This window comes from Rattus rattus, chromosome 3, assembly GCF_011064425.1.
Source record: "Rattus rattus isolate New Zealand chromosome 3, Rrattus_CSIRO_v1, whole genome shotgun sequence".
Taxonomy (NCBI): Eukaryota; Metazoa; Chordata; class Mammalia; order Rodentia; family Muridae; genus Rattus; species Rattus rattus.
Window position 1 is genome coordinate 145011644 of NC_046156.1, and position 72089 is coordinate 145083732.

Here is a 72089-nt window from a genome sequence, read left to right on the forward strand (position 1 = left end):
GTCTTGTGTAGGTAACTACAGATGCTGTGATTTTATTAATGTAAATTGTAGGTCTTTTCCAGGGGTAGTATTTCACAGCTCTACTCTTCTGCTGGCATTTATATTCTTCCTGCCTCCTTTTTGGTGACGTTTCTTAGACTAGGTGGGAGAGGGCAAGATCAGAAAGGTGTTCCACTTAGTCATTCCCTATCAGCCCTTTGACCAGCTGTGAGTCTCTGCAGGGGCTGTTACCCACTTGTACCAGTTTTCTTCTGTCTGCATAGTCCTGATGCCATCTCATTTTATAGAGTTGGTCCGGATGAAGCAGCTGGTATCCCCAGCACCTGCCTCAGAAGAACTTAACCTGTGACAGTCACTATGATACTGTATTACACCTGCTTGCTTCTGGCTCGTTAGTGTGGACACATAGAGCAGAGGTCCAGGGTAATCCAGAAGTGGAGCGAGCATAATTTGAAGCCCTTCTTTAGGCTTCCCTCCTCTGGACTGTCATTCCCTTTAAGAAGCATATAAAGGTATAACAATAGAACGTTTCAAAAATTGCCCATTTGTTTCTCATATTTAAATATTCCTTTCCTGGTTCTGTCAGTTCTCTGGTGTTACATTTAGGAGAGAGCCTGTGGTCTGGATTGGTTTCTCTATTTCTGGGAAACGATTAGTAGGAAATGAAAATTGTTACAGAGTTTTTACACAGTCTTGAGACAGCAGTATGTTTGCAGACATTCTTCAAACTTCCACCACCAATACACAAAGGCTTTGGGATAAGGAACTAAAATAAAAGTGTTCCTTTTCAATTTACCTTATATGATATGGATTGAAATTCTACACTGTTTATCCCCACCAGAACAGTAGTCTTAATGGCTATTTGCCTAAAGAAGCAGGCTAAGGGAGAATCTGTTTGATAGCAGTAAAAATGTAATTGGATAATTTGAACTAACCTCATTTGAAGTTAACATTTGTGTTTTGTTGTGTTATCAACAGAATTTTGCCATAAAAGCTGAATGTGACATCTAAGGTATAATGGTAAGGCTACAAAATGGGTATTTTATGAAATTGAAGGGACTCTCTTTAAAACTATACTTTTTAGTAAGTCTCTTAAGTATGGCATTAATCCCATTTTGAATTCTTAGTGTGAAATGTGCAATCACTTGATAAAGGTGTTAGGAAGGCATCTAAAACATTAATGCAAACTTGTTTTTTGTTTGTTTGTTTGATTTTGTTTTTGGTTTTGGTAATTGCAAGGGCTAGGAGTGAGAAAACAATACACTCCTGCCTTATTTACATTCACGTGAGTGAATATCATGGAGTCAATTCTGGTGAACAAGGCCAAGAGCTAACACCAGGTGTTCTCTTTAAATGAGATGGGCATGCCATTTAAGTATTGTTAGGAGACAGGCAAATGCGCTGAACTAAGACTCTGCCTTGCCGATTATTCCAATTAAGCAGGCCTGGTATTTAACAGGGTAATGAAGAAGTGGAACCTTTTTAATTGGGGCACTCAATTAATTTCTTAGTCCACTCTGTTCAGCAAATTGTAGCATAAAAGTTTCCTTCTCTCTCACGATTCTAGTTTTGCTAATATGGATCTTGGACCTTGATAATTACCTGTTTGGCAGTGATATCTATTTGCCATGGTAGTGCCAAGGTCAATATTAGCAGGGAGATGTAGCTGTGAGTTCCGAACAGAAATTCATTCTCAGTACTCTTTAGTCCTATTCAATAAACCGATATCCGGAAGCTTATTTCAAATTTCACTCACTAGTCCTGTGCACAAAATGTAAACTGTGCTTCGGTTGTTAAGTCGGGATGAGAGGTGATTTCCATTTTCCTTCTATAAATCTTTGCATTTAAAACAGTGAACAGATAGCATTTTCTAATAAGGGAAGACACACACCTGATTTGAAAAAAATTCATTTTTTATAATTGGCAAATTTAAATGAAGGCAACAAAAGGGAGTTTTATGATCAGGAACTGAGAGAATAACCACTTCGAAAGGAGGCTCATGGGATAAGGAGCAGAGTAACTAGATTTCCCTCTTCTACACAAACTGTTTTGATATTGATAGTGCCGACATTTTGTTGTCTTTCACATTTCCACCGGCAAAAAACGCTTGTTAACCATCTGCTTCTCTCACAATAAGAATGGATAACGAACAGAGAAACTTACAGTTAAAGAAATTCTAACTATCCTATTTTTTTTTTTGAAGACTATGCTGGATGGAGCTGGCGTTGGGGTGAGGTTGGGGTTGGTTTCTAGGCAGCGTCTCTTGCCCATGGTTTGAAGTCAGAACCTCCAGGCTCAGCAGTGCTATTTTTGCAATATTCCTTCACCAGCTTCCAAGCAGTGCATCAATTCAAGGCTTTGTTATGAAGTCACAAACCTGTTATTAACTCCTCAGAAGCCACAGGCCGATTCTGGTAAAACAGTATCAAACACTTCTTTAATCAGGCCTTAGCACCTGATGACTTTTTCCTTTCATTTATAACTATGATAAATAGTTTACATTTCATGACTTTTAGTAAAGTCTTATTTCTCTCTGGCATCCCTGTAAGAAAGAAATACGCCATTGAAGGATGAAATATGAGGGTGAAGATGGAGGAGTAATAGCGGAGCGAGTGAGAGGAATTGCTTGTCATTTCTCATGGTTTCTGTGCAGCTGGGGCGACTGGTTCCAGTAGCTGCAGCTGCTGAGGCAGGGTCACCTCGTCATCTTTTTTTTCCAGCAGCATTTCCCTTAAAAAGTGTCGTTGACTGTTATGAGCATCTGTCGTATGTTAAAATAAAGCGCCGTTTAATTCAGACGCAGTTACTTTTCGTAACTGTCTTCTCACATAGAGAGATGAAGCATCAGAGGGAAGTTCTGATAGTCACAGCTTCAGCTGAAAGATGGACCATTTGTCCCCCAGATCTAACTGCCGAGTCTGGGTGCCACTTAGGTGTTAAATTTTTTGAGTCTATCAGAACGGAACTGGAGCTAGAGACAGGATAGTTCTGTGGTTCACGTTTATCCATTTGTATATTTGGCCTCGAGTAACGGAAAGTCTCTAAATTCTGTTGCCTGGAGAAGCAGAACCTTCCAAAATGTGTGAAGAAAGGCCTGATCCAGCTTGCCCTGCTGGCCCCTGAGGCAGTGAGTCTTTGCATTTGGTGTGGGCCGTGCTGTGGGCTGACTTATGCAGCAGCAACTCTGTATGTGATCTCCAACTCAACTTGGAGAGAGGAATCTGTGACGTGAGTAGATCTTCCTTGTAGCCTTACTAGAGCTTCTTGCCTGAACCTGAGTAGCGAGGAAGGGGATGGCTTAGGAAAGGGCTGAGAGAGTTTCAGAGCTTCTTCCCTTTGGGAGGCGTTAGAAATTGTGAGTTTTCGGCACACCACATTTTTGAAATTATCTAAGACTAAGACAAGCTATTTTTAAATGTGACTTGATTTTCTGATAATATTAATGGTTGCCCATGAACTTTTCCTCATATTTGTTTTATTTCCTTATTATTTATTTTCATCAAGATAAAAAACCTGGTTAAAACATTTAAGGTGAGAATCCCACCAACGAAACATGTTCTTTTTCTTGACTGGCTGCCAGGCAGAACAGTTGGTGCCCGTTGGCAACAATACTCCACATAGAATTCATTCAGGATATAAACAGCTAGGCGCATTCTGATCACATAGAGCGCTGCTGCAGAAATCACACTCTGATTTATTTATCTTCTTGAGAACTGCAGGTGCTCAGGTCTCCCTATCATTGCTCTTGGGATCAATCCATTTCTGAGCTGACGGAGCTAACCAGCTTCCCATTTCAGGTCCCCCGTCCCCACCGACTGAGAAGACTGCTGATTTACCATCAACATTCCTCTTAAGGTCTTGTGGCAGATGGCTCTTTGGACTATCTGTCCAAGGTTAAAGTTCTGGAGAAAAGACATAAGGAGTTCTTTTCATAATTTATATGAAAAAGCAACCTGTATAGGAAGCTAATACTCATTAATTTTAGTTTACCTCATATAAAATTTTATTTTTGAAAATTAACATTTTCATGATTTGGGGATGCAAAGAAATCAACACCCTGTAATTTTACACTATTTAATGTGCTGTTAATTCATTTCAAGTTTATAATATACTATTTACAGACTCTATAGATACTTTGTTTATGATTATATAAATGCCTATGTATGCTTAAATACATATGAGTAATATTTAGTTAAAGCATATGAATACATATATGGTATATGGAGTGTTTAAATGTTACATGTGTAAAAACATGGAATTGCATTTATGTTAATGGTTTAAGGTATGTTCGTAACATATTGTCTATGTGTAATATAACCATTTTTCATTGAAAAGAGTTTAGAACTTCAACGCTTGCTGTAATAGTGAACCTGAAACCATATTGTGAGTTTTCAAACTTCACATAGTTTCGAGACGCTGACAATTCCAAAGGTAAATGGTATCTTAGTATTCCTTAAAACAGAGTTGGAAACTATAGTAATAATGATGAATTTGATAGTTTCCTTGAAGGTTTTCAACTCACATTTTAAGAATACTCACTTGATTTGATATACTAATATACTGGAGTACAAAAGGATGTATCTGTGTGTGTGTGTGTGTGTGTGTGTGTGTGTTTACAGGTGTATGTGTGTGTGTATGTGTGTGTGTATGTGTGTGTGAGAGCACATATATGTAGAGATATATGTGTATGTGTACAAGTATGTGTGTACACAAGGTGTATGTATTGGTATGTGTGTGTGTACAGGTGAGTATATATGTGTGTGTGTTTACGGGTGTGTGAGTAAAAGATGTGTGTGTGTGTGTGTGTGTGTGTGTAAGTGTTCATGCATGAGATTTTATTAGTTGGAGGATTCTCCTTAGAGTAACCAAGTAAGGTTTTTCTGTAGAAATAAAATTTGAACTAAGGACTAATGACGAAGATTGTCTGAAGTGGACACTTCTAGTTCTTTGGAAATTTAGATAGTCAAATAATGTTTTTCTGCGGCACACAGGTAAAAAGATGTCTTGTGAAAGCAAATATGTGAAAGAACTTTCCTGAAGCAGACATGGGTGAAATGATGTTTGGATATAGCAAGCATGTGAAAGGATGCTTGATGCAGGAGTATAAGTATGACCTCACCGACAGTGGGAGACGAGCACTGAGCATTGGTTTGGTTTGCTCTGCCTTGCTTTTCTTCACTAAAGCCACACATGCATTGGTTCGCCTTTCATAGTGTTGTTCAGCTCAACCTGTGATGATGCTGTCACCATTGAGAGAAACTTGACCAAGAACTGCTCTTGAGGTTCCTGTGGCAGTTTGCTGCTTCCTGGGCCTTGCCTTGGGCCGGTTGGCTGCCTGGTGCCTTCTTGCTGAAAGGACTAGACAGTAGCTGCTGGTTCATGCCTGGGATCTACCTGCCTGGGACTGGTCTGCAGCTGCTGAAGCATAATTGGTGTTTGCTATGGGACTGAACTGCTGCCCAAGATCAAATTCACTCTCCAAGAACTATTGCTGAACAGGTCCACTTCTCCTCTATCCTAATAACTTTTCCACTACCTCTGCTGGATGATGGGCTAGAGGAGAGGTTGAAAAAAAAAGTAGATTGCAAAAAATTTCTGCCTACAAATGTCCAAATGCATTAGGCAGCACCCACTAATGCAAGGAACAAAAGACTTGGCATTAAGCAGGTACACTCTTTGGAGAACTAGATGTGTAGATTTCCATTGCCGTTGGAGTGACGTCAGTTTTGAGGTAAGAAAACGCTAATGAGTAGGAACTGAGGCTCTCCATTGGAAACTGATGGTCTCTCTGCTGTGTATAGCAGTGACTATTCTGCTCCTGCCTGAGGTAGGTGATGGGGAGCGGGCACTTTTATTTATTTATTTATTTATTTATTTATTTATTTATTTATTTATTTATTTTTACCACTTGGAAGACTCAGATTGCAGCTGTATTATTTAGAGTAGTCTATTCAGCCAAATTGAATCAAATAATTAATAATGAGAGCTAATAGTTAAGCTACTAAAACTTTCTACCTTTATTTGAGTGCTGGAAATTTAGGAAAGGCATGATTTTTTAGAACTAACTATATGGTAAATATTTAAATGGGTTTATTTAAAATATGTATCTTTTTGAAATTATTTCTTTTATTTTCTGAGATCATAATCTAATTACAGCATTTCTCCCTTCCTTCCCTCCTTCCAGACCTTCCCATATACCCTCTTTGCTTCCTGTCCATTTCACACCCCTTTTTTTTCACTGTTGTTCATATACACACATATATACACCTAGATATGTAGATACAACCTGTTCAGTTTGCTTAAAACGTTAATCATCTTATCAAATTGACCATTGGAATTGGATTGGTGTGCTCTTCTCTGGCGAATATGACTTCTGTTCTCAGAATTCTTTAATCCCCTTCTTTGTGTAGGCTAGTGGTGGTCTTCTGGGATTTTCCCTGTCCACTGTCATGTCTACTGTTCTTGCTATTCTCCAGCTCATGCTTAGGCAGTCATGTTGGTGAGACTTTATGGATGTAACTAGATCACGAAGAGACCATTTCACATTTAACTTCCTGATCCTCTGCTTTGTCCCCTGAGCCATAGGTGCTGGAGTTATTCTGGGGATGCACTGTTTGGAACTGGGGTCTATAACTTTGTATTTTGATTGTTTATAGTTTTCTGTGATGGTCTCCATCATTTCAGAGAAAAGTTTCCGTGAAGACAGATAAGAACTACATTTGTCTACAGGTATAAGGACAAATGTTTAGAACGTAGTTAGGGATCATGTTGGTTCAGTAAAGAGGAAAAGGTTGCAGGCTTTTTTCGAAGATTCACTAGCCCGGGATAGTTAGCTAGGTTTCCAGTTCCAGCCATGCTTCCCTTTCCTTGAGCAGGTTTCTAAATACAATTACTGAGGTGTTGGTTTAGTGCCAAGTCATATGTGGCACTACTGTGCCCTTCAGTTCACCATTGTTGTAGCTCATAGGTGTCAGTGCTTCCTAGGACTGTTGGTTCCTTCCTTCCATTGGAAGCTTTCACTGTGCTTCCTAGTACCATAAAGTTGTCCTCAGAAGGAAGAATTTCAGTCATTTACAGCCCAAATGCCTCTGCACTCCCTGTTTGGAGCGCATGGCGTCTTTTACAAGGGGATGGTTTAGTTCTGGGGAGAAACTCAGGGCAGATTCAATAGCCTATGATGTTTTGACAGCATCAAAAGATGCCTGATTTTTTTTTGTTAGATGGTTTTTCTCTCTTAAAAGGAAAATTGTCAAACCAGATGAAAAATTTATTTAAAAAATATATATATATATATATATACAGACATATGTGTAGTTTGTGTTCTTTAGTGGATAGTTAATAGTATGATTCCTTATATTTTTTTCAGATATCTTTACTATTATTTTTACCCTCCACAGACATCCTTACTGTTATTTTTAGCATCCTCCATCCTTGTATTGTCTCTTCACCTCCCTAATTAAGGCTTCCCCATGTTCTTGATCATATGACTTACACCTTGATAGCTCTGTTCTTATTGCTTTCATTTCTCATCCCAGCTATGGCTCCTTTTTACTCTTTTTTTCTGAAGCCACTTCAGAATATGTATGTAACATTAAATATTAATTAATCAATCCCTCTGATGGCATGGTTTGCTACCTGTCCCAATGGTTTATGTTCCAGAATGAAACACGCACACATAACCTTTATATTTTAATTTGCCTTAATCCACACAATAGCTGGGCCACTGCTTAATCTGCATGCTGCTAGAATCCACCTCCCACAGACTATTCCAATATATTACTTATTAATTTCTGTGTTCTATCTTGGTGGCTCTGAACCCAGTTGGGCAGTCCTCTAGGCCTCACATTTCTGACTCCTTCACATGACAGCTATGCCTCTTTGTCTTGCCCTCTTCTCAGGTATGGTGTCTCTGCTCCTCCACACTCTCCAGGCATGGTGGATCTCTATCTCCTCCTGATCTCAAGCCTGGGAATCCTAAACTCCTGCCTCTGCCTGTCCTTCCCAGTATTAGCTGTTGGCATCTTTATTTACCAGTCAGAAACAACTGAGGGCAGGTTCCCAGAAGCTACATGCTGACACTCTCATATAAAGAGTTTTTAAGGGAACAAAATTAGCATTCATAATACAAGCAGCTACATATGTACTCACAAATAAAGATTTGGAGTTCAGCATGTGAAATGGAAGAGAACATAGGACATTTGTCTTCCTGAGTCTGGGTCACCTTATTCAATATGATCTGTATTCTAATTTCATCCATTTATCTCACAATTTATGATTCCAATTCTATTTTCATTATGGCTGAATAATATTCCACAGTGAATGTTTGCCACACTTACATTATCAATGAAAACATCTCTTTAAAGTTATATTTATTTCATTTAAAGGTTTCTATCTCTTCTTTACCCTCCCTTTTCCTTCTCTTCTCTCTTGTTCTCCCTTTTGCAATGGTTAATAGGCCAAATCAAAGCACAGTGCTTACAGGCATATGCCTTACTCTGTGCTGCTTCTCCGTCCTCAAGTTGCCAAAATGTGACATGAATATAGCTTTAAATATTAGAATCCGCAAATCTCCTTTTATCCGCGTGTCTCTAAGGAATGTATTTTGGGAGTGTAATATATTTTATATTCATGAGCTACTTGAATTTCATTCTTGTTTCACAAGCTAACTTTAGATTCTTGTAAAAAGAAAAAAAAAATCATGGTTATTTGTGACTCATATACAAATCCACAAAGAACATATATTCACATATATTCAGTACCCCCTGGCATCAGAAATGGTTAAATTTTAACTCCAAACTACAAATGAATACATTCCTTGGCAGTCTGTTTAAAAATGGCAGTTTGTTCTATGAGGGGACATTTTACTCTCTCAGACCTTAACCACTGCCCTCTACTGATGTCATTTCATTTTCTAGGACTTTCTGTTCTCAGTAGAGACGTACAGGTAGTCCCCAGTACCTCCTCCTTAACACCCTCCATAGATTTCTGCACACCCTGCTCTCATGAGCAACCCATGGCATCCTATCCTGCAAGGGTGTGACTAATTGTCTTCCTGAGGACTCCTCAGTGTATCAGCTCTGTCATGACATCTGTGACAAGTGATGGTGCTGTATAGCAGACAGGACAGGGGTGTGAACCCTGTTGGAATCTGACAGTGGCAGCATTGGGGATCTGATGATTCATTTTCTAACTTCTTTCACATTCATTTGAAGATCCCACACCCACTGAAATACCAGCTCCGCTGGGAAAACGTTCTGAATCCTCTTTCATGGTTTCCGGATGTTGTTTTCAACAGTCAGAGAGAGATCTACCTGGAGATGCTGCTTTCTTTCCACACTGTGTGCTGACCTTTGTTACTGTGAGCTCTTCTGTGTGAGTGAGCTCTGGGCTGTCATTCTGACTCAGATCCCTGTAATGAGAATTTGGGAGTTTTGGTTTCTTTGAAAACCACAGAAATATTGTAAGAATGTTTTCCCTTTAATTTCAAGTGTGGGAAACTGGGCTTTTCAGATTGTCCAGAGCAGATGACAATGATTTGACTCATGAAGGGACATGATTTTGCCAGTGGTAGACTGTGTCTTCGACTGTGTGATGTTGGAATTCTGGGGACTTTTCAAAGGTGTATAAATGCTAGGGCCCCGAGCCGCAGGGTGGAGTGTTGGTTGTTGGTTGGCTCCTGTTGGTGGAAGTGGGTTGTGGTTTGTTAAGTAGTCATGGACAAAGAAGAAACAACAAGAAGAAATTAGATATCCTGATGGTGAAAATCAAACTTGCCCCAAGGAACTTGATGGATGGTCCTATCCAGCAGGAAGTATTTGGTAGTTCTGTAAGTCGTCGTCGTCGTCGTCGTCGTCTTCTTCTTCTTCTTCTTCTTCTTCTTCTTCTTCTTCTTCTTCTTCTTCTTCTTCTTCTTCTTCTTCTTCTTCTTCTTCTTCTTCTTCTTCTTCTTCTTCTTCTTCTTCTTCTTCTTCTTCTTCTTCCATAAAACAGGCAGAATATATTGTGTGCTCTATAATTTTGCCAAATAAATATTTTCTTCCTTAATTGAAAGTTATTGTTAAATTGACATTTTTATCAAATGAACTTACAGGTATATCATAGTATTTGCAGTTTAATAGGGAAAAAACCTCACCTAAATTCTGCTTCTTTGTTTCCAAGTGGAATTTCCACTGATGCACCTAATTTAATATTGAATTACATACATCATTATGTCTAATGAGTAAGTACCACGCCTGAAGAAAATGGGGAACTGGGAAGGTCCTAGGAAAATATCTACAGTTCTAGTGGAAACACATCACAGCCAGTCTGTCTAGAATAGTTACAGAGAAACTGGAGGACAGGAAGCAGAACTCAAGGACAGGTGGCCCTTTCAGAAGTGTAGGGTTTCTGTCTACTGAAGGATAAATTAGTCTTCTCTAGTGGAGTCTCACTAAGTGTATTAACCACACCTTAGGGCAGGCTCTGTGCCCAGGAGTAGAAGACCAACACAAAACAAACTACTTCTGTAGTTTTCTTGTTTTATATTACTTTATTGGGTCATTTTTTTGTTCTTTTTTTTTCCTTTGTGTTTTTGACCTTTTGCTTGTATGTTTTGGGTTTTGTGCTTTTTTCTTTTTGTGTGTGTGTGTGTGTGTGTGTGTGTGTGTGTGTGTGTGTGTGTTTGAATTTCTTGTTTTTTTATTTGTTTTGTTTTAAGAGAAAGAGAAGGGGTATGGTTTAAGGTGACTAGGGGGATGGGAAGGATCTTATATGGTTTGGGGGAAGGAAAATTGTGATCAGGATATATTGTATGAAAAGCTCTTTTTTCCAATTAAAACAAAGAAAAATATAGCCTTTTTGAGTTCCCCCAGAGATAAGGAATTTTAGTTGTGCAATGATATGTGAACCAGACAAAATCACCAGGATTTGTGTCTTCACTAACCTTACTCATTAAAATTGGCAAGGATGTAGGAGGTAAGGAGAGTGACACATCAGTACAGATGCTGGGGCACACAATATGTCTGTGCACAGAGAAGTGTGTGTGTGTGTGTGTGTGTGTGTGTGTGTGTGTGTGTGTGTCTGTGTGTCTGTGTGTGTGTGTCTGTGTATATGTGTGTGTGTGCAATTACACATACTTGTGTTCCCATATGTGTGCATATAAGCCTAAGAATGCCTATCATAAGGCTTCTCTCTGTGTTTGGTTATGTTAATAGCTCTCCATTAAACTCTATATTTTTCTCTCTTTCATCATAATTAGTTATATATGATAATGAATTTTCATAAAATTTCATAAACTAGCCCACAATTTTATCTTGCTAATGAATGTATGTTTTTATAGAATCTTGACAACTCATGGAGCTCCTTTATATAGATGTAGATTTATTGTTTGTTAATACGTTTCCTATTTGAGCAACTTAGCTTATATTTAGATGTTTGTTCTTCTCTTTCAATTAGGTTATACTTGTTTTGCTTTTTCTTTTCCTCTTTCTCTCCTAAACTGTGATGTGTCCTCAGAGGAAACTATTCCTTCTTCATACAGAAGGTCAGGATTTTACCCACTGTCCCAAATGTTTCTGGAAGTTCAAATAAAAGGACATGTGAGAAATGCTTAGCTTGTAAGCCTCTCTGCCGCTCACCATATTGCTCCCATCAGCACCTCACCCTCCAAAGCCCTTGTCTGTACGTGTCTTACATAGTAGAGATGGATAGAACCTGGACAAAGGTAATTTACCTATCCTTGCAAATGATTTTCAAGCTTCGTAACTTATAGGAGCCAGTGGATTTGTCATATATCAAGCATTGACCCAAGTACTGTAACCCTATAAATAATGCCATTAGTAACATTGCTTCCTATTTCACAAGTGGAGAAACTGGGGTGTTAATTTCACCTACTTAATAAGTAATGGAGCTAAGCCTCACATCCAGGCAGGTTAATTTGCAGCTGAAGACTTTTAATCACTATTAGATCTGAGTCCCAGAAAGTTCTTCTCATTATCTGATGGGCTATTGAGCATTATGGTTTCACATAGAAAGGACTGCAAGTGAAAATTATTAGAATGAAGGAATCAGACTTGGAGGAGTAAAGTTAGAAAAGACTTTTCTGCTCTGGCCCTAACTAGCTTTCAGGACTTGGAGAGACCCTGCCTTTTTTGTGTAGATAAGCTGAGATTGGGGACTATATGGTGAGCAGCAAGAAAGTTTATTGAGGTAGGCATTTCTCATGTGGCCTCCTAGTTGGCTTTCAGTAATATTTGGGATGCTGGGCAAAATTCTTTTTGATTGTTCATCTTCAAGGTCTCTTGCTTTCTTTCTATGAATGCAGACTCTCGCATGTCTAGGCTCTTTCTGATTGCCAACATCTCATGGCCCAGAGCTCTGTTCTCCTCAGACCGATGGACAATCTCCCTTTCCCCTCACCTATAATGTCATGGTTCTCTATGACATAAACACACAAATGCTTTTCACTTATCTATGACTTCACTGTCTTACTGAACTCGGAAGGTGAGCAAACTATTAACTGATGTCTTTGTACCTCATCCTGACAGTCCATAAACCGTTCTTTCCTCACCTAACTAAGTGTATGAGGACTTTGTTTCACTATTTGCAGTCCAAACACAATGGCTTTGATCCCAACCAATTATCATGAAATTTGTAAGAATGTTTCCAGAACAAAAGTGCCCCTCAGCATCTCTATCAGAACCATTTGGGTCCCGGCAAGGATGGTGAGGATGGAGATCCTATCTCATATGTGAAGAGCGGAGCTGATGTAAAGAAAATTAAAGTGGTACAACGCTACTTTTGCAAAAGTCTGTAACTAATTGTATAGGTAAACGTTTGCATGGATAAATTCAAATTATTTGAAAATATTACCCTGAGTACTGACTCACCACAGGACTTAATCAGTTTTATCCTGTTTTCTTGGTTCTGGTTTCTCATTTTTGGTAGACAAAAGTAAAAAGACCAATGATGTTCTTTCCTGGTTAGCATTTTCTGGGCATCTTCTTTGACCGAGAAACAATGCAGTCAGGTGAAGCAACTAAGGTCCTTGCTTTCAAGTATGTGTTTGATATTCCCTTTCATATTCTCATCCATCAAATTTAAAAGAGAGCACCAGAGGGCGTTTCATCTTTAATGCAATATTCTACGTAGACAATGACCACATACTCTGCTTGTGGACATAAGATGGCTGTTCGGGGAAGATGATAAGAAATGAGTATTTTTAGTAACCTCAGGCTCTTGTGAAAGATTTTTCATCTGCAACATAGTCTATTTATTCTTATGCCTTTTACTTAAAATACTGGGCATTGATATCTTGACTATGAATGTGAATCATCACGACTAAAGTCATTGCTGGTTTCTCCTGTTGATTTTGGTGCAAGTTAACCATTCATGTATTTCTTCAGAGTGGTATGGAATGTGCTTATACTTTAAAAGTTCTTCCTTTGTTAGTTATTCTTTGTTTATCTGATAAGAAATTGAACTGGGAATCTCCTATCTTAATGGATATATTTTCGCCTTCAGTAAAATTGAAGTCTCTCAGTCAATTTTTCATGAGCAGAGCAAGGCTTTTTTTTTTTTTTAATGTGAGGTCTGTGCTTATATACATTACTAATATCAATGACTGTGTGAGGTATGGATGACCAGTTGTTTCTGCAGCACTTCTTGAAATGGCTGTTTTTGTAAGCTGCATTTTCTTTGATCCCGTGCCAAAGACTAGAAAGGCTTTAAATATGAGCAATGCTATGTGTTACAGTATTGAGTTCTGAAAAATTTAAACCAAGTAAGGAAGTTAATGGGCCATAATTTGTAGAGATAAATGGTTAGGTAGGATTTACTAATTCACACAACTGTGGTGACTTGAAAAAAACGGAGTAAAGCAGATTAGAAATCATGATAGCAGGGCCATGAGGAATGTGGTAAACTGCAAATCATGCATAATGCTCAAAGTAACTTATATCCAATTGACAAAGCAATCTAGTCAGTGAATTTAACAGGGAGCCCAGCCTTCTCTGTGTGTATAACTCTGGGTATGCAAGTCAATAGATATATTTATATTTCCATCCTTTTCCTTTGAAATTTTATCTTTCTGGAGTATCTTTTTAAATAGCCTTAAATGCTAGTTCAAGGAAATCACCAAGGGATGAAAATAGCATGCATTTATGTATATGTAATAGCATTTGTTTATATATTTATAGTTCTTTCATCAATTTAATAAAAATGAGCTTATAGACTCAGTACTTCTAAAGAAGAATAAGGCTTCCTGGTTTGGTATGACACACTCTGCAAAGCCTTTCTGAGTTTCACAGCTTTGACTTTTACCAATTGATTTTCATAAGGGATAACTAACTGGGTGCTCAAAATTGCCACATGCTTTCCTTGTACTTCAGATAGAAAACCCTTGGCACCCAGAGCTGTGATATGAAAATGCTAAGCATTAAGCAAAATGGATTAGCCTTCATAAGGAGAACTTCCGTCTGCCAGTGCCAGAGGGGTTAATGGAAAACAGTGTGTCATGTTTGCCGTTTCCCCTATATTATCTTGCCCAGAACACCTGCTTAACGAACTAGACATAAATTATCACACTATAAGCACATTCTTTAATAACAAAAGCCTGCAGAGCATTTCTTCTTGTTGAAATAATAAGCTCAGAAAAATGATTTTGATGAAATTTTCTTAAATCCCACAAGCAAAAAAAAAATTTAAAAATATATTTATGAACATCAATTTTTATTCTCTCTAGGGTTACTAAAAGGAACTTTGTAATACAAAATGCAGTATTTCAATTGAATCTGAACACTCCTTTGTCAAGGGCATGGGTGTGCTTTGATTTGATATGCTGTAGCCTTTAGCTGGTCCTGTGGAGGTTTTCTCTTCATGTTTTTTTCAGCTATAATATCACTGTGAGACGTTCATATATATATATACATATATATATACTATAAATATGTAAATACATAAATATGTATATTACAGTAATTAATGTAATGATGGTCAGATAATACTAAACAAAATGTAACATTATAAATATGTTGGTAATTTTTTTCTTAAGTTTTAGTGTAATAACAAAGGTATTGCCACAGGGTAGTAGTGTTTAATTGTTCTCCTCTTTTGGCTACTTGCACAATATTTCCTTGAATCATGGAAGGTAGATCACAGGAATTAGTCAGATACAGATTGAATCACTGAAGTCCAATGTCCTAAGTATATGCAGTCCGAAGCAATAGGGACCCACCCTCAACCCCTGAGGAGCAGCCAAGGGCTATATTGTTGTGGGAGTCACTTGGACTACCCTGTCAAACCATTAAAAAGTAGGTTTCTTATGCTCAGTACTAGAACTTTTGTTAACCTGTGGTTATTGTGGTTTGGGAGCATTTTTAGATTTTTAGTCCAAGTGTCTTAACTTTCTTAAAGATTCTCTCTCTCTCTCTCTCTCTCTCTCTCTCTCTCTCTCTCTCTCTCTCTGTGTCTTCCTCTGTGTGTGTGTATACATATACATATACATATACATGTACATATACATATACATATATATGCATGACCATACACTTAAGTGTATTGTGTTTAATTTAAGGTAAATATAAAATAATATGATTTTTCATTTTCAAGATATGTAGATGGAGGTATTGACTAGAGTTATTTCTCTTCATTAACTTTGCTGCTTAGATTTGCATATCTAATTCAAATATGCCTTTATACATTAACTAATGTGTCTTTATTAATAATTTACATGTGCATTTTGGATTGTTGAGAAGTAAAAGAAACTAGAGTATGGGAAACTCCTTCTTTTACCATGTAGTAGTTGAGGGTCTAAGTCACTAAAGTCAAATAATCTCCTTAAATTTATAAATAAAAACAAAGATGCATTGTACTCAAATATGAAATGGAGAAAATTATGACTAAATTAGAATTTTCTAATTTTTAGAAAAAACGATTTAGAATAGCAATGATGTGGTCTTCCTTTAGAAAGAGAATAAATTGGAGTTTGTATTTCCATTAGCACAGCAAGCTAAAACTATCTCATTGCACAATTCAGCAATTTGGGGAATCCAAGCAAAATGTGCCATAGGATTAATGGATTATTTTTTCATTTCAAACAAAACATTAGAACGAATAATGTAGATGACAGAAATTCTGTGTAGAGAGAACTCTTAGTTGAGGAAATAGGTGAGATGGTCCTTTCATACTAAGTAGCAGTGGACATGAAGATCTGAGACCATCTTTTAAAAAAACAATAAAATGCTTTTGATAGGTGCTGAAAGAACAAAGTGATTATTTTGTTTATTCTTGTAGTACATAGAAGAAGTAGAGAGGTGATTGATATTTGCTGATCAGACCCAATATGGCTTGAGTAAGGTTTGGATTATTGACATTCTTGGACTGAGTTCTCCTGGGATTACTCAACATGTAAGAAATGTCACCACATTGCTGTGTTGTGCTTAGTAAGGGTTATAGGCTTGTCATCAGCAGTGATGAGAGGGGTGAACTTGTCATAGGAGTTTGACAGTTTAAAAGGCTTGCCTCTGTTCTCAGCTTGATATATTCACTTACATCCAGACCACCTGTGGCAAGAAGCAGAAATTTCCACAACACTTAACGTTCTTCTAACGTCTCAGCAGAGATTGATGGAGACCTCCAAATTGTAGAACACCTAACAAAGTGTATTAAAAACTTCAGCTTACAGATTTGCAAAGGTTTTACAAGTTCTATGTCTTTCTTGGGAATTAGTCCACATTGTTAAAAAGTGATTTCCACAGTGAGAATTATTATTTATTAATTAGCACTTTTATCTGATTTTAATATTCATAATTATACCACAGTAAGTGAGCACGAATATAAAAACACACTTCCAATTCTATCCCTGCCATTTTTTCTTTGCTTTCATAGAACTGTGCGATCAAATTAAAATGAAGGGTGGTTTTTATTGCCATAGTTCTTTCTTTCTTTGGTCTGTTTCTATCTGTCTGTTACTTCAGTTTTATTTATTTCATATTAAAATATTAAAATATATGTTTTAAGTGATCACTTTACTTCTATTGCATGGTTAATATTAAGGGATGCAGAGATAAACCAGTCAGTAGAACTTTTCTGTTGCAAATTCAGGAACCTGAAGTCAATACTCAGAACCTATGTGAAAAATCCCCAGAACACAGTGGCCAGCACTGTAGTCCAAGAGCCAGGAAAATGAAGTCATGTGGGTCCCTAGAGCTTGCTGACCAGTCAGAGTCTATTTGGCAATTCCAGGCCAGAGAGATACCTATCCTGTAATTACACAGATCATGTCACAGTTCCTAGAGTGTCATGTCCAATTAAGTCATAGATTGTTGCTTTGTCTACTCATATAACATTTCAAAAAACAGAACATACTTAGGAAAAATCCTCTTACGAAATAAACAAACAAAAAATATGACATGTATAAAAGAGGCTCAGACCAGATCTTTTCCATGGCTTTGTCTTATGGAGATGGATGAGGAGTATAAGAACAAGAAATGACTGTTGCTGTCCTTTATTGCATAATGTAATTCACACATTGATTTCACTCAATTTAGTATGCGTATGAATGTTTTATAATCAGAACATGTAGAGGGTATATGTTTTTGAGTAATCCTCAATATATGAACATACTCAGAGACAATCAGAAGTCCAATGGGTCCAACACAGTTTTCCCTTCTCAACTCCAGGCTCTGTAAATCTTACTATGATGTAGTCAGTGCCGGTTCTTGCCTACTTTAGTATACATAACAGGCATCTCAGAAGAAAAGATGAGAGAAGCTTCATCTTAAATAGGAGATTTTCCACAACAGGATTTCCCTAAAACACTCAGGTAGTAAATGACAGGAGAGCAGACAAGAACAATCTTCAAACCCTTTAGATTATGAAATGACTGGGAAAACAGAGGCTTTCTGCAGGAAGTAACCAAGCAGAAACTGTACAAGGAGATGAGTCACACAGGTTCAGGGTCATTGCCCAGCATCTCCACAGAGGGGCATGAGGAAAATGTGGAAAGAATGCTTCTGCATGCTGACATGCTTACAGGATATGTGCAGGAGCACTAGTGAGGCTTCGTTTTGTTCTTATTGAGAGACTCAACACAGGACCCTAACTCTGACCTAGAAGACAGGGAGTTCTCCAGATCTGCTATTAATAGTGCTGCCTACTCCCCGTGTTCATACTTCTCCTCTGGTACACTTGTCACAGTCCATGTTCCAGGGCCAAGGTTATAGCATCCTTGTTCTCTTTGATCATTGTGGAGGATCCTCTAACAGCTGGATGTGCTCCGGTACATGAGCACTCAAAAGGAAGTTCATCCCCTGCTTCCTGCCATTGTCCTAAGGGGAACCAAGTCATTGGCATCTGTGAGCAAACTCTTATGACCATCCAAACACTCAGTAAAAATAATTAGAATCTTCATTTAAAATCAAGAACCAGAGAATTTTACAATATTCTGGTGACTTTTTTTCTCTACTTAATTTGAGAGCACAATGTGAAATAAAAAAGAAAACATTCCAATTAATTCCATTACTCAATAGTTGCTCATTAATTTCAAGCATTTGCTGTTAATAGACACTGTTGGAGAGTGTTTTATGCATTTAGGTGTCATTACTAAGTCTCAACTCTAGAAATTCAGACTATTTCTCCTTTGACTTTGAGTTTGACTACATGATTTGCCTCAGTAAATGTCTCTAGGTTGATGCCTCACCAGTTTCAGAAAATGTTCTTCAGAAGCTGCGTATGTTCCTGCTTGCTCTCTGGAGCCTCATATTTACATGGTGCCCATGTCAACACGTTGAGGCTAGCTAGATCCAGGAGATAGATAAGGCATGCAGAGCTGAGCCAGGCTCTGCAATTAAGCCAAGTCTGGATGACAAGTAAGACTAGATAAGATCAGCAGAACTGCCCCCATGATCTTGATATCTGAAAGAAATTATTTTTCGTTCAAGTGACCAAATTTTGGAGTTGTTTTTGTTTTGGGGTGTGTGTGTGTGTGTGTGTGTGTGTGTGTGTGTGTGTGTGTGTGTGTGTGTGTGTAAATCACTTCAAATACTGAGGATATGTGCCTAGATCAAGAATTCATTTGGAGATATTTTGAGTTTTATTATTTTAAAATGCTTACTTATTTTAAGGTCTATCAAGCTATTAAACACTATTTTTCTTTCTTTTAAGCATATTTAAAAGTCTAAATCTTCAATTAATTTGAGTTAAAAAGCCTTTCTACCCTTCACAAATCTTCAGGACTCTAGAACTCCTTAATTAAATTCTAAAAGTATTAGAATTATTCATATTTTCATTGATGCTACAATGAAAAAATAATTCCAGAGAGTAATCTGTGTCTTCTTGAACACAAATCTAAGTATTTTGCTTAGAAAGATATGCTAGAAATCAGTCTGGAGGTTCCTCAGAAAATTGGACATTGAACTGCCTGAGGATCCAGCTATACCTCTCTTGAGCATATACCCAAAAGATGCCCCAACATATAAAAAAGACACGTGCTCCACTATGTTCATCGCAGCCTTATTTATAATAGCCAGAAGCTGGAAAGAACCCAGATGCCCTTCAACAGAGGAATGGATACAGAAAATGTGGTACATCTACACAATGGAATATTACTCAGCTATCAAAAACAACGACTTTATGAAATTCGTAGGCAAATGGTTGGAACTGGAAAATATCATCCTGAGTGAGCTAACCCAATCACAGAAAGACATACATGGTATGCACTCATTGATAAGTGGCTATTAGCCCAAATGCTTGAATTATCCTAGATGCCTAGAACAAATGAAACTCAAGACGGATGATCAAAATGTGAATGCTTCACTCCTTCTTTAAAAGGGGAACAAGAATACCCTTGGCAGGGAAGAGAGAGGCAAAGATTAAAACAGAGACTGAAGGAACACCCATTCAGAGCCTGCCCCACATGTGGCCCATACATATACAGCCATCCAATTAGACAAGATGGATGATGCAAAGTGCAGACCGACAGGAGCCAGATGTAGATCACTCCTGAGAGACACAACCAGAATACAGCAAATACAGAGGCGAATGCCAGCAGCAAACCACTGAACTGAGAATAGGACCCCCGTTGAAGGAATCAGAGAAAGAACTGGAAGAGCTTGAAGGGGCTCGAGACCCCATATGTACAACAATGCCAAGCAACCAGAGCTTCCAGGGACTAAGCCACTACCTAAAGACTATACATGGACTGACCCTGGACTCTGACCTCATAGGTAGCAATGAATATCCTAGTAAGAGCACCAGTGGAAGGGGAAGCCCTGGGTCCTGCTAAGACTGAACCCCCAGTGAACTAGACTGTCAGGGGGCAATGGGGAATGGGGTTGGGAGGGAACACCCATAAGGAAGGGGGGAGGGATGTTTTTGGAAACCGGAATGGAATAACACTCGAAATGTATATAAAAATACTCAAGTTAATAAAAAATAAAAAATAAAAAAATAAAAAAAAAGAGAAAGATACCTGAAGCCTTGAGCTTCTGAATGCATAAGCACTGTGCACAACAGGAAAAAAGGTGGAAAGGATGCAGATCTGGGGCTAAGAGCTGCTGAGGGTTTATTGTAGTCATTTCGAAGATGCTTTTATTTACTTAAATATTAGCTACCGTAAGTACATGTCAAGAGTTAGAGCTGAATCCACGTGGATCAAGCTAACTTTCCACTCAGCCACCTCTTAATGAAGTGTTCTTCAGTGAGCTGCTGTCACCTTACACTGACAGACAGTGCTAGGAACTTTTCTGACAGTCATTCTATTGTGTAGTTACCATCGAGTATGCCATAAAAATCTCTTCGGAAATTTCATAGTAAATGCTGTTTTTCTAATCTTACTCACACAATCCTATTTCCTTGCCTCACATGTTCAACTTTTTAGGTTAACTCTGTGTTGTGTATGCCTTTTCACTCAGCCTTGCAATCATGCAACAATGTATAAAATCTGAACCTAAATAGACTTGGTTCAAATGTGACAAAGTGAAAAAAAAATCTGAAAATCCTTTCCGTGACATGTATTGATGAGCGAGATGAATTCTCCAGCCACCTATAGATTTGTCTACATGGGCATGAATTTAACTGTCATTTTGGCATTAAACAAAAGCAGGGCTCTGATACTGCTTCAGGTTGTTTTCTATTGAGAATATGCGCTCTGAAACAATTCACTGGTGTACAGTTTACTATATCTTCTATAGGGCTACAGGATGCTGCCCCAAGACACCACTCATTGATTTTTGTACTGATTTCTAGTTGCTGTGATAAAATATAGGCAAGCTAGCAAAGACAAAATTTATTTTGGCTTACAATTCAAGGGAGTATACATCCCAGCACGGCATCCCATTCTAGAAGTCAGGAAGAAACCTCAGTACATTTCTTCTGCATACAAGAAGCATCAATGAGAGGAAGTGAGGCCAGGTTACAAAACCACAAACTGTGCTATAGCTCAAATTTCTCATCCGGTAAGACTACCTCCTAAAGGTTCCAGGTCAACTGGGTACAAAGTATTGGAAGCCATGAGCTTATGGAATCATTTCTCATTCAAATCATTACAGGTGTAATGTAAGTGAAAACCATGGATAGAGCCAATATTCCTGTATATCAAGTCAAATTGTCTAGCACGAACCCAAGTTATTTCGATTTAGCCTCAGCTGTTTGAGCTAGCCATGTAGATTTAGAAATACAAATGATAATACAAAAAAATTGCAGTTACCAAAGAGATTTGTTTGTTTCTCAACATGTCAAAAAGCCCACATGGTTTGCTTTTAAAGCATTCTTGATGCGTTTTCACACTCTGTGGTTGTTAAATTTTCTCTTTTCTGTATTTTGCATAGTGTTTATTTGCTATCATTTTATAAATTCAGCTTATTTTTAAAACTATAACCATATATTGAATTATTTATTAAATAACTAAAATAGACAAGAGTCTTTTCATTGAATAGCTAATGAAATAAAATTAAATCAAACAAAACACTCAGCTTTGCAGAGATCACTACCTCAGATACGATAGGCTGCAAGTGTCTTTGCTTCTCCAAGTCACCTATTCTTACTCTCAGTCTAACTTAACATTTAGTCATTGGATTTTTTTATTATGCTTCCATGAACTGTGTTATTCTCTTTTGTTTTTATTAAATCTATGTTTGGCTATTTATCTTTTCTTAATTTAAATTCTCTGAGTTTTGCAAAAGTCTTTTACATTAAAATAATTTAATTACCAAAATCATACAGCTGCAGGCAGAATTTCCTTGTAATTTCGTCAACAACTGACATGATCAGGAAAATAGCCAAGCCCTGGTTCCATGGAGAAGAGCAAACAGGGAGAAATCTCATAGTACATATCATAAGCTCAGTATTTGTGACCTGCAGGACAGATTGCCTCACCTGGTCTGTTCAGAATGGACTGTACTGTCTGTTTCCTTGAAAGGGGTCTTGTCTAAAAGTGGTTTTTAGAAGAATGCTGGGTGGAGGAAATCATGACAATGTGACCTTAAAGGATTCACACAAATAAATGCTACGGTCAAAATGCAGCTGACAAGGAGTTGAGTTATAAAAACCAAACAAACAAACTAAATTTAACAAACAAACAAACATAAGAACTAGAAGGAGGAAATTCCCTGCAGAGACAAGAGCTATAAAGCTGGAGCCTCCAACACTGCAGCTTAGTCTGTGGTACTTACTGTGTTTCACTGGAAACAGGCTTGAGATCCTCAGGTTGTGGGGAACAATAAAAGGCACCAAGCAGATTTGAAAATTAACTGAATAGACTATCAAAGAAAAGATAATATAATTGAAAGTAAGATGTAATGGGCTAATGGGTGTATTTAGCAGCCAATTGAATGAATAAAGAGGAGAACATTTGAGAATTACAAGATTTAATAGAAGAAATTATCAAAATACAATGAAGTGGTAGGATGGGAAGGAAGCTGTAAAACAGAGATAAAAATGGTAGAGTAGGATCATACAGGAATACAACATATGCTTAATTGGAATTCCAGAAGGAGTAGAAAGAAAGAAAAATGAGAGTAAGTGACATCAGGATAAATAATTCTTGGAGAATTTTCTAGAATAAGCAGAGCAGTTCATAGATGCTTGGAACAGCTTCCTGCTTAGCACCGCCATCAACAGTACCAGACCTGAAGAGATGGCTTTTGTGTGCTGTGTGAAAAGAATTGTCAATCTAGGACTTTATGTGATGTAAAAACAAATGCCAAGAATATAATGACATAACAAAAGCATCTTAAATAAATACAGAGGGGGAAATCCCATTGTCCTATCAAAGGGATATCTAAAAGGTGTATTTCACACATGGAATTTTACATGGCTGTGAGGAAAGACAGCTTCACACTTGTAGGAAAAATGGAGTAACTGGAAATCACATTCAGTAAAATAAACCTCGCCTCTCTTTCTTCCCTCCTCCTACCGTGCGTGCGTGCGTGCGTGCGTGTGTGTGTGAAGGCAGAAAGTAGACATTGAGAAGGAGTCAGGAAGGAAGAAACTGAAAAAGAGAACAATGAACACATTGTTAACCTGAAGGTAAAAGGACAATTTGGAGGGAAGAAGAGGACCAAAAGAGAAAAGATAGAGGACATAATGTAGGACAAATGAGAGCCAAGTATACATAGCATTATGTATGAAAATGCTCTAATGAAATCAATCGCAATGCATGAGATTATAAAAGGTAATGCCAAGCGCTACAGGGGGGAGTGAAATGTTTCCAAAGGAAACACCAAATTAGTAATATCAGTCTACATTATCTTTAGCCATATGAAAATAAAATTAAAAGGTGCAAAAGAGAAGTAAACATTACAAAGAGGTGATAGGGCAGTAGCTGATGAACTGGCATTCTGAAAAAGAGGATCTGGGTTGTATTTGGTTCTTAATACTAAAGGGTCATATGTGTCTATTGTAATTTAGCAACTTGGAGAAAAGATTGAACAGCATTTAATCAAACCTAGGGGTGGAATGTGTTGGTTTAAATAAAAAAATATTCACCATATGCTCTAGTAATTGAACATTTGGTTCTCAGTGGCATTGTCTGGGAGATCAAAGTACTGAAGTCTTGCTTCAAGGAAGCATATTGCTAGGGGGAAACGTTAAGATTAGCTAGTCCTACCCTACTTGCAGTTTGTTCTTTTTATTTCATGCTTGTGGTAGCAGGTGTTACGGTAACAGGTGTGACAGGTGTGGTAAGGGTGTGGTGACAGATTATAGTTCACTTGTGACCTTTCAGCATTCTACTCCTGGTGCCTACCTGCCACTTTCTGCCATACTGTGCCCACCATGAAGGACTATCATTCTCTGGAACTGTATGCCCAAATCACCTCTTTTTTCCATGAGGTGCCTTGATCATGGTATATTATCATAGCAATAGAAAAGTTACCAATGAATTCAGGAATTGAAAATTTGAACTTAAAAGTAAGGAAATACTGCAGCATTCTCTGATGTAAAATAATGGTGCTCCATTTTCCAGCCCACAACTCTGCTTGCATTTCTGCAGGCCTCCTGGCACTAGTGACAACCAGCTAAGACCCTGACTACACCCCCAATGCCCTGTCTGTCAGGTCCCCCTAAAGCATACCCAAATAAGTAAACTGTACCTTGTCCCCTATGGTCTATTATGTAGCCCACAATGTTGCATTCCTGGAGGCCTGCCACCACCAGGTGCAATCAGGTCAGTCTCCTGTATCAAACCCTTGCTCACTAAGTCCCCTTAAAGCATGTCTAACAACAGTGAACTGTCCTCTGCCTTCCATGTCTCAATGACAATTCTGCCTGCTATCCTGGTGGCCACTCTGGGATCAGAGACTCTAGGCTACGCTGGTACTATGGATTCCTGAGGCCACATGGGCATAAAATTCCCAGGGGAGACACCTTGCTAGACCTGAACCAAATAGACTGGAACAACAACAACAACAACAACAACAACAACAACAACAACAACAACAGCAACAACCCTTCTGCCATGTAATAATAAAAACACCAAGTGTTCAAAACAAAGGATATTAAAAGTTGCAAGTTGCAAGAAAAAAAAGTCAAGTACCATATAAGGAATACAAATTACCATCTAATGTGGTAATATGGAAGTACCATATAAGGAATAGAATTAGAATTACACCTGACTTCTCAACAGAGTATCTAAAAGCCTGAATGGCCTGGGCAGATGTGTTGAAGTTTCTAAGACACCACAAATACTAGCCCAGACTACTATACCTAGCAAAACTTTCAATCACCATAGATGTAGAAAACAAAATACTCCACGACAAAACAAAATTTAAATAATATTTATTGACAAGCCAACCCCTAAAGAAAATTATAGGGGGAAAACTCCTACTCAAGGAGAATAACAACACTCAAGACAACAAGGAAATAAATAACTTCACACTAGAAAAAAACAAGACACACACACACACACACACACACATACACACACACACATACAGACACACACACTACCTCCACCAACATCAAAATAACAGGAATTAGCAATAATTGCTAATTTATATCTCTTAACACCAATTCACTCAATTCCTTAATAAAAAGACACAGACTATCAGAATGGATGAAAAAAAAATAGTATCCACTATTCTACTACAAACAAGAAATATATTTCAATATCAAAGATAGACATTATCTCAAAGTAAAGGGATAAAAAATTATTTTTTTTTCATTTTTTTCCTCCATCTTAATTAACTTGGGTATTTCTTATTTACATTTCGATTGTTATTCCCTTTCCCTGTTTCCAGGCCAACATCCCCCTAACCCCTCCTCCTCCACTTCTATATGGGTGTTCCCCTCCCCACCCTATCCCCATTACCACCCTCCCCCCAACAATCACGTTCACTGGGGGTTCAGTCTTGGCAGGACCAAGGGCTTCCCCTTCCACTGGTGCTCTTACTAGGCTATTCATTGCTACCTATGAGGTTGGAGTCCAGGGTCAGTCCATGTTTAGTCTTTGGGTAGTGGCTTAGTACCTGGAAGCGCTGGTTGGTTAGCATTGTTGTTCATATGGGGTCTCAAGCCCCTTCAAGCTCTTTCAGTCCTTTCTCTGATTCCTTCAATGGGGGTCCCGTTCTCAGTTCAGTGGTTTAATGATGGCATTCGCTTATGTATTTGCTGTATTCTGGCTGTGTCTCTCAGGAGAGATCTACATCCGGTTCCTGTCAGCCTGCACTTCTTTGCTTCATCCATCTTATCTAGTTTGGTGGCTGTATATGTATGGGCCACATGTGGGGCAGGCTCTGAGTGGGTGTTCCTTCTGCCTCTGTTCTAAACTTTGCCTCCTTATTCCCTTCCAAGGGTATTCTTGTTCCCCTTTTAAAGAAGGAGTGAAGCATTCACATTTTGGTCATCCTTCTTGAGTTTCATGTGTTCTGTGCGATAATTTGAGCATTTGGGCTAATATCCACTTATCAATGGGTGCATACCATGTGTGTTTTTCTGTGATTGGGTTACCTTACTCAGGATGATATTTTCCAGTTCCATCCATTTGCCTATGAATTTCATAAAGTCATTGTTTTTGATAGCTGAGTAATATTCCATTGTGTAGATGTACCACATTTTCTGTATCCATTCCTCCGTTGAAGGGCATCTGGGTTCTTTCCAGCTTCTGGCTATTATAAATAAGGCTGCTATGAACATAGTGGAGCATGTGTCTTTGTTATATGTTGGGGCATCTTTTGGGTAGTCCTAGAAAATAGACACAAGAAGCAAGCTGGAGTAGTCACTGCAATATCTAATAAAATAGACTTCCAATAAAAATAAAAATTAATAAACGAAATGGATAAGAATACTTCATACCAATGAAAGGATCAGTCCACCAAGATGATGTCTCAATTCTGAATATCTGTGCCCCAATTGCAAGGGCAATCACATTGGTAAAAGAAACTTTAGTAAAGCTTAAATACAACATTGAACTTCATGTATTAATGGTGGGAGACAACAACACCCCACTCTCATCCAAAAAGAAACTAAACAGATAACCATAGAACTAACAGATGTTATGACTCAAATGGACCTAACAGATGTCTACAGACCACTTCACACAAACACAAAGAAATATACCTTCTTCTAGCATCTCACAGAACCTTCTTCAAAATTGACCATATATTCATTCACAAAGCAAGTCTCAACAAATAAAAGAAAATTGACATAACTCCCTTATCTTATTATACCATCATGGATTAAACCCGGATTTTAAAACAGAAACAATATAAAGCCTACAAACTCATGAAAACTGAACAATTATTTATTCAATGACTACTGGGTCAAGGAAGAAATAAAGAAATGAAATAATTTCTAGAATTCAATGAAAATTAGTGCACAACCGAGACTTGTAGGACACAGTGAAAGCAGTACTAAGAGGAAAGTTCACAGTACTAAGCTCCTTCATAAAGAAATTAGTGAGATCTATAGCAGCAAATTATCACTACACCAGAAGCCTCTAGAAGAAAAAGAAGCAAATATATCCAAGAGGAATAGATGATAGGAAATAACCAAACTGAGGGTTGGAATCAATAAAATAGAAACAAACAGACCTATACAAAGAATTAATGAGACAAAGAGTTGTTTTTTTGAGAAAATAAAAAAAGATAGAGAACCCCTTAGTCAAATTAAAAGATCATCTGTCTGTCTGTCTGTCTGTCTGTCTGTCTATAATGAAAAAGGGAGATATCGACAAATGTAGAGGTAATAAAAAAATTATTAGGTCATACTTTAAAATAAAAACATGTGCTTCACAAAGTTTGAAAATCTAAAGGAAATGGACAATTTTCTTGGTAGATACTACTTTCCAAATTTAAATCAGGATCAGGTAAACAATTTAAATAGACTTATAAGCTCTTAGGAAATAAAAAGTCATTAAATTCTCCATACCAAAACCAGCCCAGGTCTCAATGTTTTTAGCTCAGAAATCTATCAGACCTTTAATAAACAGCCAATATCAAACTCTTCAAATTATTCCACAAAATAGAAACACAAGGAACACTGCCAATTTCAATTTATGAGACCACAGTAACCCTGGCCTTTAAACCAAGAAAGAGTCAGCCTGGAAAGGGAATTTCAGACCAATCTTCCTTAGAAACATTAATACAAAAAGACTCACTAAAATAGTTGGAACCTGAATCCAAGAAAACATCAAAAATATCATCTGCCATGATTAAGTAAGCTTTATCTCAGAAATGAAGGCATGATTCAACATGTAAAAATCCATCATATAATCCACCATATAAACAAACAGAAAGAAAAAACAAACCACTTGATCATCTCATTAGATGCTGAAAAGGCTGTTGGAAAACATCCCTTCATGATAGAAGCCTTGGAGATGTCAGGGATAAAAGGCACACCCCAAAACACAATAAAAAACAATATACAGCAAGTCACTGGCCAACAGCAAATTGAATGGAAAGAAACTCAATGCAATTACACTAAAATCAGGGACAAGACAAGGCTATGCACTCTCTCTCTATTAATTCCATATTGTATTCAAAGTAATAACCACAGCGATAAGACAATTCAAGACGATTCAGGAAATACAAATTGGGAGGAAGAAGATAAAGTAGCTCTATGCACAGATGATATGATAGTATCAGCAAAGTGGTTGAATACAAAATTAACTAAAAAAATAAGTAACCCTCCTATATACAAACAATAAATGGGCTACAGAAGAAATTAGGGAAGCAATACCCTTCACAATAGCCACAGATAATTAGAATTTGTAAAGATCTCCCATGATCATGGATCAGTAAGATTAACATAGTAAAAATGCCCATCCTACCAATCAACAGATTCAATGCAATTCCCATCAAATTAGATTCAATGAGATTCCCATAAAAATTCCAACACAGTTCCTCATAGATTTCAAAAGAATAGTGCTTATCTTCATATGAAATGCACACACACACACACACACACACACACACACACACACACACACACACACACCAACAACAGCAACAACAACAACAAAACCCAGGATAGCTGAAATAATCCTGTATTTCTGGAGGTATCACCATCCCTGATTTCAAACTGTTCTACAGAGCAATTTACTAAAAATCATATTGTACTCACATAAAACAGACAGGGTGATCAAGGCAATTGAATCGAATAACCAGAAGTAAATCCACAAACCTAAGGACATCTCTTGCTGTCTCAGATGTGTAGCAAGGGGATCATTCCTCCATTGCTGATGGGAGTGCAAACCTGTACAACCAATTTGCTAATCAATTATGGAAGTTTCTCAGAAAATTGGGAATGGATCTACCTCAAGACCCACCTACATCACTCCTGGGCATATACCCAAAAGAAGCTTCACCATATCATAAGGACAACTGCTCAACTATGTTAATAGCAGCTTTATTCATAATAGGCAGAAACTGGACAAAATCTAGATGTCCCTCAACCAAAGAATGGATTTAAAAATGTACAATTACACAATGGAATATCACCCAGTTATTGAAAATGATAACATCATAGAATTTGTAGGCAAATGGATGGAACTAGAAAAGATCTTTCTGAGTGAGGTAACCCAGACCCAGAACATGGTATAAACTTACTCATATGTGAATATTAGCTGTAAAGTACAGGACACATGTACTACAGTCCACAGACCCAAATTAACTAAATAACAAGGGAAGTCCAAGGGAGATGCTTGATCACACTGAAAATGGAAAAGAGTTAAGACCCCCAGGGATGAATAGACTGGGTTGGGAAGGACTGGGGCTGGGCACAGAACAGATGGATTGGGAAAGGATAGAGGGAGAGAGAACTAGGAGAAACTGGATTAGGAGGTTGGGCATCTCTGGGATGAGCCAGAAATCTAGGACAGTGGAAATTCTGAGGAATCTATGAGGGTGGCAGTAGCTAAGACTCCTAGCTATGGGGAATATGGATCCTGCCTGGCCATTTTTGGTAACCAGGCAAGCCTTCCAATGGGTGGACTGGGATATCAACTGAACCACACATCTTAGACCCAAAATTTGTCCAGCTGATAGGATGTGCAGGGTTAAAAGATGGAGCAGAATTGAGGAAATAGCCAGCCAATGACTGAGCCAACTTGAGATCCATGCCATGAGAGGATTTCCGCCCCTGACAATTAATAATATTCTTCTGCACCTGAAGACAGGTGCCAAGCATAACGGTCCTCAGAGAGGCTTCTCCCAGCAGTTGATAGAAACAGATGCAGAGACCCACAGCCAATCATTAGGAGAAGCTTGGTGAATCTTCTGGAAATCAAGGAGGAAGGACTGAAGGAGCCAGAGGGATATAGGGCACTATAAGAAAACCTACACAATCATATAATCTGGGCCCGTAGTAGCTCATAGAGAGCATGCAATGCCAGAGAGCACGCGTGGGATGAACGTAGACCCTCTGCACGTATGTAACAGGTGTGCTGCTGGATCTTCATGCAGGACTCCTAATACAGGAGCAGAGGCTCCAACGATATTACCTGCCTTTGGATCCCTTTTCCCTAATTGGGATGCCTTGTTTAGCCTCAATAGAAGATGTGCATAGTCTTAACTGCAACTTGATATGCCAAGGTTGAGAAGGGGAGGAGGGGTGGATGGGAGCGGTGAGATGTGGGGACTAGTAGGAGAGGAGGGAGGATAATGAGTGATCGGATTGTAAAATAAATAGCTTAATCAACAAAAACAAACAAACAAACAAATAACTAAATAAATAAAACAAAATTAAGAAGACATTATTTTTACCCTCCTTGGTGATCATATAATGCAAATAAAATATTTATATTTTTAGAAAATACTGAAATTGTTATTTTAAGTAGTTGAGAATGATATTTTGTTATTTTACAATGTCATGCAACCTATTTTGATATTCACCTTATATTCATGCCCCTAACTGCTCACAGCTCCACCCCTATTCTCCAGTTCTCCTCTTTGAACTTTATTGTTTTTTAATTAGAAACTCACTATATCCTATTTGTATTGACCATCTACTCACAGGTATGGTATATTCCATTGGAGCATGGTCGATTTACTGGGAAACACATATTTAAAGAAAACAGACTCTTCCTTTCTGAAAAGTTAGCCTCTAACTGCTAATAGCTCCTTCACTAGGAGTAGGTCTCATGAGCCTCATGCCCCTCCCTGGTAGAATACTGAATGGCTTGATCTCGTGCAAGGTTTGTGAAGGCAACTACTGTATTGTGAGCTCATGAGTACAAAGGCCCAGTCTTGTCCAAAGATACCAACTTGCTCTGCACAGACTTCTGGTTCTTACAGTCTTTCTATTCTCTTTGACCAAAGGTACCTGAGACTTGAGGTGAGCTTGATACGGATGTCCCATTTGTGCATGATCACTCTGTGACACTTATTCTCTGTACTTTGACATCTTGTGAGTTTCTCGATTGGCTACCACCCATTTTAGAAAGGAATTTGTCAGAGAACTGCACTATTCCAGGGATAGAGAGAAACCATAAGTTCTTGGCATGTGCTTCCTCCTGTAGAGTTGTCCTTAAATACAGTCATAAGGCTGTTGGTTATCCTCATAGCAACCACGCTACTATTGCACCCATGGGAAAGTCTTGCAGGGTTAGTTATTATTATAGTTCACAGATGTCAAAGCTGGGTAAGACTGTTGATGATTTTAAATAAAATCCAGGAGCAAAAATCCCCTGAGATATAAATACTGAAACTGTTACCTTCCACACCTATTCTAGAGCCTTCTCTTGAGATTTAGATTTGTGGAACATCACTGTATGGGATTGTTATAGTTAACTGAACACTGTATTTTGGAATTCATCTGCCTGGATTTTGCCAGCACCATGTCATTTTTCTGCTACTACATAAGATCCTGAGTGTATGTCCTGAAGATTTGGAGATATTTATATAAGCAATGGGAATGAGAAAATCTTAAAAGACTCTGGTTACATGTTCCCCTTTTCATTTAAAATAATTTTTTCACACTATATCCTGATTATACTTTTCCCTCATTCAACTTCCTCCAGTTTCTCCCTACTTACATCATCTACATCCACTTCTATCTTCCATTAGAAATATATATATATATATATATATATATATATATACACACACACACACACACACATATATATATATATATATATATAATCCTATTATATCATGGACAAAATTGTTATTTTAGGATCATATCACAAAGTTTTTGCAGTTCTCTAATTAATACAAGAGTGCAGTCCAGCTCATAACATTCAAGTGAAAAACAAATTCTTAATGTGTCATGTTTATGTTTTGAAATTATTACATACATTCTAACACTAAACACTAGGGGAGTAGATTAAAATGACTAAGAGTTTTTAAGATTTGTTATTTATAGATAGCAGCCACAAAATTGACTGATATGAGTTCTATTAGACTAGTAACCTGTTCCTGGATTTTAAACTCGTGCCTTGCTATATACTCACTCTAGTGACTGTACACAGCTTACTATGTTGTGCTCACACTGACCTTCCTTTTCTATTCTGATTCCCCTTCAATTTGCTACAAATATTTGTCACTATTTTGTTACAATGTGTTCAAATCTTAATTATTTTGTTTCATAAAACCATTTATTTCTCTAGTCAAGAGAGCCAATAGAAGTATGTTTTAGTAATGGGATCACAACTATATTTGGAATTTAGTTTTGGTAAGCTTTGTTCATGACTAAGACCTCTTAAGACTAGCATCCCTTGGTCTTCTGCATCACTGTGATTATGATATCAGTGATGACTGTTGTAACCGCATGTTCCTCTAGTCTTACGACTATGGCTGTTTCTGTGCTACCATAGACTGAGTTTCTATGCTTTTCTTTTAAATTTAGCACCAGTTTGTAAACATTTAAACATATTTTAGATGCCATATCTTTTATTTCATACACTTTTTATTTTTATTTTTAAGTGTATGTGCATGTGCAAATGACTGTACATTAAGGCCAGAAGACAGTTCTGGATTTCCTGGAAGTGGAGTTGCAGAAAGTCATGATGTACTGGATCTAAGTGCTGGGCACTAAACACTGGTCCTCTGTAAGAACTGCAAGTAAGCCTAACCAGTGAGCCATCTCTCCATCTCCTATGTACTGTATCAGCATCATATGCATATCCAAATATACCACATGTATAGTTTATTATATATATGCTATATTATATACAATTATTAGTATATATATTTAATCAATAGAACCATGATGTGACTGTTTTCTAGTACTGCTTGTTTTATGCTTTTTTTTTTAAAGGAAATGATTGGAGTTTTCTTTCCACGTGTTTAAACTTTCTTCTCTATCTCTTATATACTTTTATGTTTTTATTTCCTATAATCTATACGTCAAAGGCTGTATAGTCTCACAATTTATGTTTGACTAACAGAATCTTTCAAGTTAACTGTTCTCCTCTATTTCTCAGTTTATTAAAACTGCCCTTGCACTAGCGTATTGGTCTTGTTGTGTAAAATCATGTGGATTCATAAATTGTGGTATCTGAATGTGCATGGTCTCATGTTCATGGCATAGATGTCACCTAATGAGTCCAACATAACACCACCCCTTTTCACAATGCTGTCAAAATGCACACCTTCGTACCATGGCTTCCCCAGTCATGGAAAGACGAGACCTCAGCATTGCTTCAGTGCCAGTGCTCATAACCAGTAGCATTGGTTTTGTTCTTAATTTAACAGCAATTTTTCTGATCATGAGTTGACTGTGAGATTCATTTTCTTTCTGAAGTCCTAGGTTTTCTCTTATACCTTGCTGCTTTCGAAACTGTCTTTATATTTCATTTTTAAAGAAACAGCCAAACATTTATGAGAAGGACTTCATCCATCTGTTGTTTGAAAATGTTTTGAAATATATGCGGTTTCATCCTTATCATAAAAACCAACGCTTGCAAATTAATATAACCATTTAATGTGTAACTTTAGGTCCTCATATGTATGCTAAAAATCTTCTGGCCTATAGAAGAAATTATTTGGTTTAAAAAATTATTAGCATGTGTAACAAATACTTGACATACATTTTATGACAACCGCATTAAACTGCATATTATGTAAATTAAAGAGCACACTGGAATTTAATAGCACAACTATTCATAGTGTTAAACACAGGGCAAGCAAATGTTAAACATGACCAATGAAGATTTCAACAGAACATGTTAGTTTTTACACCAGTGATTTATTTCTGTGAATGTTTCAGTAAGTACCGAGAGCTAAATTTCAAATCCCACTTTTTAATTACGTCAAACATACTGTGTCTAGATATGTCTAGATAATATGAGCCACCACTAGGTTAACCAAATGAGAATGAACCTGTCTGACAATTCATTTTATTCTGCCCATTTATCCCTGCCCCCAACTCTCAGTCTGCAAGGTTTATTTTGCTTCAGTCAACACAACAGTACTCAGAGTTCTTTTTTTATTAGTGGTTTTGCAAAAATGACTGTAGGCCATTCCATTCAAAAGGAATAACAGATCCCCTAGGCTTTGTAGAAGAGGCTTTGTCTGCCTTGGCTTTCACAAACACTGTTGTCAACTTGAAAATAAATAAATAGATAAAATGCTTCTGCTGGACCAATTGTGGTGATGGACACTGGGCCTTCTCCAGGGAAGTATGACCACAGGCCTGCTGCACTGAGGATGGATTGAGTCTGGCCTTTATCTCACCTGCAGTGCTTGTTACCTGCAGGCATCAAGAGTCAATGATTATTTTCACTGCACCTCTCTGCTGCTTCTGAAGCCTGCACATTTCACCAGCTGATATACACTCAGAAGAGGCATTCTGCCTGGGGCTGGATTAACCTTCTTTTTCCCTGCATCTTTCTAAAGACGATGTCAAATTGGTCAAAGCTTCTTCACCTGGACTTCTATGCAATCGATCTTTTGAAATGAAATTGCTTACTCCTTTTTCGAGAGTCGGTCCTGAAAAGAGTTTTCACTTCAAACAATTAATGCACAGACCATTAATCTTCATTGCTAACTGCAACTACCCTACTGATGCTTCTTCAACATAAGTTCTTAGCAATTTTATGGTCAAATAGCAGTTATTAAATTTTTATCTTCTTATAATCAATGATTATAATGTCTATAAATGCGTGAAGATAAAATATCTGAGAAAAGAAATATTATCTTGTTTAGTAAAAAGAAACAAAAGAATCAAAGCATCTTTATCTGGTTACAGTGATGTCTGCAGCCCCTCAATGTTTGGCTGATTATTGTATGTGCAGTCTTGAGATTCACTATCTTAAATGTCTATCAGCTCCAGATCCAAAATTGGAAAAAAGAAAACAAAGGAAAACTATTGATCAATTAAATTCAAGTGGAACCCATTCCAAACTGTAGTTCCTACTTATTCCTTTACGGAGTGCTTAGTATTCGTATGAACTATTGGATCATTAGTTCATTCCAGGCTTGAACTTGATCTAAGACTTAAAGCCTTGATCTTTTGTTTCATGAATATTTAATTGGACTGATCTCTTCTCCTTTAACACTGTGAGTGAGAGTACAGCATTCTTTATTGCAAAGTTACCCGTTGTGCTTGGCATTTTAATTTACTTTCTTAAACTTTTTAACCAAGGACCATTTCAATTCCAATGAGCATACTTTATCACACTTTTTCAGATGATTACATTTTCTCTTTGAAGTTTCTTCTTTTTAATTCTTCTGAAGCTTGGGAATATTTCCCTTCTAGTTGTAGCTTACTAAATATGACACTGAAGTCAGAAGTCTATGACAGTGACTTCAGTTGGTAGGTGCAAGTGACTTTATCTCAGGTTACTTTAAGGTCATAAACACCCTCCCTGTCCAAATGCTGTCTGTCTTCAGGAAGTATCACAATGGACTATTGGGCCAGATGGAACATAGAAGAATAAGACGCATTTTCCTGTATTCTGTGTAGCCTACATATATGCAACACATATTTGTATTGGCATGGATTACAAAGTTTCATACAAATTATTGATTAAAAACCATTATTACTAATATAATACATTACATTATTATATGCTTTTCTGAGTATTTTCTGTTTCTCATCTTATTTTATTAAACATGTGGTAAATAAATCATAGTAATATATTTATTAACTGGTATAACAATGATTGAACATCAGGTTTTCTGAAATCCACTCTGTCATTCTGTCCCATCAACTTTACAATTCCATGAATGTTTTAAGAAAACTTGCCTACATGTCAAATTTCATTTATGGAAATTGCATGTATTCACTTTATTTTCTATCTATGTCACTAATAAACCTCTGATAGATCCAATAATTGAATTGTTCTTTAATTAGTTCTTTGAAAATTTCAAATGTTTTTAAATCATATTCACCCCCTCTCCCAAATACCCCCATATCTAAACCCCATTGTTTACTCATCTAACCTTGTGTCATCATTAAAAGATTAAGGTCAATTTTTACTGTCCATATACTCTTGGATAGGTATCCATCCATTAGATCCCTTTTGTCATACCAGGGGTACCAGGAGTCTCACTCTTAAAGAGAGCCCATTTTCCTCTCTCCCAGCAACTTTTAACTTTCAATAACTTTTCAGATCGATGTAGAGATTTGTGTATCCTTCATCTTGCTGGATTTGTTTCTGATTTGAACTTGAGAAGGTCTTGTGCATTTTGTCACAACCACTGTGAATTCTTATATACACCAGGGTTGTTGTGCTTGAAGGATACTGTTTCCTTGTCATCACCTACTACCTCTGGACTTTCAATCTTTCTACTCTCTTTTGCAATTCTCCTTGATGTTGGGCGAATCATTTATAATTACATAGCCCAATACAAGATGGGAATTCTGTAGTCCCTCATTCTCTGCTTCTGGACCAGCTGTTGTTCTCCGTGATCATCACTATGTGCTATAAAAAAATCTTCCCTGATTATGGCTACATTGTGAGAATGCAAGTTATTATATAAATTCCCCCATATTCTTTAGCTTCTCCTAAAGCTAGAATGCAGTCCATGAAATAAGTCTTCAAAGAGTACTAAATATACTTGTATCCTTCATTGAAAGCATTGCTTGTCATTTGTTCAAATCTTTTTGTTTTCTTGATTATGAGAGGGACTATGAACTGTAGAGTTGAGGAAAAACTACAGGGATGAGAGTTCCTAGTGGTAGGAACCCTTGATGTGTGTTCATTTAGAAAATGAATACTCCAAAGAGAGAGGAGAGGGTTCCCTGATAATGCAAAAAGATGAGGTTCATGTGGGAAATTGTTAGCCCCATGGCTTGCTTGAAGATAAAGCAGATATGAGAAATATTCAAGAGAAATGTTGGAGAAACAAATAGGTTCATTTATGAAGGCTCTTAAATAACTCTTCATCTTTTCAAGTAGGAGATTTATAAAACGTTAGGTAAAAAGCTGGTGGATAGGATAGGGCAAAACTATAATCTCAACACTTGGAGATTAAAAAAAGAGGATGAAAAGTTCATGGCTAGTAGTAGTTTCTCCTATTGGGTCTATGATCTCTCTAGCCAAGGGTGACTGGGTGGATTTACAGTATTTGACATGATTTCCTTCATATTGAGTGGAACTTTAGATTGTTAAGCAACTGTTGGTTACCTCCAATATGTGTCATTATTACATCATTGGGGATGTCCTTCTCGGACACTGATTTTTGTGGTTGACAGGCTTAATGCTTAGGTAGTACTTCAATTTATTCTCTCTCTTAAATTTAAGCTTGTATAAAATGTTCCTACACTATGAAAGCTGGAGTCCGCACCAGCTTGGTATCTCCAGGTCCTGTGTGTCCAAATGATATCACTGTAAATAGAATCTTATCTCCATATTCTTTATGGCAACCAAGAGCAAAGGCAATGGCCTATGACATTTTTCTAACTCAACTAACTATATTCTAAGCAATTATAATACGATCCACTTCTCATCAAAAAAGAAGAAGAGAAGGAGGAGGAGGAAGATGAGGAGGAGGAGGAGTAGGAGGAGGAGGAGTAGGAGGAGGAGAAGGAGGAGGAGGAGGAGAACGAGGACCAGGACCAGGACCAAGACCAGGACCAGGACCAGGACCAGGACCAGGACCAGGACCAGGACCAGGACCAGGACCAGGACCAGGACCAGGACCAGGACCAGGACCAGGACCAGGACCAGGACCAGGACGAGGAGGAAGAAATGTTTCGTTTTTGCATCAGATGGAGGGTTCATAATGGTCCCAATGTGGAGAAAACATGACTGTGATATGTGTAACTCCATTTAGTTCATCTACAAAACTACCTCACATGTAAAGCTAAGGGAACTTCACAGGAGAGGGGTTAGAAAGGCTGTAGGAGTCAGTGCCATAGTGTCTTCCACACAAGACAAGAATTCTGTACCTATCATATTGCAACAGCATGGTTATATGACTAAGACTTACAAAATGAAAGGCAGTGGGGATGAAATAAAGTTCCTAAAGCTCACCTCTAGATTAAGTACTATAAGCAGTCAATGGCTGGAAAAGGTAGAAAAATCAGTTTCTCCAGGGTTTGTATATGTATGTATACATACATATACATACATAAGTATGTATATACATAATAATAATTTTAGAAGAGGAGATCATAAATTGAAAAAGTGGGTATAAAGCAGAAGTTGTAGGAATGAGGAATAATGGAATGAAGTAAATATTATAGGGTACTCATGTATGAAATTAATAAACAAGTCATTTAAAATAAGTTCAAAGCATGCTGATGCTAATAGGGCTATAGACCAACATGGGCTGCAGAATGAGATTCTCACAAAAATAAAAAAATAAAAAAATTATTTAGGCAAAGCGGGAATAGTGCAGGATGCACTTGATAAAGATGTGACTGTCAGTTTGTTCTTGACGTAGATTCCCCAAGGCAAAGGGTCTATTTAGACTTAACGTTTCAGACATGCAATAGAATGGTCAAACAAGACTTTTAGAGAGTAAAAAAATGTTTACATGAAAGATACAGAGCATCTTTAGCAGTTAAAATCTGGTAATTGAATGAAATGTAGGAATATAAACTAAGAGAGAAACAAAAGCTTTATTTATTTACTTACTTACTTCTCAGTATTTGGTGATTCAGTGTTTGTTGTATGAAGCAATATTGTAGTTTATAGAACTGGAAAAATGTTTGTGGTAACTGAAAACTCAATTTGTTATGTTATATTTACAGTATGATTCTATTTTTCTCTAAGATATCAACAAAAATATAAACTCCCATAATAGCACTCTGAATTATTAATTCAGAACCACAAAATTTTACAAATAAAGGATTATAAGTAGGGATTCTGGTTAAAGTGTGTTTCTTCATATTAGGACTAGTAAAAACACCCTGAGTATGGAAACTAAAACTTTCTTCCTAGCTATGTATACTTAGGTACTTCCATTGTTATAAGAACTACTTCTTAGTAAACCATATAAATATCTATGGATTTCTACTACTAAAACATGCTATTATAATAATTATCACAAAAATTATCCACTATGCTGACAGCATGCATCTGCATGTAAACTTTTCACACACACACACACACACACACACACACACACACACACACACCCGACCCCACACAAACAAAAGGGTGACCGTTGGTAAAGAAACAAAACTCTACTGATTTTAACCATAAAATGTGAAGTTTACATGTATGGAAGTACCTGGATTCAAAATCCACCTACTACACTTAAATAATATTTTATAAATGGTGACCATGTATATCGGAGTGGCTGCTCTTTGGATTGTCTTGTTCTCAAGTCTACAGAAGGGCTTAGAAATGTTACTGTGCTTCTTTCTTGTTTGACTAGTCGGGTATCCATCATGAGATGAAACTGTGCTGCATAAAATGGAGTCTTGTCCATCTACAAAGAAGAATGAAATCAAGACTTTTGCAGGACAGTAGAGGGGCATGGAGGACCACTATGCTAAGTGGAGGGATCTAGTGCATGCAGCGAAAGGTAGTGGATGGATATGGTCACAGTGTACTATATACTTGAACACAAGTGCTGCTGTCAATCCTGTCTCTTCATGCTATGAATATACGCTAATAAATTTTATAAACACATTGAAGCATTCTTAATGAAACTGCTAAAATGCACAACAAATTGCATTTGAAGTAGGTAGACCCTTTTAACAATATTACAAGTCAGACAAGGGTCTGACATCTTCATTTGACTGAAAGGAAGTAACTGGCAGCATAGCATTCTACAAGACCACACAGTAGTCTGTAAAAACGAGTGTGAAGGAAAATATTTCAGAAAAATAGTATGCATATGTTGCTTTTTATAACCCGCACTTGTCAGAAAATTATCATTTATCTTTGCTAATAGCCATTCTCAAAGATGCAATATGATATCCATTATGGTTTTGATTTCATTTTCTTGATGATTACTGGTCATAGGCATTTTTCATAGTCCTATTAGTCATTTCTGGGAATACTTTTGATAGATGTCAATTTAAGTCAATTGTCATTTCTTAATTGTGTTATTTATCCTTATGCTGCCGGTGATTTGGAGACTGCTGTGCTGTGTGCCTTGTGGATACCAACTCCTTGCTAGATACAGCTGGTAAATAATTTCTCCTAATCTCTTGCCTGTTTCTTCCCTTTGTTATTTGTTTCAGTTGCTACGCACACATTTTATATAGTTCCATTTGTCTGTTCTCGCTTTTGTGTTTGGTATCGTGTCCAAAAATAAACTTTGCCATTTCAAAGTCATAAAGCATTTCTTCTGAGCTTTCTTCTAGCAGCTAAAGCAATTCAGGTCTCAAATTCGTCTGATATTTATTTTGAAGTGACTTGTGTTCTTGGTAAGTGGAAAAGTCTGGTGACAGACAGGATTCCCAGGCTCTTCCCTGATGAGAATTTTCTTACTTTAGTGTATGCTTATGACACCTTTGTCAAAATCATGAATGTGCGTTTGTGTTAATTTATCCAGTAATACCTTTTATACATAAATTCTTTACTGACTCATATCGCACTTCCATTTTAGATTTGTCTAAAACCCTTCATTTTAAAGGCATTTTCTTTTCATTTATTACGTATTAGATACCTGTCTCTACATTTCAGGTTATGTAAACCTCACAGTTTAGGAAAATGTAAAGCATATACACATAATAATTTATGTCTTTCATTTTTTACATGCTGGGAGGTCTCTCATTAATTATCTTATTTTCTTCTGTTCAATATTTTCAAATAAAATCATCAATATTATTTTAGTTGTTATTTATCTATTTATTCATTAATGGTAGAAAATACTGTATTTGTCCAAACATTAAATATTTTCAATCTACTTTTGAAATTCCATTTGTTTCTCAGACCTACAGTTATGTATTTCTTTTAATATCTCCTTTATTAGCATTGATTTTATTTTAGATATATAAATATTAATAGGAAAGAACCTTTGGCCCTGTTTTATTACTGCCTAAAGGCACAGCTGTGCCTTTTGCTCACATAAAGGCAAAGACAATTATATTAGGTAGTCATGTTATTAAGATTAGTAGAAGCTAAGATCAGAAAATAAAGAGAATGTGCCCTGTGTCTTCACTAGACTGTATCACGGGCATGCTGTTTGCTCAAAAGCAGGAAACCACTGAACTGAGAACGGGACCCCTGTTGAAGGAATCAGAGAAAGAACTGGAAGAGCTTGAAGGAGCTCGAGACCCCATATGTACAGCAATGCCAACCAACCAGAGCTTCCAGGGACTAAGCCACTACCCAAAGACTATACATGGACTGACCCTGGACTCTGACCTCGTAGGTTGCAATGAATATCCTAGTAAGAGCACCAGTGGAAGGGGAAGCCCTGGGTCCTGCTAAGACTGAACCCCTAGTGAACTAGACTGTTGGGAGAGGGCAGCAATGGGGGGAGGTTGGGAGGGGAACACCCATAAGGAAGGGGAGGGGGAGGGATGTTTGCCCGAAACCGGGAAAGGAATAACATTCAAATGTATATAAGAAATACTCAAGTTAATAATAATAAAAAAAAAAAAGAAAATATAGTGCATGTAAAAAAAAAAAAAGCATCCTTGAGTGGATGTGATTCGCTCCTCTTGTCTTTATTCTGCCTTTTACTCTCCTTTTCACGGCTTTCACAAGCCTTTTCATTTGAGGTACCCAAAGATGAGCTCTGATAAGTTATATTGCCTTGGTGTCCTCTCCTGTCACTTTTGACACTGATTGACCCTATCAGCTCAGGGAAGTGGTAATACACTGCTTTAGTCCCGCTCTTCTCATTGTGTTCCTTGTGACAAACGAAAAGATATGACCCTCTTGATAAAGTTTGAACTAGTGCTGTGTGGGCAAAATACAAAACTGGAGAGGAATATCTCCACACGCCTTTATGGCTTTCATTTCTCTTAAAGGTCCACATGCATACAGGTAGAGATTTTACTCTGTGTTCAGGTAAATAATAGTTACCGCGTCTACAGAGATGTTAATATTTGACTTTCTAGGACATTTTATTTGAAAGTTCTGAATAAAATGGATTCTGATTTTTTTTTAAATGGGCTTTTTCTCGCACTAATAGATCCATTTACATCCTAGGTCCATTCTAAATTTCATAGATATTTAACTCCATTTTCTGCCTGTGAAATTGTTACTTTTGTGGTTTAACAATGTTTGTCTAGTAACTTTGCATATTACAAAATCTATTACAGGAATTAAGTGTGATCTCAAAGTAATGGATCACTAATTTGATAATTGATATTTTGTCATTTGCATCAAGCAATTAATAAAATTCTAAGAATTTTCAAAGAAAAATAAACCAAGGTGATCCCAGACTAAAGGAAAGTGTGATATGCCAACAATATCATGGGAGGCTTGTGACATTTGTTTGCCTCTCTGCATGTGCTCTCTGTTCTCCACTTGTAGCATTCTTTTTTTTTTTAATGGAATAGCCATTTACTTGAAGTGCATAAAGAACTTTGCCTTAACATATACAAATTAAATCTTATTTGGAGGTCATTACTACTGGAAAATCAGATATTACATAATTAGGGTTCTAGAATGTGAATATAACCAAATATAAAGTGATATATGTCCATACAGTTAAATATTCATTGCCATTATGACATGCTTGTTACTTGGGAATAATTATGGAAATTACAAAAGTATACAAAGGCAAAGAATGTATTATACAACACTACAACCACAAAGCACAATGAACAGAGAGCTGCTTTAGCCTAACACATGGCTGATGGCAACTTCAAGATTCTGAGACAATCTTACACTAGGAGAAGATTATTAGCATAAACAGAATCAAGAAAAATAAACAGAGCCAAAAATACCACCTAAATATTTCCAAAACTTTTTACACAACAAAGTGCAGCACACAGATCAGGGTGAAGCTCAATGCCTCTGTTGTTACAATAGTCATTGTTCTGGATTTTCCTGAGATTCCCAGTCTCTGTGGGTTTCTGTTTCAAATGTTCTCATAATTATGATGCTTGATTATCATAATTGGAAATAGCTTCATTACTGGGATAGCTAGAATTGATCTTGAAGTACAGAAACCCATGTATTTTTTTTCCTGGCAAATATGTCTACTTTGGAAATCTGTTATGTGTCAGTCACTCTTCCTAGAATTCTCTTTAACATTGCTGCTCAAGACAGACACATTTCTGTGCTAAACTGTGCCATGCACATATACTTCTTCCTTATCCTGGAAGCCACTGAGTGTTTCCTGCTGGCTGTGATGTCCTATGACCGCTATGTGGCCACCTGTTATCCTCTACACTATCCTCTGGTCATGACCCCAACAAAGTGTACTCAACAGGCTGCAGGTTCCTGGCTTGGAGGCATCCCAGTACAGACAGGACAGACCTGTTAGATATTCTCTCTACATTTTGGTAATTCTAACCCAATCAACCACTTCTGTGACATACTGCCCACTTTCAAGTTGGCCTGTGGAGACACTTCTATTAATAAGCTGTCTGTCTATTTAGTGGCCATCTTGTTTGATGTAGTTCCTTTTGTGTTGATAGTTGCTTCTTATATCAAAATCATTGCCATCATTTTAAAGTTGCCAACAGCCACAGAACAGGCAAAAGCATTCTCAACATGTCCTTCCCATTTGCTTGTGTTTTTGGTTTGTTTGTTTGTTTGTTGTTTTGTTTTTTATTTCGTTTTGTTTTGTTTTTTTGAGTCAGCCACTGTTACATACTCAAGGCCAAAGTCAAGCCATTCTCCAGGAATTGACAAAGTCTTCTCTCTATTCTACACCATTGAAACTCCTATGTTCAACCCCCTGATATACAGCTTCATACACAAGGATGTGATTGGTGCCCTGAGAAATGTTGTAGTGTATGCCCCGAAATCTGAAGTGTTCTATTAACTTCTTGTGACACAGGGCACTCTTAGCTTGGGCGTCGCGGAGTGCTACTTCTTAGCCTCTTCTATGTGGTCATCTGTAGCCCTATTTGCTAATCTCTAGTAACCAGCATCTAGTCTATGCCTCCAGAAAGTGTTGTGCTCTGAGCTCAGGAAATTTCACATTTACATAGGATGGAATTGCAAATGTTTTCTTTTGCCTTTTTATGGTTCCTATCTAATTAGATACTTCTCCCACGATATCCCTCCCAATACTAATCTTTGTTGTGAGAACACTTGTAGCATTCTTGATCATAAGCCTGGTTGGAAAATGTTTCACTGCAAGCTATGGAAGAATACAGGCTTTAGGATTATTCTGTCTGTCTGTTTTGTCCATTCTCATATTTTATTTCTTATTCCCCTTATTTAGGTCTTTTTCACTGACTCAGTTGCTATTTGCAACCTCAACTAGCTGGTGACTGGGCACATTCATGGTTTTAAGTTCTTAGCTTCCTGATTTCTTTGTGATCCTGCTCATGGCTGTAGTGTCAGAGGTTCTTATGTGACTTCCTCTTTCTTGTTCATTTAAATGGCTAACCTTGGTTGACAGATTCACACATCTGGGAAGAGGGAACCTCAAGGATTGATTCCTCTGATTGGCTGGTGGAGATGCCTTTATGAGGTATGCTATTGATTATTAATTGACATAATTGGGTCCTGCTAGTACTTGGAATTATAGGATGACACTCTTTCTTCTCCCAAGTTGATTTTGGTAATGTTGCTTACCATAACAGAACTCAACTGAAGATACTTATTTCTTATCTTAACCTTCACACAGCTTATGCTTTAAGAATTTCCAGTATTATTTATACACAAATACACATATGTCTACACTCACACTCACACACACACACACACACACACACTTCAAATTTTACACTCCTATAGAATTCAAATCTTAATCTATAGTTTCTCTTCTGTGATATATTTTAATTAAATGTAAATTCAAGCTCTTCTATTCAGAATTATGCTTTGTACATTATTATCAACATATAAATTCAGCTGATTTGAAGAGTCCCAGATACAGAAAAAACAGTAACTGTTGCTCTTCGCCATTTAAAAAGATATCTATATTAAATTTTAAAAGAAAATAATGATATTTAGACTGTTATTGGATTGTACAGCAGAATTAGTTAAGTTTGTCAGAAAAAAATAGGCAAAGAATTCATGACATGTATAAAAAACATTCCTTTCAAATAAATTAAATTTGGCCACAGAGTTTGTGGGGGGATTGGAAGTGGTAGATCTAGATGAAGTTAAGGGGAGGATTTAGGAGTGAATAAGGTCAAAATTTATTGTATGAAAATCCCCCCAAATTAATAAAATATTATCAAATATTCCCCATGATAAAAATTTAGCTCTGAAAATATTAATAATATTCATGCTTATCAAAGTCAGATCACAGAATTCTCCTTCATTTACTTGGCACTATTCTGTGAACCAGACTTCTTTGATGATTTAAAAACACATTCATCTATACACTCAATTCATTTAGTTCTATTTTTGAATCAAAAGGCATGTAGTTCATTGTATTGATTCAATATCACATCTCATTAGACATTTGAATTTTTCCTCTATTAAATGCCAATCTAGTCACATTGTGACTAAATAGTTCATCAATTATTTTTATAACCAGTTCAAAGGCTTTTATAACAAATCATCAATTTTATGTGGTTCTAGTTTAAAATATAGTAAGGTTCATCTTAAATGTTAACTATTATGAATTCTTTAGCAGAAAAGTAGTGGGAATCAGTAGATCTTCACAGAAAAAACAAAAACTGCAGGTAATTATGTTTCTATATTTCTACATTTCTTGGGTATTTTTTCATTTTCAAAAGAAAAACCAAACATCATGCTTACAACCTTGTATGATAGTAGTAGCTTTACATATATATTATGTTATTTCTATTTACTACTTTTCTGGCTGTGGCATGCATCTTTTTGGTACCATAGCAAAATTAAGGAGACTGTATGACCACTTTAAATTCTACTGAACACATTTTATACTAATCATATCTTTTAAAAAAATTGAGAATTTTATATTAGAATTGAGAAGAATAAGATAACAGAAGGAAAAATCTGTGAAAACTAGAACAAGCAGATGATTAAAATAAAGATTAATTAGCATAACATATACATTATTAAAGTTAGAAAAATTTTTTATTGGATATTTTGTTTACTTACACTTCAAATGTTATCCCCTTTCCCAATTTATCCTCTGAAGTTCCCCTATCCCTTCCTCCCTCTCTCTTCCTCCCTCCCTCTTCCTCTATGATAGTGTTGCCTCATCCACCCATCCACTCCCTCCCATCTCCCCACCCTGGCTTTCTCCTACACAGGAGCATTGAGCCTTCACAGGTCCAAGCGCCTCTCTTCCCATTGATGTCCAACAAGTTCATCCTCTGCTACATATGAGGCTGGAGGCATGGGTCTCTCCATGTGAACTCTTTGGTTGGTGGTTTAGTCCCTGGGAGCTCTGGTGGGGTCTGGTTGGTTGATATTGTTGTTCTTCCTATGGGGTTGAAAACCTCTTCAGCTCCTCAAGTTGAGAAATCTTGAAGGATGGTAGGCAAAGTAAAATTTATCTACAAATCTTATCTGTTGTTTTATAAAATATATGATTAAGAAAATTTGATGAATATATATGTTATACATGTCTAACATCCCACCACCAAAATATTTGGAGACAATTAATACTTCTGCAAACTAATGTGGTTTAAAATTGAGTTTAAAAGTTTCTTTTTCAAATAAGTTTTCTTATTTAGGCACGGCAGTGCCTGTCAGTAATTTGGGAAAGTGTGGCAGAAAAATTTTGAGTTTAATGCCAGCTGGGGATAAATAACAAGATATTGCTTCAAAACAAGTAAATAGTATATTTGTAACTCTAAGTGTTGCCATATAATGATGAGAAAATTTTAATTTTTAATGTATGACGCTGTGTCTATCAAAGAAAAGTTGTACATGTACAGAGGACTTTGGTTTTGATGATTGCAATAGATAACAGAAAAAAGTCAACTTTTCTGAGGTGATGGGAAGGGTAGGTAAAGTGCTGAGGTGATTTAATGGAGAGCAGTTGTTGGTGCTGGATCAGAAGCCACTGTCTAGCATGGCTAATCAGCACTTGCCATTCAAAGTTAGTCACTTCCAATGTGACTGGGAGTGTATTCTGAATGGTGACTCACTCTCTGGTCCTGGATAAAGACATTGCAACATTGTTTAATTCTCAATAAGTTAAGGAAAGGTTAGTATTTAAAGACAAGAAAATTCTAGCAGAATGATTTCTAAAGCAAATGCCCTAAGTAAAGGGAGTTTAGGAGTTCACTGTCAGGGACTCATTTGAAGTCAATCGAGGCAGAAATAAAAGTAAAACTCTCCTGTTCAGTCACCACATAATTCTCAAAACCTCTATATCCTTCTCTCCACCCCTTTCTGTATATATTCATCCATTTATTTGTCTATTCATCTCTCTCTCTCTCTCTTTCTCTCTCTCTTTCCATTCATCCTTCTATCTATGTATCTATCTATCTGTCTGTCTGTCTGTCTGTCTGTCTATCTATCCATCCATGAAAAGTTTTGACATTCCATAGGAAAATAGTCTTTCTATTTGTAACATCCAAGAAATAAACATCTATAATGAACAAATATAGGAAATGAATATGCCTAGATATATTATTAGCAGGAAAAGTTACTTATATATATGCAAAAGTTATACACATGTTAGATATCATCATTATGTCTCCAAATAATATGGAAAAATTAAAGCATTAAACATAAAGAATGTAGAATTTGTATGATTTGGAGACTGGCTATTTGGACTATCTCTACAGAACACAAAAATAAATAAATGTATAATATACATTTGTAATTCAGTATGTGCAGAAAAGGTATATATATATATGTGTGTGTATATATATATATATATATATATATATATACTTCTATGATTACATACCTGTGCATAAAATAAGTCTATGCATATGTTAAAAACAAATATTTATACATATAAGTATATATTCTAAAATATTCATTATAATTTTATTTACTTTCTCCTGATTACTTACTAACACATTAACATATAATTTTGCAAGTCAACCTGAATACCAATATTTCCCGTCCTACATTCTTTCCCTTCCTACATTCTTATTCTTTCCTTTTTTTCTAATCTTCATTTCATTGTTTTGTCCTTATTTTTTTCTTGGTGGCAGTGATTCATTGTCTGATCCTGAATTATGCTACACATGCATCCCACATCTGGGAAACAAACATAGCCTCTCAAATGTTAAAATTTCAGAAGATTTTCCCTCTTAGAAGAAACCACACATGTTATATTACATGTTTTTGCCTCCACTGCTGAGAAAGTCAAGGTTAGATTTAAATTTAATGCATAATAGTTATAGTATAGGTTGATTTATTTGCTTGTTTTGCATCATTGGTTCTGAGCAAGGGAGCGCAGCACAGGAAAGCGTAGCAGAATGGATATAACCATGACACCTTTTCACAGATTATTTCAAGTGTTTATAAAAAATAGTTGAGCAAGATACATGTTTTGTTTTATTACCTAAACATTTAATGGCTCAATTATGCATATGATTTTTATTAATTTATGTCAAATTCTCTCCAGGGTAATTTATGCTGTATGATATTTACTCTAAGAGCTTATAAAGGTTCTTCTTGAACAATTAATTTAAAAATAATGTCATTTAGAAAATGGAGTACGGTTAAGCTCAACAAACATTTATTGGACACTAGGATCTGTACTGTGCTGTATATAGAAATCAGAATGAGTGGGTTTTCCCTTGATCAAGTTTGGTAGGTAGATGAGTATATCTGAAAGACTCATCTGAGTGCATATTGTACATTGAAAGTATCAACTGCAGAGAGATAGTAACTAAAGGACCTTGAGACAAGACTAACTGAACAGAAATTCTTTGCTTTGCAAAGAAGAATGAACTCTTCTGCATTTTATTTTATTATGCATCATAGGAAGACAATATTAAATTTATTGTGTTCATCTGTAACGCACAGTTAGTGGAAGCAACAAGCTTACCATAGTGCTAAGTTACATTGTTAGTAACATTATTTATCACTGTGACCAGTAGAGATTGGATGGTTGAGGAGGCTAGTGACTGTTTCTTAGAGTGTGCTCCTGCAGAGATGATTCAGGACCTTGGAGGGAAAAATCCTCTGATGAAAGTAATGTGTAGAGAAAGCCAGATTGAGGGAGGTGTCAACAGCTGACAAAGACAAATGGATGTGATGTCACAATCTGTAAATGTCATCAGTTCTATACTACTAAACTGTAAAGTGTGAGGTAAGAGTGAAAGGGGACTCTAAAGAGATAAGCAGAAACTGGATCAAGAAGAGAAGGTGCATGCCTCTCACAGGGCGAGCTGACTTTATCTTGTAAGTGAAGGATACAAATTAAAAGCATTTTTTTTTAATGGAAGTGAATTGGCCAGATTTAATTTGCATAGATCTCCGTAATAGCACCTTAAAAACATAACATGAGAGAATGAAAACTGACTGGGGATGCTGTGGGGAACACGATGCCATTTTATAAGAAGAGGGAATAATTTGCAGGCCTGATAATTTTGAAATGTTACTTATTTTCTTTTTTGTTATATACCTTCAAATTTCAGAGGTAGGGAAAATAAATCAAATCTCTGGAAAAATAATTCTCAGGGAAATATCATAAATGCAAATGCAAAACTGATAAGAATTCCTAATAATAATACTTCCAGAAAAAGTCCTTGCCTATCACATAGCCATTACAATAGTTTTGATATATTCAATAGAAAGCTTATTGACATCCTCTGTGATGATTTATATATAAAAGTAGACTCAATGTCACGAGTATCTCCCTTTCCATTTTATCATAAAATTATTGGTGACATCAGCAGCTATAGAAATGGTCTTCTATTGCAGTTTATGTGGTTTGGAAAACTGGGTTCAATCACTGTTTACAATAGTCAACTTTACGAATTTCTGAGTTCTTGCCTATTTATTGAAGTAAGTTCCTACATAGAGGACAAACTTCTTTCCTGCTCCTTCTATCACCCCTTGCAAACTGGCCAATGTTGCATCGTTATCTTTAAATTTTATAAAATAAACATATTATGTTCAATAAAAATGCTATTTTTATTCTAGGCATAATATGTGATTCTTATTAAACTCACAGAGTACATGTTTCCTGGAGACTGGAGGATGAGATATACAAAGTCCAGGTCCTGCTTGAAGCATGCTTGCACAAGGCGTTTGAGGTTTTGTCTATTGCAGATTTTCCTCCATAATATACATTCGGAGATTAGAATAGAAAGTCGAATTATAACCACAGTACACAGTGATAGATAGCTACATGTAAATATTGTTTCTGAGAATGACAAAATGATACTTTGGGCTCTTAATGAATTTCCTGAAAGTTCAGGTGCCCGTGAACACAGTCCTAGGTCAGAGAGAGTCAGGTAAATATGGCAAAACTATGAAAACTCTGGGGTGTGTCAACTGCTTATTTATTGTGGGAAATTTTGGGGATCAAGCTTGACCTTTATTAAAGACAGAGAGAAACCTGTATAAGAGGCTTTTAGCTCCTGTGCTGGGGCAGTCCTCAGGTACTCATCTACCTCTGCCTGGCCTCCCTGCCAGGCTAGGGCTAAGTTTCCCGTCCTTTTACCCCAGCTCAAGCCACCAGCTCTTTATTTACAAAGCCACATTCTTTTCTCATACAGAAAAGCTATTAGCATAAAGGGAGAGATTCCAGACTTCCTCTTTCTGAGCTGTAGAACTTCTTCCAGTCCTTGTCTTGGTGATGCCTTTTGGCCAGAGGGAAAGCACTGTGGCCTTCCATGACCTCTCCCAAGGCAGCTGACTTTTTAGCATGATAAGCTCATGGAATCCTGCTTTTGCTCAGGTGTGGACATAGCAGACATTTGCATATTCTGTCAGCGCCTAGTGCTGCTTGCACAGCAATTAACAGTAGAGAATAAAGGAACACACTTTCCTAGTCAGTTGATAAGATATGTGTGTGGGGTAGTTTACTCCAACTCGTTCTGAGTATCACTGTTTAATCTTGCCAGTTCTCTCCTGAACCAGTCTACCTCGTGTGCATTAGCAGTTATCTCAGTGTCAGAGAGTTATGCCTGTGTGCAAAGACCGAGTATAATTAAGTATAAGTAAGTACTGAATATACACATTGCCCATTCCCTTTACTGATCAATTTTATAGATCTTTGATTGAATTTCTTTTTTTTCATGAATGTATAATTTTAATTTGAAGTTTTTTTTTAATGAGATTATCTTACCATATTTGTTTTGGTTATTTCTTTTCAATTTTGACAATATCACATTTATTTTAGTGGCCTATTAACTCCCTATTGGCCTTCTTTCTCATCCTTCTCCCATTCTTGCTGACGTATCCTTCCATCTAACTAGTCCTGCTTCTATGGCTCATTTAAGGGGAGGTTGTGTGCAGGCAGCCACAGATGTAAAGTGTTTATCATTGCAATGCCACATAGTGTGCAGAATTTAGCATGCCATAGAACTCTTTTACATCTTATGACTTTTACAGTATTTCTGCCACATCTTTTGTGATATTTTAAGTAGCTTGAAAGGGGTGATAGAAATGCCTTGTTTAGGATTATGTTTGTAAGACTCATTCTCAGGACTTTTATCAGTGAGGATTCTTCATTAATCATTGCTCACTGCAAATAAATAAATAAGTGAAAGCTTCTGTTCCCAAGGCCGAGCGAGAGCAAAGCTAGTCTGCGGGCACAAACATAAATTCTCAGAAGGCAGGTTGAGTACAAATCTGTTCAGCAAAACATCTATTGTAGACTTCCCCTTAGGTCCTTTGGGCCCTAGTGAGTTTTCTTACCAGATTTACATTACAGAAGTATTCCCTCATGTAGCCGTCCTCAAATCTAAGAAGAAAGAAATTGCTTATCACCCAATCACCCACACCCCCATGGCACCAATGGACAGTGACCTTCTGAGTTTACATCTGGGTGAGGCTCTTCATAGCTGTGCTTTCCCTGCACCGTCTCTATGGGACCTTCTGACACCATGAATGCTAGTTAGGGGGCGGGGGTGGGGGATTCTCTGTCCATTCTAGCATGACTTCACTATGCTCCATATCAAAACTGTATGGTATTTTTCAGTTGTAAGGTCTCATCCTTTAGTGATAATTGACAGCAAAGAACAATGACAATAGTCTCTGATTCTCCTGGGAAGTGAGGGCATTTCGATGTAAAGTTTGGTCTACGACCAGTAGGGGGAAGCAGAACACCAGTGCCTATCCCAGAAATCAGGCTGCATCCTCCCGAAGGGCTTACTCTGCGGGTGAGACAAGGCCTTGCTTGGTCTTCCCTGAGTCTAGGCTGTTTGAGAAAGCAAAGAATGTGAATGCTTCACTCCTTCTTTAAAAGGGGAACAAGAATACCCTTGGCAGGGAAGAGAGAGGCAAAGATTAAAACAGAGGCAGAAGGAACACCCCTTCAGAGCCTGCCCCACATGTGGCCCATACATATACAGCCACCCAATTAGACAAGATGGATGAAGCAAAGAAGTGCAGACCGACAGGAGCCGGATGTAGATCGTTCCTGAGAGACACAGCCAGAATACAGCAAATCTGGGAGGCGAATGCCAGCAGCAAACCACTGAACTGAGAATAGGACCCCGTTGAAGGAATCAGAGAAAGAACTGGAAGAGCTTGAAGGGCTCGAGACCCAATATGTACAACAATGCCAAGCAACCAGAGCTTCCAGGGACTAAGCCACTACCTAAAGACTATACATGGACTGACCCTGGACTCTGACCTCATAGGTAGCAATGAATATCCTAGTAAGAGCACCAGTGGAAGGGGAAGCCCTGGGTCCTGCTAAGACTGAACCCCCAGTGAACTAGACTGTTGGGGGGAGGGCGGCAATGGGGGAGGGTGGGGAGGGGAACACCCATAAGGAAGGGGAGGGGGAGGGGGATGTTTGCCCGGAAACCGGGAAAGGGAATAACACTCGAAATGTATATAAAAATACTCAAGTTAATTAAAAAAAAAAAAAAAAAAGGATAAAGCAAAGAATTGCCAAAGCTGTAGCAACTGTGCCCACCATAACTGAAAGCTATGGTTTCAGAAAGCTGAAGTCTGAAAAACAATAGGAAAAAAAAAGAGAAAGAAAGAAAATGAGACAAACAAAAAACAAACAGGAAGCACAAGGGAGAGGGCAACAGCAAAGCCTCCTGCAGCTGTAGAACAGAGTCCTCGTTGCTTACAAAGGGCTGCATGAGCTTCCTTTGTTCCGAGTCTTGGATTTGTGAGAACATTTCTGGGAAGTTAGACGTGTCTGTACCTGCTGCTTACAAGGGGCTCCTCTTTGCTTGGTGGAAGGAATGACAATTGCACGTTCAGTGTGTGCTCACTTCCTTGTGCGCGGTCACTTATTTTTTGCGAGTCTTGGAGTGCACCTGCTGGAGCATCTAGTTCAGTCAGGTGAGGAAGTGGGAACCAGCCAATGGAAACAGACCTCAGATCAGGGTTTAACGTTTCCTTTTCTTAACACATGACTCACTAGGATTTCACCCCTGGGGAGAAGACGAGTATTACAAGGATTTTAGTTTACCTGCTTCATGTATTTACAGAATACACTTCCCCGTGCTAACTTACAGGATATATGTGTAACGTGTGCAGTGGCTCTGAAAGGGACAAAACTGAAGATTTTCGTATAAGCAACGATAAAGATATTCAGAGGGCTAGGTTAGCCCAAGGAACTCTGGGAGTTAATGTCGAGGAAGTAAAACTTGAGTCAAATTGTTGGCGGTGATTTGAATAAGAAACTTCTGCAGCCTCAGGTATCTGTACACTTGGTCCCTGGTTGGTGATTTCTTTAAGGGAGGTGATGGGATCTTTAGGAGGTGGGGCTTTGTTCGAGGAAAGTAGTTCATTGGCCTTGAGAGAATAGCCTTGCTCCATTTCTCTGTTTTTTTTGTGGTTGAAGATGAGATCATGCAGCTACCCCTTTCAGCTGCTTGTTGCCATCCTTGGCCTGCCATTTATAGCTTCTCCATAAGGAATAATGAGCCAAAATAAACTCATAAACTCTCTCATTTACACACACACACACACACACACACACATGAGTTTATATGTATATACACATATATGTGAGTTTATATATAAACTATATGGACTTATATACTATATGTTTATATTTAAACTATATATTTCTATTTAATTTTCATATATAGTTTATATTCATTTTGAATTTACATATGCTTTTTATATTTATTCATTTTAAAAATACCTCCCTCATGGTTCCAAACAATGTTGGCTAGAAACTGAGGTGGGCAAAGCTACTATAAGAAATGTTTTCATCTCTTTCAAGAACATAACAGGTACTGAACACATTGTCTTCATTTAGGGCAAAGCCTTTTGAATTAATGATTTCTTAGGTACCCCTCATGTCTCAGCTTCCCTAGCACCCCGCTCATGGAAAATGGTTCAAGTTTCAGTTTTAAGCAGTTACTTGGCGAATCAGACAGTGGTCCTGAACTGAAAGTTCTTGTTTTCTTTAAAAACTCAGGTGTGTCATGTGATGTTTATTCGAAGCCGTCTTGTAAGACAGCGTGAGATGTTTTGCTGAAAACAGACACTTAAGGGGATTCCTGACGTTTAGAAAGAATTTAAATAGAACCCCGAAGACTGTGAGAGGAAGCTCTTGCCTTGCCACACCATGTAATGCTTAGCTGGTCTACTGTCTTTGTTGGTCTTCACTGGCCTTCATGGAGAGGACGGTGCCAGAGAGAAAGTCCTGCCAAACAGATTCTCCTGGTTTTCTGGCTGATTCTGGCAGCGCCCACGGTTTTGTGCTGATTCAGCAGAGAATTGCTGTTTCTGCGGAATCGAGCCACCACTACTGATTCCGATTCGGTGTCTGCTATTGAACTGGATTGCTGTATCCCAACAATGAAGAGTGAGTCGTCCCAAGGAACTACTTTTAAACAGACCCACAGCACCTTTTTCCTATTAACCTTCTTTCCCCCCACCTCTAGTCGTTGGGCTAGAAGGGAGGTTGAAGCATTTCAGAACCCTAAATAGAGTAGGTTTTGAAAAATCTCAGCCTACATGGTCCTTCTTATTTGGTGTTATTATAAGGCGATTTCTGTTACTTTATAGTCCCTAAGATGAAGTTCTAGGTCCTAGACACTTCGAAAATCGGCATCATATGAAATAAAGTTGTTTTAACAATGGTTGTTTAGGACAAAGTCATCTTGGTGAACACAGACAACATGTCTGCTCTTTTTTCTTAATAAAAGGGGAGATTTTGGAAGAGACAAACATGGGTACCACCATGTGAAGTCAGGTGACTGCATTGCTGTACTGAGGCTGAGGATCTTCCAGATGATGGGTAGGAAGTCGGAAACACATCCTTCCTCCAGTGTATGGAGGGAAATCTGGCCTCTGGAATCAGACTTCCAACCTCCACAGTGAAGGCATAATCTTCTCCTGTTCAAAGCTCAGCTTCTCGGGCTTTGTGAGGTTAACCCCTGAAACAATTGAAGGAGGCAGCATGTCTCTGCTGAGCACTGTTGTAGGTAAGAGGGCTGATTTCTCTGGACATACTCTCTATAACTGTCCCCTTTAAGAAATTGTTCTATTGATCAGTTGAAATGCCTCAGAATCATAGTCTTTCCATTGCAGATAATTGCATGACATTTTTCCCTTCTAACCACTGGGACAGTTTAAAGTCTACTGATATTCCTTTCAAAGTTACATTTTCCAATGTTAGTTATACCTTTGTTGACAATAATCACAAATAATCTAGGGAAGGAAATTTGTTTACCTGGTTAAAACAAACAATGTGAAGTATGGATTAATCAATATACCTTCTTTCTGACTGGTCTGTTTATGACAGAACACCTTAAAAGCGTTCACAGCCAGCAAGCTCTGCTCCCTCTCTGAAATAAAGCCCAGTGCGAATATCAGCTCTGAGGGCTTCCAACCTACATCAGTGCTTCTGGTCCATCCATTGACTTGCATTCATTTTTACCTCAGAATGCCAGGGTTATACACTTTATTGTTACCAAATAAGAGTTGTAAATATGGAATTTATCTGACAAAATACATTTTAAAAGACAGTAAACAATTTTGTTTTGCAATAAGAGTCATATAGATAGTTATTTAATAAAATAAAATGGTGAATTGTAGAATTGTAACTTTTAATTGTATAAGTTATATGCATGTGAATACATATGGAATTTGAATCCTTGATTGACGAAAGCATAATGAGACTGTCTCAAAAAGACAAAATATGACATTTTGTGGGGTGTGGGTAGAATGTAGGTAGGGAATTATAAGAGAACTCTTTAAAAGGACACTATTACTGATGCCATGTTGTGTTTGCATCCGGGAGGCTAGCATGGCTGGCTTCTGAGACACTCTACCAGCAGCTGACTGAGACAGAAGCAGATCCTTACGGACAACCATTGCACTGAGGTCATGGACCCCTATGGAAAAGTTAGGAGAAAGACTTAAGGACTGAAGGGGACTGCAACTCCATAGGAAGAACAACAGTATCAACTAACCCAGACCCTGGGAGCTCCCAGAGACCAAGCCCCAACTAAAGAGCATACAGGGACCGGTTAGAGGCCCCTGGCACACACGTAGCAGAGGACTGCCTTGTCTCAGTGGGAGAGGATGTGCCTAATCCTGTAGAGACCTGATGCCCCCAGGGTAGGGGGATGGGGAGGTAAGTGGGGAGTACCCTTTCAGAGACAAAGGGGAGGGTAGAGGGGCTGAAGAATTCTTCCTGTTGGGGGACCTGGAAGGGAGCAACATTTGGAATGTAAATAAATGAAACAATATAAAAAATTGTGATAAGAATGCTGATGTTTAGTTCCCCAGAATTTTGGCTTCTGACAGCAGTATTGGTGGGGAAGGACTTAGTTTTCTTTAATAGCCTAACAACTATGAGTTTGACCAGGCTCCAATGTGTGTTGTCCATTTTTTTCTTTCTTTGGAGCAGGTGGGGTGACACATGGGTGGGGGTGTTGAGTCTGGAGGACTAGGAAGCACGTGGGATTGGGGAGCATAATGTGAAATTCTCAAATGATTAATAAAAATACTTTAGAAAAATGACAAAATGTGTAAATAAAGTAATTAATTAATAGAATAATTTTAGAACTTAGTTTAGTGAAGAAAAAGAAAATTAAAAGGAAACAAAAGTAAAGTTGACCACAAACTTGCGATCCCCTGAAGAAAAATGCAAATGAGTAGCTGTAATTTGAATAACTGTAGGATAAATTTACTAGACTCTCAATAGTTTAAAGTGTCCAGAGGGAAAAAAATGTAAAATTATAGATTTGAGCGATCTAGAAAGAGAAGCAAATTTACTAAATTTAAAGTAGACTTTATGTAAATTATAATTGGCTATAAATAAGCTTTTGTGAAGGTGCCTTGTATAATAACAAAGTACTACCTCTAATCCATACACGGAATGCTGCATTTTCTTCTTATTCCTTACTCAGTCTCCACTGCCTCTGCTTCTCTCATTGACCTCCACCCAGCCCACCCTCTCCCCTCTCCCCGGGGTGCACTGCTTTCACACTTCCCTTAGAAGAAAAGAGCAGACCTCCCAGGGATATCAACTGAACAAGGCATAACAAGATATAATAAAGTTAGGCACAACCCCTCCTGTCAAGGCTGAATATTATTTTTAAATGTATGAGATAGCAAAACTATTCTTTGAGAGTACAAACTACAAATATCTTAAAGTACATTTTGACCCTATTCTATAGCAAATGTTTCATTGTTGAAATGTCTGGGGACCAATATAAAATTCATGCTATTTTTTTTTACATTTTTCAGCCATATCAAATTGTTAAAAATATGATGAATATCGTTTCTTCCTGTGGAAAAGTTCTGAATATCAAAGTTTCAGACCCTCACTTTAGCACTTTTTAGAGGTCTTGTTTTTGTCTCTAAGTGTGGAAGCTGTTACTGTTTAAAAGCTGCACTTCGGGGCTTTACTGCCCCATAACAAGAACTTTCTTCTTTTGATTATCTAAAATTCGGTTTGAAGGAATATTATATTATGCATATTCCTGAGATAAGGTAGTCTGACTCTCAGGACTGTTCCCCATATCCGCTCCCCACGCTGTTTGCTGTTTGGGACATCGTTTGATCTCCCACTAAGGGAACACCAACCGATTTTTGCCATGCACATAAAATAGAAATTTCAGAACCGTAAGTCTCTGCTGAAGGTACCACTCAGGAAGTATGGAGGGCAATCAGAATTCCAATTCTGTGTCCTTAGCCCTGTTTATGAGCTAGCCTCAGGACTGACTAGGTTCTCTGTACAATGTATCAGAAAAATAATCACTGTGGTTTCTCTGAGCATAAAACTTAGAATTCCTGAAACTCAGCAATGGTTATACAACTATTTTAACTCCACTGTAGATGTATGTGTGTATGTGCGTGTGTGTGTGTGTGTGTGTGTGTGTGTGTGTGTGCATGTGTGTGTATGTGCGTGTGTGTGTGTGTGTGTAGATGTCTATGTGTGCATTATATATGCAAATTGGCTTGCGTACTCTCAGGTTTGTCTTGCTTGTTATTCATTTTTCTATTTTGTCTAACTGTAACTTCTCTCCATGATGGTTCTCTGTGCTGTAAATAGTATAGCCACAGTGGTGTCCAGAGTTTTTGCTTCATCCGAGGACCGGATACTTGCCTCTGGTTCTAACGGTATGTTTTTGCAGCATGAATTAGTGAGCCTCAACAGAATAATCCTAATGCATTCCCCCAGATTACCAAGGGAAATTTCTTTTCTCCTGTCTTGTTTGTGTAAGCATTTCATAAATGCTACTTAATCACAGATTAAAGAATTACAAGTGAACCTTTGGTAATCGTATCTATTGTCACATAGGGTATCATGGGAAGCATCTCTCAGTTTTATTTTTCCTTTCTTAATCTTCCCAGCATATTGCATGTTACTCCTTTTTCTTTTTAAACAAACGTTGGACAGTTTATTTTATTGTCAAAAGCTGGAATACACTTTCCACCTTGCTGTTAACCTTGCATATGGCAACAGTTGGATCCCCTGGAGGTGTCAGCTTTACTCAGCTCTACATTAATATCAGTCTACATCTATGGCAGCAACTATGAGGTTGGGTTTGAGTCTAAGGCAGAGTATCATATAGGCAAGAATAGATAAAATTTGTCTGTTAGGTGTTTAGTAGAGAGGGGTCTTGCTAAGTTCCCAAGCTGATTTTGAACTCCTGGGTTCAAGGAATCCCACAGCTTCAGAAGTACTGGAATAATAATTAGTACAGGCCACAGTACTTTGAAACTTCCACTATACTCCCAATACTAGAGTTAAGTGTCAGTGTGGAGCACACACCCACACTGGGGATGGCGGCACGAACATACAGAAATGTTCCATCTCTGCTGCTGTTCTTACCCTCTAACTTTCCCGGAGCGTTTGCAACTTACGTTAAAAAAGAGAAATTAATGGCGTATCTACACCAGCATTCTAACACCCTGCTGTCTAAAGTTTACAGAATTCCCTATCACACGGTCATCTTCTTACACTCACAGAGACCCATTCCAGGCAAGTCTGGTGTTCTCTGTTCACAACGTGCTTCCTTTATATTCTGTATATATGACTCTCGTCATGTCCCCTCACAGTAGTGTCATACTTCCCAGCGATCCCATAGCATGCCCACCATGTATGTAACAGTTTACGTGACTACTAATGGACAGTTGAGATACACACCTTCTAGTCCTTAAAACACAAAAACTCACTTTTGTGAAAAATATTCCAAGATTACTTTCTCCAAAAGATCACCAAGCCAAACATCTGGCCATACTTTTATTTACTACATATACTATAAACATATACAATACATTTACTTAAACTGACAAGAAAGTGTATAGTGTTATAATACAAAGGCACATGTTCATATTTTATTTCAAATTGGTTTGCTTATCACCCATTTCAAACCATTAATAGTGAAATGTTACTTGTGGAAAATTAAAATTACCTATTTGTATTATTAATACACAATTCTAACAAATTAATTAGAATTAACCATGTCAAATATTAGTATCCAAAAATGGGCTCTTGCAGAAGTGATTATATAAAACATAGCAGCCGATTTCAGTTCACTTTGCTCTGTGACAATGGACTTATGCATCCGACGAGGATTACGGCACTTGCTGCTCGGGAGATGTATGTAAGAAGTCCTTTGATCTCGAGGTTCAATAACTGCTACACCCAGCCAAATCCAACCAAACCGTTCGTGTAATGGCTGAGCAGCTAATCACCGAGGGGTCCTTATGGTTCACGTAGAGCTGCATGCCCATCACCACCACACATACCGAAGAGACAATACAAGCCAGCATCACAGGCAAAAGCAAAAGAAAACACAGCATTCAAATAACTGTGACAAATGTTTCAGATGCTGTAATTTCAGGAACAGATTTTTTTTTAAATTTATTTTTAGTTTTTGAAACAAGGTCTCACTGTGTAGTTCCGAGTGCCCTAGAAGTAGCTCTGTGGACCAGGCTGGTCTTGAACACAGAGGGCCACTTGCCTTTGTCTCCCAAGGGCTGGGACTAAAGGCGTTGGCCATCACACCTGGCTTTGATCTCCAATGCTCCGTCTAGTACTTGGTAGAAGGCAAATAGCAAACATTAGGTGGGAGTTGCCTATCAATTACTGATACATAACAAATTACTCTGATATCAATTTTCTTTGGTCAGTAATAGAGGCTGATTGCGAACCAATTGTCATAGCTGATAAATGATGGTTTAAAATATGATTTTATGACAATTTTCTTGCGATTTGCAGAGAGCTATATATGCATGCCAGTTTCACAGAAGTTGGCTTCTCAAAGAGTCAGTGATTGTAAACAGATCAAGACATATCTATTGGTGTATTATAATCTATCATCTATCTATCTATCTATCTATCTATCTATCTATCTATCTATCTATCATCTATCTCTATCTATCATCTATCTATATCTATATATCTTTCATTTTATAGGTACTTGGGTGCTAAACACTCTGAGTGGAAAGCACACTAGATTATCTTGGAGTCTAAATCATTAATACTAACTATTTATAGGTACTTAATATGCCTTGAATGTTTTATATCTTTCTTGGCATGTTCAAACTTTTCATATTATATATGTACAATATACATAATATTAATTATATACTATATAACAGAATACACACACATATACATACATACATATATACATACATATATATACATACATATATACATACATATATATATATATCAGTTGTAGGTCAGGGAAAATGGGTCAGTTATTATTTATCTGAGATATCCAGGGCATATTTTTACTTTGGGAATTCACAGTGAACTGAGTTAGGGTGTTTAACAACTATGTATCGATTTAATGTTTCTTAACCATTTTCCAAACCAGTGGTGTAAAACTGTATGCATATTCTGACAATTGGAGAATACATAGCACCTTTGTAATCTCAGGTTTACCTCCTTGCTTTAGCTTTCAGAGGAATGAAACAACTTCGGTTAACATCAGTAAATGGTTTAGCTTAAGTGGGAGAAGTCAATCATAGAGAATCCTCAGAGCGTAAAGTAGCCCATAAAATGACAGTGCCAGTTTGATTTCTTGGGAGAAACAAGCATTGGAAATAAAAGATGTTTTCTGAAATCATTCACAACCACTCCTGCAAAACAAAAACCAAAAAGCAAATTGCAGTGTCTGTTTACACTAGAATGTCTATTACATTTATAAAAAGATTCAGAACAATTTTCCACGAAGAATAAGGCCATCACATCTCAGAGTAAAAGCCATCACTAAATTGATGTCAAACATATCAACAAATAAAATGGGAGAAGGATCAGACTCAGAACATTTAGGAAACTCACACAATTAAAAATTGCGTTTGAAGTAATCTTTGTCTTTGTTTATTCAAAATTCTGTTTTTCTCTAGACTTGCTTTTCAGATTTTTAAAAATTTAATAAAAATACAAAACTTGCTTTTTTCTGTCTTGGAAAAAAACTGTTCTATAAACCCTCTAAGGAATTATCTATTTCCCACTAGACCGATGTATTTCAAGCATCCAAAGGACAGCTGTCTTAACATCTTAAGCTTGAAAGTCTAGAGGGAAAGCACGGTTTAAATATCATTGCCAACAAATGTCCTTATATTCCTTTGGAGAATGGAGCACAAAAATCAACATCTTCTCACCCACTGGGCCATTCCCTGGTGTTTGCAACCTTGGGTTGCAGCTCACTCTGATAAATCTGATAGTCTTCAGGCCGTCCGGTTATTTGTTCAGTGCCTTCAGGTTAGAAGGTACCCAAGACCTCCTAAGTTCTTTCCCTCTTTTGTTTTCTTTCTAGTGATCAATCCTTATATATTTTAACTCTCAGTATAAGTGATTCGTTGTTGTGTTAACATTTCATGGCTTCTATAAATTATTTCTCAATTAAGTTTAATATAGAGCAATTGTTTTAACCCTTGGCAGCTTTTCCCATCTGCAACACTATAAATGCTGTCTGCCCCAAAAGCTCTACTGCTCTTGATATCATGAGCTGACTAGCTCATGTACTCTTTCTCCAAATAATAAAAGCCGCCTATTGAGGGGTTTATTGATAATGATTTATGGCGTTCCTCTCTGTACTTCAGGATTCAGGTAGCGTTGTTAGCATCATTATCATCATCATGGGTTAAGACTCTACCTGGAGACGATCTATTTTGTATCTAATACTTGTATAGAACTGCAAAACATAAATATTACTCATTAGGAAATGATCAGTTCAGGATTTAAGGAAGCAAGCCATCCATGTAGGCATTTTCTGGTATGTCTGCAGTATGTGTACGTTCATTCTCAAGCAGAACCTGGATAATGAAAATTATAAATAGAATTACCACAAAAGGTGCTTTCATTGACTATGGATTTGTAGCAACAACTGTATTCCAATCACAGATAGACTATATTAATTTGCTTATTTCACTATACGGTGTAATTCCATAAATGTACATTCCACTGTGCAATTCAAATGTGAAAGGCCTGGGACACCATAAGTATTAAACAGCCAACTTATTTGTATAAATAAGTTTATATTGGCAGGTTATCGAGTGTTTCTATTAAGTATGTACATGAGAAGAGCGAATATTTTGGAATATTTAATGATTTTTTAATTAAATTAAACAATATAGAACACTTCTAGCAAGAGACCCTGTACCAGTGAGTGCTCAATAAAAATTAACTCAATGAGCAAATTATATACTACAAAATGCAAATGAAGGTATAATTATGGAAAATGGCTATTCTTCCATAATTCAGACATAATTAAGAGCAGAATATTGAGTGTTGTATTTAAAATTGCATTTGATAAACTGTTTATAGGTGATTTACATTCAAAATCTAAGATGCTTAGGGCTCTACTGTTTTCAGAAATTTAAGTTTATATGAAGTCAGGAAATAGAATTCTAGGGGCTATGATATTCTAATGCACAAATGATATAGTTTTATTGTGCATCTCATCTCATTACTAAAGGCTCCAGGAAACTAATGCTAAGAAGGGAAACCTTTGCTTTTTGTCACAGTTTTTCAGCATCATAATATTTACAATGTCACCTTTTAGACGAGCTGATGGGAAATCACATGAGGTTATAATGCAGTGCAGACAGTTGGTATTCTCTGGATCAAAAGGAAAATCATGAATCTCATTTCTGATTCTAGCTTCAATCTCTTTCTCCCTCTTTATTTCCATTCTTTTTAATCTTCTGCAACAAACAATTTCAAGTCTCTTCCACCTAATAAAATGTAAATTACCTTTTGGGTTCAAAGTTATTAGAGCAGTTTTATTAGCCCTTGCACTATAAAGCATCCTGGTAAGGTACTGGGCTATATAAATAATCATTTCTTCCTTATCTCCTGCCTTCCATCTATAATTAATGGTCTGCATTTCCTTATCTTACAGACAACCATTTCTTCATGAACAAATATGAGATCTAATGTTGCTGCAGCTGAGGATTCTAAGAAGCAATGTATCAACAATGTATCAAATCTGCTGCTTTTTAGAACCTGAAGTTTCATGCCTAACATGAGACATTGTAACCATGGTATTTGCAGCTAGAATATGGACCCAGAGACTCAGAAAGAAGATCATTTCCTGGATCTGCTTTACAGCCCAGGATTTAAAAGAAGACACCTTGTTAGAGCATGTGAGAGGGCCTCATGTAATAAAAAGATTTATATTTTTAATACAAATTTAAATATAAATAAAAATTTTTTAAAAATTAATTAAGATTTTTTGATAACTTATTTAAACTTCTTACCATAAAAATAGTTGCAATGCCAAGCAACCAGAGCTTCCAGGGACTAAGCCACTACCTAAAGACTATACATGGACTGACCCTGGACTCTGACCTCATAGGTAGCAATGAATATCCTAGTAAGAGCACCAGTGGAAGGGGAAGCCCTGGGTCCTGCTAAGACTGAACCCCCAGTGAACTAGACTGTTGGGGGAGGGCGGCAATGGGGAGGGTGGGGAGGGGAACACCCATAAGGAAGGGGGGAGGGAAGGGGATGTTTGCCCGGAAACCGGGAAAGGGAATAACACTCGAAATGTACATAAGAAATACTCAAGTTAATAAAAAAAAAAAAAATAGTTGCAAACATGTGTTTGTCCTATACATGGGCAGTGGGTCTTGCAGCTTATTTTTAAAGAAAGATACACCAGCTGTATTCAGATGAAGTGTGCCATGAAGTAATTTAGTTTGTTATCATAAAAATAAACACACACACACACCCACACACACACACACACACACACACACACACACACACACACACACATACACACACACATACAAACACATGTACCACATACAACAGGCCCAAAACCTCACACATGCATGCACCACTCAATCACGCACACTCACACACACATATTTGCCACACACATATACACACTCACACACAGGCACACACACCTATACACCAACAGAAGAACATAATAAGGAACATAATATTTTGATGAAAGAGTAAGCTTTTCCAGAGTCAAAATATTTTGGAAACGAGTCTTGGTAAAATCTCTGTAGTGTCCGTTTTATACGTCTAGTTTTTGCTACTTAACATTTACTCACCCTTCTTAACAGCTTTCCAGTCTACCCTTATGAACGCTTTGCCATCTTTTCACAGAGACTTGGTGAGAGGGTTAATGCAGGCCCTCTGCCTGTAGCCAGCAAAGCCCAGAGGACCCCTTCCAATACCTTTGTCTTAATGCTTTCAATGAAGCACTGTATTTTCCCTCAAATTTAACTGAGATTCACAGAAATAACATAATCTGATTATCTTAGGAGTTATGGGTATTTCTTCTTATAAGAGATGAAAACAGAGGGCTGGAGAGATGGCTGAGTGGTTAAGAGCACTGACTGCTCTTCCAGAGGTCCTGAGTTCAAATCCCAGCAACCACATGGTGGCTCACAACCATCTGTACTGATGCCATCTTCTGATGTGTCTAAAGACAGCAACAGTGTACTTGTATAATAAATAAATAAATCTTTAAAAAAAAGATGAAAACAGAGACATGTATTGATATTGCTTGATATTGTTTAATTTTTTTCATAGAGAAGACTTATTACAACAACCCAAAGTTGTTAATAAATAAATCAAACAAGGCTTACGGCTGTTAACTAAGAATAGACTTTCTCTTGTTTTTATTTTTTAGGTTATAATTTAATCACTTTTCTTCCTTACCTTTCCTCTCTTCAGGCCCACTTATGAACCCCTCCATGTTCTTCAATTCATGATTTTGTTTTTAAGCTAATTATTATTGCATTCATGTATGCATATGTTTATACAAGGATATTCCTAAATATAACCTTTTGGTTTGTATTATGCTACTTGTTTATGTTTTCAGGACTGACTGTTTGGCACTGGACAAAAACAGGTTTATTGTTTCTCTGGGAAGACTAACTTCCTGCTCCTAGGGAACAGAAAAAGTCATCATTTGCTTTAAAGTTATTTTCATTTGTCCTTTTTTTTTTCCTTCAAAGTGACAGGGAAGGTGGTGAGTGTCCCTGTAGGATCCCAGGTTGCTAACAATACTATGTGAACATGAGATCTTCATGGAACCTCTCATGGTGTGGGGACACTGAACTCTTCCAGATGCTATAGGTCAGGCATGTGAAATACCTTTTAATAGGCTGTTTCACTAACTGATGGAGTTGGTGGTTTATATTTACTGAAATCTTTATAAAGCTTAGGATTTAAGAAAAATAAACCAAATTATTTAAGAGCACTCATGACTTCCAACAGTCATGAAAACATCGTTTTGCTTTATTCCACCAGAAGCTGAACATTCTGAGCCATTGATTCGGACTGAGAACAAGGACTCTCCTGGTTTCACCTCTGATCTGCCACTTAACCTGTTACTTATTTTCTTTACCTGCAATAAGAACTAGGCCAATTATTCACATGTAGTTGTCCTATGAGTTAAAACACTTTCTGTGTTCTAGTTAAAATGAACTATGTAGTGTAATTAAACAATAATGCAATGATGATTGATTACTATTCACAATTTAATTTTGCAGTGTGTATGATTAATCATTGTAATTTAAAGAGTTTAATAAGCAAGCAGAATAATTACGCATAATGGAACATGAGGTACAGGTTAAGAGTTATATATTAAAAGTATTCATAAATATCCTAGAAAATTATCTAATGATGCTAACTGAGCACACCCTAAAATGAAATTTCTTTCAGAGATTTATACATAGAAAAAAAGCATTGTCCTTCCCTTGCGCTAGCAACAGGAGCTTCCTCTTATTTTCTCTACAGGTGAGCTTGTATTTTTATGTATTCTGCATTTTTTCAAGTCTTCTAAAAAGGGAGCAGGAAGAGATGAGAGTTTTTTGGAAGGACAGGCTGGGTCAGCTCTTTTGGTAGAATCTTCAGTGCTAGTCCACATTTGAATGCATCACTTAAATATAGAGTGTTTCCCCTATCCAAATACCCAATCTTTAATTGCAGGATTTCTAGATGAGTTTATTGACACAATGGCAAAGAAAGGTTAGACTCTCTCTTAGAGTTTGTTTTAGCAAAATAAATGGCCAATATGACAATTTTATCTGTTTTTCCCCGTGCTTCTTAATGCTTGATAAAAACAGAAAGAAAGAAAGAAAGAAAGAAAGAAAGGAAGGAAGGAAGGAAGGAAGGAAGGAAGAAAGAAAGAAAGAAAGAAAGAAAGAAAGAAAGAAAGAAAGAAAGAAGGAAAGAAAGAAAACAACTCTTTCCTTTGCTGTGGTGCTCAGGAGAAATGATAAATGTTCATTTGTGTACATAGTTTTTTGTTTAACAAATATTCATGTTGCAGAAAAACTTCAGGTAAATTGTCTGTGAATGAAATCTGGAATTATAAAAGTTTTCAAATGGCTACTTTCTATGATTGGGTAAAAATCCTTGGTGTCCCATAGAATTTTGCAGATGGTGATCATGATTTTTATGGAATATACAGAAGACATTCTATTTATAATATACAGAACCTAAGTCACTAAATTAAGTGCACTTAGAATATTGTTTTAGCCTATTCCAGGAAACTGACATTAATAAATACAGGAAAAGACATTCTGAGTTCTGGACAAATGATTCAGAGTTGAACATTGTAGTAGAAACTTTATTATAATTAAGGGTCTAGGCTTTTTAATAAATTGGTCAAATGGGGATCGTATTTTAGCAGAAGCAGCAAAATTGAGGTAACATGTTATTGCTTTAACATCCTCGAATCCATGATATTTTAACTAGGAATAATATTTCATATGAAAATCACAACAAAAATTAAAAATCATAATGTAGTTGCTGCTTCCAATGCGTTTAGTGCTTTACTGCTTATTTTTGTGCTCACAATATCTCCAGACAAACTTGTAGGAATCAAGAATGTCCCTGGAGACTCACTAAGGATTCTGAGGTGACAAGACTATTGATACAGTGTGCTATCTATGATGGAGCATAATGTCAGGAAATGATGCGGAACCTGGAACACTGAGTAGAAGTTACTGACAATCCAGAGGTATCAGTTCCTTGAGGGGATTGGTCATGGCAGTGAGATGGGATGAAGGGACAAAGGAATTACAGAGTAGGTTCTGTTGCATAACAGGAGGTATTGGGCAACTTGTAATGAATGAACAATTCTCCCCACTCCTTCCAGAATGAACATTTCCTCCATGATGATCTTTATGTTACAAAGAGTATGACATAAAGCCATGTTCTTTTTCTAAGAGAGAATAGGTGTGGACAGGAAAAATTTTGATATCTATATTGTATGCATAAATATTGTTTAAAAGTTTTACTTCTAAGGATGAATGGATTAAATCTCCAAGGAATCCATGGATGTCTAGAGTGAATTTCCATACAAGCTAACCTCACCCAACAAGTGACATTCAAATTGAACCACAAGGATACATACATATTGCAGGACACAATAGGCCACGCCAGTAAGATGTGGCTCTGAAATCTTTCAGATTTAGCACACAGGCCAACTGAGGGAGATGGCAGTTCAATCATTTGGGAATAGCAGAAGAATTCTTCTGGAAGATAGTGTACGGTGCTTGAGTGGGGCTAACTTGATACTTCTTACCTTCCACATACTCTCCCTCCTCATTATAATGTCCTATAATCTGTAATTTTGAAGGTAAGCTAGCAAACAAACGGGCTTTCATTTGCAAGTAAATTAACCTTCTTATTCCATTTCGAATGTTTGAGGCTCAGTGTGTTATGCAGACTTGACTAGAATCTGGGACTCAGATAGTTGTTGAAATAATCATCTTGGCATTATGTGCAGTGGTGCTATGGCTGTGACTTGGGTTTCTGCCATGTTATTATAAGTAGAAACAAAGATGAGAGTGAGATTGAGTCCTTTTGAAAGGATTTAAGAGGAGTGCAGTGAGAAATCTTGTCACATACATCTCTTCTGTCCTTTTGCTTTACTTAGTGTTGCCTTTGTTATGTTAGTTTATGGTGCTTTATTTTTATTAGAAAAACAGTTACCTTGGGACATGATTTAGAAAACAGAACTCTGTGTGTAGCTCTTACATTGGTATATTGAAAATTAAAATATGGTTTTTAATTATTTTTATTCCAGATATTATAGTAGAATTGCATCAGTGCCCCTTTCCTTTCCCACCCAACTCCTTCACATGGCTCTTATACTCTTTCAAATTCATAGTTTCCTTTTCATATATATATATATATATATATATATATATATATATGTGTGTGTGTGTGTGTGTGTTTGTGTGTGTGTATGTGTATGTGTATGTGTATGTTTGTGTGTGTGTGTAATATATATATATATATATATTTATAATCATAACCTGTTCTGGAAAGGCATAGGACTTTCATCTTCTAAGCCAGTTCTTGTATTTCTGAAGAAGCTATAGTAACTGCTGAACAGCAATGTCCAGTTCAGCATGGGTAGGGATATTGCCTTAGAACTGGAGCGTTCTCAGAACACTACCGTGTAGTTATGGGAGACTGCCTCTCAGAGGATTACTATGCACTAGCTGAGCAATTTCGCCAGCACTTCCTGGGGCTGCCAAGTTTGGTTTAATTATGTATGTTTCAGGCCAGCTCAGAGAGTTATCCAATCAGAGCCCTAGAGACCTTGGGTGACTGGCATGAGGTAGCTTCTGGGTTTGAATGAATGAACATCCTTGTTGGGGTTTCAGAGGAGCTGTTACTGATAGTCTATGTGCCAATGACCAAACTCTATAAGATTAAAATGAAAGTATAATTTCCCAAGGCAAGCTGCATAAAAGCTGGAGCCAGGAACGGACGAGAGAAAATTTATCTGGTCTCAGTGATGCTGTATCAGTTATAGTGCGTAATAAAAATGAAGATTACTGCAAGCCAGAGAGAACATCAGAGTTAGTCATCACAGATGAAGTGCCGGGATGGATGTTCTTTCTCCAAGAGCTTCCTTTCTTTAATAATCCTATGAACAAAATGCAAAGCTTTGTCATCAGAATTGACAAAACTTTTGTAGCATCCCAAACTGAAGAACTAAGTCGCTTTAACATAACTGAAGTGAAGTCTACCATGAGCAGAAATAATCACTGCGTGAAAACAATAAAGAAATAGATCATGTGAAGCAAACCGGAGTGTGAGATGTAAGTAGTATATTTTAAACTAGGAATTACCGTATATGTGCTAGATCTGGTAGTTCAAATAAGTGGAAAATGTGATTATTTAATATTGGTATCAGAAAGCATTATTTCTCCTCAAATGATGTAATTTTCTCATTATGAATCAAAACTCACTCATAAGTAATAGATAATTTTGGTGGTTTAATTTGGTTATGAGAAATCTTTTCAAAAAAAATTTCCCTGTTGTTTTCGACATTAGCATTCATTTTCCTCTCTGAGATCTCATGTATTTCCACGAAGCACACTAATGGTGCACAGGCTTTCCATTTCATTGTTTTCATGAGCTTCCTGCATCAGAACATAAAAGCATCTATATCTCTTCTTGGTTTTATTTGCTTTTCTGAGCACAAAACTCAAGAGGGAACAGAATCCAAGGACAGGAAGAGCGGTGACTTGCAGGTCTTCATATGCCCGTGCTCGTAGACCTGTACATTTATGTAGTAGATACTATGTTTCCATTCAATTATGTTCCTAATGAAGACCCCCTGATTCTCCTGACAGAATGTCACTGATCACATTTAACTTTAATATTTAAAAAGTTATGTCAACATTCATCAGATAGAGTATATTGTCTAGTTGACTTAAACACAATCAACCCACATAGGGCTTTTGCCTCTCTTTGCATAGGCATTATTAGACCACATTATCCAGATATGTTTTTCAGTAGGGAGCCATTTCATCTCTGATCATCCTCTTTCACTTCACCCTTTTTCAGTAACCATTCTTTCTCCAACAAGAGCATTCTTTCTTTGCCCCATTTTGAGCCATAGAGTTTAATCTCCATTGCTTGTGTAAACGAGTCCTGGGGTGCATTTACTGAACATGGGGGAATTATCAGTGACTGCATCACTGAAGAAAATGATGTTTTCTTCCCCAGGACAATATGTCTACAGTCTGCCAGTGATTAGTGAGGTATCATGATCCTCCCTCTTGTATGCATGATGAAAGGGTGACAGGTCCATTCTTGAGCAGGTTACAATAGCTTTAGTTAGTTCCTAGGATTAGCTGTGTATTATGTCCAGATGTGACTAATTCTAGCTTCAATCTTGTGCTTTTCTTCCATTTAATTCCATTTGCATTCTTCAATTATTTCTAATCAATACAGATTTTTTGTTGTTGTCAGGTTATAGTCCCCAAATAATTTTTTTTTCATTTATTAAGTACTCCTACTGTTGGTCAATCAAGGGATCTCTCCTGGGAATAAAGCTGTATTGACATAATATTTCAGCATATTAAGACAAAATCTCAAGTAAGAGCCTTTGCCTTAAACATCTCTTTATGTGAGTCACTAAGAAGTGAAGAAGCAATACAATATGATGCCAATGCTCTGATGGCCATGATTATCACCTACTGTAAGGGACCACAAAGTCATGGGTGCAAAAAAATCACATTTAAATAAAAAAATTGTTGGTGAATAATGAAGCAATCTGAAAGTGTACATCTCCATCCCATTTAAGAGGTAGAATTTGGTTGGTAGGGTTTATACAAAGAACACAAGGAGACTCAAGATAAAAGTCAACACCCAGAAGATTGGTAGTATTTTTATTATTTTTATCTTTTTACAGTTCAGTCATTGCCCCACAGTTTCCTCCCCACCCCACCCACTGTTTCCAAGAGTATATCTCCCAGCTCCCCACAGGCCTCC

General features: G+C 37.3%; 1 pseudogene; it reads left to right on the forward strand.

Annotated features, from left to right (window-relative positions):
- The first annotated feature begins 5045 nt into the window (after positions 1-5045).
- On the forward strand, positions 5046-44210 carry LOC116895963 (annotated as a pseudogene).
- Positions 44211-72089: the final 27879 nt, after the last annotated feature.